Source organism: Lepus europaeus, chromosome 13 (genome assembly GCF_033115175.1).
Source record: "Lepus europaeus isolate LE1 chromosome 13, mLepTim1.pri, whole genome shotgun sequence".
Taxonomy (NCBI): Eukaryota; Metazoa; Chordata; class Mammalia; order Lagomorpha; family Leporidae; genus Lepus; species Lepus europaeus.
In genome coordinates, this window is record NC_084839.1 from 44,875,627 (window position 1) to 44,947,061 (window position 71,435).

Sequence of the window (71,435 nt, forward strand, 5' to 3'; positions counted from 1 at the left end):
GCTTCAGCAAATTATAATCTATTTTACTCACATAAGATGGATAATATCTATAATAAGGCTTTATGAAGATTAAATGGTTCAAATTATACAAAATATAAAGATATTTAACATGGTGAGTTTTAATAAACTATATTTTAAAGTGTATAAAAACATTGCATATAAAATAACGTAAAAAACATTGCAACTAAATCTATAGTTTTGTTGTAAGACCCAATTCTAAAAAGTGAAAATACTTTCTAATAAATATTGAATGTATTTTTCAATACCTGCCAAATGATAGAAATTATGAAAGTTAATTACTTTTAAATATTTAAATACTGTCTTTCACTTAAATAGATACAGCCCTATAAAAGTTTTTTTCTTATAGATTTCATAATTTCAGAGTTTTTCAGCGCATTTGTTAACTACCATTGCCAAGATCCTGAGGTAGTAGAAAGGGAAGCAAAATGAACAAAGACAGGGCTCCTACCCGTGAAAAGTTTACAATATATAATTTAATGTTTCATTACTCTTCACAAGCTGAACACCAAACCCAGCAAATAGGCTGAAATATGCCTTTGGATGTTTACCTTACATTAAATTTTAAATAGAATCTAGATAGAGAGTAGATAAAAGTTCCCAGTGCAGTGCTGTCCAAATAGAACTCTGTGTGATGATGAGATATTTTGGGTCTAGGCTGGCCTACATGGTAACCACTAGTCATATATGGCTATAAAATCCTTGAATGTGCAACAGCAAACCTATATTTTATTTAGTCATGTGTGTGGCTGGTGGCACCCAGACCGGACAGTGCATCTAACAAACTATGTGTTTTATAATTTCTACCTGCAAGGAACCAGTACTTTTGTAGAATGCAGTAAAAGTTGCTACAAAATGAAATGAAAAAAACCAAAGACATGCAAAATACCACCTCAATTTTTCTTATTAGATTCAACAAGACATAAAATTATGCTGTCAAAATTATGAAAATTTCTAAACACTCAACTTCTGTATTTTATGTCATCTATACCCGTGACAAATAGCTTTCAGACTGGCAATGGTTATTCAACAGTCATTGAACTAGGTAGGAGTCTCTTGCCTCATGTGTCTAAATAATTTCCTCAAACCAACCCTTTATATTAAAATGACTTTTTTTAAAAACATATTTTGGTACAATTCAATAATGCAGTTGCTCATACAACAGTTAACAGTCTTTGTAGCAAGGCTTATCCAGTGCTGCTGTATATTGAGACTGCAATGTGGACAACCTCAAGGTGGACTGCAAAGGCTTATTTGACCCAGCAAAGCCATTTTTGCAGTTAGAGGTGTAAGCTGAAGCATCCTTCCTTCTATAAAGTTCAGCCCGATGTTTACAGCAGCCAAATTTGCTCAGCAACAGAAAGAAATCCCTTCGGAATGCCTTTGTGAAAATTGCATACAAAAATGGATTGGCACAAGAATTGACAGGATAAAAAAGGACAAGTAAAACTTTAGAGTTGGTTACTGTGATAAGGGGCACTTTGAAGGCAGCTGAGATGGCAAAAAAAGAGATGGGTGCCATGCAGGTGAAATCAGTGAAGATGAGGATCGCCATTTTCTTAGCAATCTTTGTGTCTTTGTTGGTAGCCATCAGCTCTGGATTTTGAACTGCAAAATAAATTTTAATGTAGCAAGCACAGATGATGATGAAGGCTACCACATTAAGTATCAGGATGGTTAATATGTAGACTTGGGAGAGAGTGGTTTCCACATCCATAGGGAGGCAAATGCTGACCTTCCTGTAATTGCTGACACCCATGAGGGGCAACATAGCGATGAGAGTAGAAAAGAGCCATCCTGCAAGCATAATGGGAACGGCGTGTCTCAGCCGCAGCTTTTGGTCCAGCTGAATAGCATAGGTGATGGTGTGCCACCTTTCCAGAGTGATGATTGTGAGCGTGTAGACAGAAAGCTCACTTGCAAATACAGTGAAAAAGCCAGCAGCACTACATCCACTCCCTGTCTGCCAGTCTATGGCATGGTTATGGTATTGGCCTTTGGTTTGGGAGTCAACTGAAGCAATGAGCAGCAGATAGAGTCCCATGCAAAAGTCTGCAAAGGAGAGATTGCACATGAGAAAGCGGGGCACCGTGAGTTTGTAGCGACTGGTCAGGAGCACTAAAAGGACAGTCATATTTCCCGTGATGGCTAGAATGTTAATCAGCCAAATCAGCACCCTAAGGAAGTCATATCCCATGATGTCTTCACAGGGGTTGAATGCATCTGGTTCAGGAGCACATCGGAGGGTTTTGGGTGAGCAGAAACCATAATCATAGTCCCAGCCACTCAGCTCGCTGTCGGCAAAGATGGCAGAATAACTGTGGGAAGAATATTGGCTTGATGTAAACTTGAGGTTTTCTATCATTCTGGGTATTTAAAAATTAAAGAATCATCCTTAGTGTTTTTTAAAAGCCTACAAAACAAAGTTACAACAGTCTTAACTTTACATTTATTGAATGGTCTGAGAACTTAGATTTGATATAGGAATTCCTTTATTCATTTATCAATCACCAGTCCATATGTCACACTGATGCAAAGACTTCAGCAAATTGTTTACACTGGATGATTTCCTTTGGAAACCAAATTTAGAGGCATAAAATTTATTCTCCAAATTTAAAAGAACCTTTTCTTGCATTTTCTATTTATCTCATTTAGTTGTTGACCAAACTGCTACCAAGCTATTTGTAGTGGCATACAAGTGGAATTGGAAGGCTTGTGGTGTTGAAAATCATCAGGTACTGATAGCCTTCTTTGCACCCAAGTTCTGAGCTAAATCTAGGAGCAGAGGAAGAATCAGTTAGACAATAGGAAGAAATAGTGAAATAGATATCAGAGGGGTGTGAGTCAGAGAGTGAACTCAAGAGGGACTCCTAGGACAGAGACAGTCTCTCTGCTGTCACTCCCTTCCAACTTAGCTACTCCCTGAGTTCAAGTGTTTATCCTCTCTTATGGGGAAATTATGTTTGTTCTTTACATCTTTTCTTCAACTCTAGCCCTCTCTCTGGTCCCGTCTGTGTTAGGCTCCTTTGGAATTACCCTTTCTAAATTCAGATCTGTTCATTTTACTTACCCAATTTGAATCTTTTCCATGATTTAATTTCTTACCCAATTTGAATCTTTTACATGATTTTATTGACCATGGCATAGAATCTAGACTCCTTTTGATAGTCTCTTTCCTTGGTCCTACCTCACCAGTCTAGTCTCTAAGAAGCCATGATGCCGCATGGTTCAGAGCATGGGCTTTGCGGTGACACTGTCAGGGCCCCGTCTTGGCACAGCTGCTTTCAGGCTATATAAACCTAAGATAGCTAATGAACATCTCAATGTCTCAAGTTGTTTGTTTTCCAAATAGGGATAATAACACTTTCCTCCTTAGGGTTGGGCTAAGGATTAAATGTGTTACTATGTGTAGAATAATTATCGACACCATAAATATTAGGGATTCATATAATGAGCTCTTGCAAGGCCCTTGTGCAGCTTTCCTTTGGATCACATAAAATGACCTGTGATTCTCTTAGGTAAGTTCTACTATTTGACTCATTTGCCTCTGTATGTTTTGTTTGGCCTGCCAAGAATTTCCTTCCTCTCCTCACCTTTCTGGTGAATTCCTCTTCATGCTTAAAGACAAATTCCTTTAGGAAGCCTTTCGTGATTCTGCTCCCCAATAAGTTTATTATCCTTTCTCTCTGGTAGGGTTGCAATTAGTACCACTGCAGATACCAAAACATATTGCAGTTAAATGATGAATGTCTGCTTTCTTTAATAGTCTATTGGCTTCTTGTAGGCAGAAGTCTATGTCTTATTTCTGAAACCCCAGTGCCTAGAACAGTTTGGGCTCAGAGTGTCCATTCAATAAATGGTTTGTGAAATGAATAAATCTAAACCAGGATGATCCTTACTCTGAAAGGAGCTGACAGGTTGCAGGGACAATGAGCATGTACAGTGTGATGCATGTAGGCTCAACAAATTTCTGTTTGCCCACACTGCTAAAATAATCTTGGGAGCTGGAGAAATGGGCATAATTTTTCAGTCAAAGCCATTACAAATATATATTTTACCTTAGGGTTCTCATATTGAGAGTATTTTTCTCTAGTCTCCAAACTTCTCATGTTGTGTATTGGGAAATGTGCACCTAATTCAGTGAGTGGATGAAATAATATATTTGAGGCATACAATACTGAAGGGAAAGAACACAGATTTTAAAAAAGGAATTTGTGGCCTGGGACTCTAAAAAAAGATGTTAAAAATATGAGAGAGACTAACTGGGCACTAGAGAAGAGCTGCGCTATGTACGGATTGCCTAGGAGCCTCTTCTGTTTTGTTACTAAATACCTTTGGACACAGTGCTTCATATCACATTAACGTTGCTACCTGTTTTTTAATCTCTAAAGAGAAGAGGTGGGCCAGCACTGTGGCTCAACAGGCTAATCCTCTGCCTTGCAGCGCCGGCACACCGGGTTCTAGTCCCGGTTGGGGTGCTGGATTCTATCCCAGTTGCCCCTCTTCCAGGCCAGCTCTCTGCTGTGGCCCGGGAGTGCAGTAGAGGATGGCCCAAGTGCTTGGGCCCTGCACCCGCATGGGAGACCAGAAGTACCTGGCTCCAAGCTTTGGATCGGCGTGATGCGCCGGCCGCAGCGGCCATTGGAGGGTAAACCAACGGCAAAAAGGAAGACCTTTCTCTCTCTCTCTCTCTCTCACTATCCACTCTGCCTGTCAAAAAAAAAAAAAAAAAAAAAGAGAGGTGGTTGTACGCAACTATGAAAATAGATGATTAATTTCTTAGCATTGGAAAGGTCCTTGAGCCCCTCATTTTAGTACGCGGGAACCAGGATGAAAGGAGGTAAGTGGCCTCCCAAGGTCTCCTTGGAGGACAGTGGCAGCACGAGGCTTCACCAACCTCACCGTTCCTCAGTATTGTCTTTGAAGTGTGGCACTTGGGCCACCTCCATCTGAATCACCAGATTCGATGATTGTTTACACTCCTTGTCTCTAAGGTGGAGGAATACTTTTTTTTCTTCATATTATTTGTTGAACTCTTAGTGTAGGATTAACTTTATGATCATTAAGTAAGCAAAGTAGATCTTTGCGGCCGGCACCACGGTTCACTAGGCTAATCCTCTGCCTGCGGCGCTGGCACTCCGGGTTCTAGTCCTGGTTGGGGTGCCGGATTCTGTCCTGGTTGCTCCTCTTCCAGTCCAGCTCTCTGCTGTGGCCTGGGAAGGCAGTGGAGGATGGCCCCAAGTGCTGGGCTCTGCACCCTCATGGGAGAGCAGGAGGAAGCACCTGGCTCCTGGCTTCGGATTGGTGCAGCGCGCCAGCCGTAGCTGCCATTTGGGGGGGTGAACCAACGGAAGGAAGACCTTTCTCTTTGTCTCTCTCTCTCTCTCACTGTCTAACTCTGCCTGTCAAAAAAATAAAAATAAAAAAAAATAAAGTAGATCTTTGTAAAACCTAACAGTGGGAATGGGAGAGGGAGTGGAAGAAAAGATGGAGCATGGGCTAGGGAGGGAGGGTAGGGTGGGAAGTGTCACTGTTTCTACATCTCTACATATGAAATACATGAAACTTGTATAACTTAAATGAAATTTAAAAAAGAGAGATTTCTGGATTTACTCCAAACCCTGCCTTGAATTCTCTAGGGAGAGAGCTCGGGAGTCAGAATTTGAAGCAAGTTCTCTGGCTGAGTCCCACAAATAGTCTTTATTAAACCAGGTGAAAATATCCCAATAGTTGCTGCCTTGACTTGCTTTACCCTTTTCCCCTATCAAAAGTTCTTCCGCTGCAAGAAGCACTAATTAAAACCCCTAGAAATTCTGCCATAACTTCTGAATAAATTTATATCAATAAGCAGTCAAACATTTCTCCCTTCGCCTTGCCCCCAGTTCTCTGCCCTTCCTTTTTTTGTTCTCCTAGAAATATGTCTAGTAATTTTCCTCTTTGGTGATTTGTCTTCAGACCAAATACTCACCTGCTGCTGCTTACATTGGTGTCTTGAAGGACAAGCATCATGCTTGCTGACAAAGCCAGCATGAAGCTGACTTTAGCTCAGCAGGGAGGCTTTGACAGGGCATGTGAATGGACTTACAGGGCTTAGTAATACTGAGTTAGAGGAGGGAGAAGCTGTAGCAACACTGCTCAAATCAAAAGAAAGGAGAAAAGATGGGACTTTTGGGAGGACAATGGGGCTAACCATAGCACTGCGGATACCATGTTATCTTAGAACAAGAAGGCTTAGTGGCTGGTCTAGAATTTCTAAATACCAGTGTCTCAGGAATAAACATGATGGAAAGTGAGAGGGGGGGATTTATCATAAAAATTGTTTCCACAGGCAATACCTGCTGGATTTAGATTGTGCATTGATTTCAGATAGTTTTGGGATGCTAAGGATTAGGGGACTTAAAGCAGTGTTAGCATAGCAAATTTAGGATTGGATGCTCATTTAGGAAGAACTGGGATAGGAACTTATGAGAATTATTGATGGAGGTTAAAGTCTCGCCTTCCCCCAAACCACCCCTTGGTGCTCCCAATTACTGAACCCAGATATGGTTTCCTGTGGGTGGGAATAAAAGCATATGTTTGTAAAAGCATTATATGGACAGTGACTGATAGCTTACTGAGAGGGAAAGGGTGGAGGGATAGGAAAGGAACACTGGAGGATAGATGGTGTCCAACCAGAGTGAAAGGAAAGGAGGAAGAATGATACTGTCTGTTGTAGGCACCATCACTTTATTAACAAGCTCTCATGGTTCTGAAGAGCAAATAATAATTCTGATATTCCTGATGAGAGGAAAAAGAAAGGCTAAGCATTGTCCAGTGATACCCGGTGTTACAGCAGTGTTGCTGCCAAGGATGCATATCCAATTCGAGGAGCCCCAACGCCCAGTGTCCTTCCACCACACCATCCTGTTGCTTCTGTGGAACTTGGAGAATGACAGGACAAAAAAGAGGAAAAAGGGATTGGTAAAGTGTCCTTGGGGGCATCTGGTTTTGAAGCCTGAAGGACATGGGGGAATAATAAAATTCCTAAATCTTAGTAAAGGTGGCATAGGGAAACGGGTTAGTTTTGAGGCATGTTCTTTTACAGTTGAAGATAAATGCCAAAGCAGTCGGCATCTCCAACAGGAAGCATTTTACAGATCAATAACATAGGAATGGACCTACCATCCTATCATCGTAATAATGGCATTCAAATGAATTTTGAGCTTGGTTGAATAGTGGTCAGGTTGGTCCTCGTCTTTTTTGAAGGAAAGTAGCGCTTCTTGAAGCTGTGTCTGCAGTCAGTTCGTTTTTGTGGAATGCTGACCGTGTGACTAGTGAAAATTCCTACAAATGACACTATCATTTATACCAGCCTTCAGTGACATCAAAACATAAATAAAATTATGACTTTTGGGGGGACAATTTAATTGTAGGATGAATATTTCGGTACATGTTTAAGAGGTTTTTTTTTTTTTGTTTTGTTTTGTTTTGTTTTTAGTAGTTCAAAGTTACACAAGCCCCATGAGATTGTGCTTGCAAAGAAAAAAGTTCCCATTTTTAAACGATTAAAAATACAAACACATCCAAGATTTCTGTCACAAGAAAATCATTGGTACACAGAACAAGATAGCACTTCCTGAGCTTCTTTGCATGTAAATACTTACAGAGTTTCATTATTTGATTTCCTCACTGTGCTTTCACATTGTTGGGAAAAGTTTTCAAAAATGGAAAATGAAAAATTCTGTCTGAAAGAGAAAAGGTCAAGAAAAAAAGCGGTTGAGTGTCCGGTCTTTAAGCTAAAGCTGATCATGCCTATGTATGCCTTGTTCATCTGCATTCTTTACTGCCGCACCAGTGTCCTCACGGAAACGCTTCCCAAGGAGAGAGCGAGCCTGCTGCATTGTCAGTAGAGTGCCTCCAGCCTAGATAAAATGCTCCTGGATGCTAAGTGCTTTGTGTGGGCTCCCGGGTGAAAAAAACTTAAATTTGTCCTACTGAATCATGGATTTTTTTCAAAGGTTATAAAAACCTACCTTTATGGTGTATTAAGGTTTGCTTCTTACCTTGCTCTTCTCCATATTGGCCTTGATGGACAAATAACAATTTGGAGTTCATAGCTTTCAGTTCGAATTGGGTTTCTTTTGTAAGCACTTGAAGATGCTGGGCCTGACATTCTGATGTGAATTTTGTACTCTTTTGCCTTATGTGCACATCTGGAGGTGGATGCTCCTTCCTCCCCTCAACAACGCCCCCCCCACCCCCACCCCCACCCCGGAAGTTGAGCCTGTGCAAAGGGAGAAAATGCCAAGGAAATAAAAGAAGGCTTGTACTTATCAAAGGGAGTTCTTACCTAGAGACGAAACCTAAAATGAATAAAGAATAGGGAAGAGGAGAACAAGGTTGGGGGCCTGCAGCGTACCAAGGAGGAAGGGGAGATGAGGCCATTCAAACTGGACAAATGTGTCCATCTCGACAAATCATCTCCGTTATTAGAGAACTCCTTGGAGGCATAACTTTGGATGGAAGTCAAGTGGTGGGGGATCTGTCGGGACTTACTTGACCTACTGAACTTCCTTTCAAAAATTCATCAGCTTGATATTTTGGGTTAGGATCATAAATCCTCAAACTTGGATCAAATAGTGTGTGTACACACATGTGTGTGATTGACTCTGGCTTAGAGATGTCATGTGTCAACAAACCCACAGTTGTTAGGAGATGTGGTACTCGGGGCCTTCAGAGGACATTTCTGGGTGCTTTCTGACTTAGCAGTTTCCATCACAGAGCCAAGGAGGTCGTGGGGCCATCTACCCTGCCCAGGCACAGGGATGACTCAGAGTTGACACAAAAATCCCAGGGGCTCAACTTCAGTCTGTCCATCCTCATGGTACCTAAGGCTTCAGAATTAGCTAGAAAGTTGGTTAAAGCTTCTCATTCCAATTACGACAATCTGTGTGTAGCTATGTTGCATCTCACCCTGACATTGGCCCATAATTCGGTGGTCTTTTTTTTTTTTTTTTGCTGCTCAGATGTAGTCTCTTTGATCTATTAGGATGCAAACATCTGAACTAAACGTTTTACATGCCAGTAATCTCAGAAGGGACGTGACCTCCTTGCTGCAAAAGTGTAGGGTCCAGAATCAGCTTGGTCGTAAACCAGCATCTGTGTGATTCGTTCACCTCTGTCCCGCCCTCTACTCTGCTGCCACAGTGATATTTTATAAAAGCAAATATTAGTATTCTCAAGTTTTCATGGCTTCCTGTCTTTTATCCAACCTGGTCTGGCACTCAGAGCCCACCATGACCCGCCCCTCCCTGGCTTCCTCTCCTGGGTTCTCTCCCTCTGTGAACCTGGAAGTCGTCTTGTTCTAGTTGGGATGAATGACTTGCATCTGCTGCCTCCTGCCTTTGTGTCTTTCTGTGAGCCAGTCTGCTTGGCATAGCCTTCCCCAGGCCTGTGTAGCCAACCCTTACCTGTTTCCTAAGGCCCCACATGAGCCATTTCCATCTAGAAGCCTCCCACGAGCCCTTCTACCATTTAGAAACTCTTCCTCCTCAATGCTAAAGCACTCTGTCCTAGCGCTTGCTGTAGTGAGCTTAGTTTGGCTGCTGTGTGGGTTGCCTGCATGCAGTAAGAGCTGGCTTGAGCTCTTACTCATCTTACTTACTTCAGACTTTTGCACCGTGTTTGGAACATGGTAAATGCTCAGTTAATGTCCTGAGTTAATGGTGCATGACTTTCTGAACACAGCAAGTGTTTTGTCTAATCAGTTACTCCAGATGCTTCAGATAGAACTAGGACTACCTGTACAAAGCACAGATATATGCCGATTAATTAATTGTGAATAGGTTGATTCCAAAGACAGCAGCAGCCTTGTGTCACTTTCTCAGTGCCTTAATTAATTGATTGATAATATCTCCTCAAGCTGCATAATAATCCATTAAGGCAGGGTTTTTTCCTACTTTGAGCTGTGACCCATTACTGGGTCAAGAAAACAATCAAGTGCAACAACAATAAAACAGACAAGAAGTAGGCAAGGGGTGGGCATTTGATACAGTGGTTAAGCTGCCGCGCGGGATACCTACATTGCATGTCAGCATGCCTGTGCTCAGGTGACTCTGATCTGTTCCAGCTTCCTGCTGATGTGCACCCTGGGAGGCAGCAGAGCTGGCTTGAGTAACTTGGTCCCTGCCACCCACATGGGAAACCTCAACTATTTTCCTGGCTCCTGGCTTTGGCCTGGCCCAGTCCTGGCTCTTGTGGGCATTTGAGGAGTGAGCCAGTGTATGGGAGATCTCCCTTTCTTTCTCTCTCTCTCTTACTGCATTTAAAATAAATAAATTTTAAAGAATTTAAAAAAGAAATAGACAAAATGTAAGAGTATATCACATATTAAAAGGTTTACTATTGCCTTTCTTTTACTTCCATTACATATGTGACATGTGTACAAGGCTGTAAGGTAAAAAAGGGATTTCTCCCCATGTGTCTCAGCCAAAAATGTTTGGTAGACCATGCCCTGGCTCCATCTTGGGTTGAAGTGAATCAGAGATGCCCCTCACTGGGAACAGTCCAGCCAGGAGCACCTGCCCTTTCTGTTGCTGTATTAAGCTCATCTGTAGGGATCTGAGATTTTGTTCTGAAATGGGAGAGAGAAGATGTTCCTCTGCTGGGATAGAAATAACTATAGTGTTTTGTGTCCATTTTGTTGTCGTTAAAGATTAAGACATTAAGTAAATCTTACCCTCCTGAGCCTGTTGCCCCCAGTGCTCTCTGAGAAGGATGAGGACCAACCTCATCTGGGAGAAGTCAGTTTTGTCCTCCATTTTGCAATTGTTAAAATAGGATATCAATCAATTAGCCCTGAATTGCTTCCCAAGGACTCCCAGCTGCAGGGTGGGCCGACCGGTTGGCAGCAGTTTGCATGAGCAAACAGGACAGTCCATTTTCTTCTCCAGGATCTGAGCGAGACCCCCTGGGCTATGGAGCTGGGCGAGAACGCAGTGGGTAAAGAGGCAGGGCGCTGCGGACCAGCTGAGTGCTCTGGACTCGGAGTTTCACTGCAGCCTGGCAGGCCTTCCCTTTTGTTTCTTACTTACTCTTTTGTTGGCAGGTTTCTAAAAGCACAGCAGTGGCTGGGATAAGTCAACGTGGCATCCAGGAGATTGGTAAATTTTTCTCTGGATGGCAATTTTTTCAGGGAGTAGGATGCCGTGGCAATTAGCGTCTGAATGGACTCCAGCCCGTGGTTTGGCAGGGTCTGCAATTTGGTGGAGGAAATATCCCTGAACGGTAAAGGGGAGAAAGGCTTTTTACTTATCTCACACATTTTACTCAGAGAATGAAACCTCCCCTCCGCAGTGGCATCATTCTAGGGTCCGAGAAATCTTTGCTCCATCTTTCTCTCTCCCTAATTCTCTGACTTTCAGTGAGTCTCACTCAGGTCGGAATTTAAAACAACTGCATCTCCCCCTCCCTTCATTTTCCCGTTCCTTCTCTCAAGGCTGGGCATAGCTCCTTGTACCTGCATTGCTCACTAGCATTTCCCTCCCTCTCCTCTCTTTGCTTAGCAGAAGTAAAAGAACTGCTTGCTTTGTGCGACAGTAGGCACAAACAGTGACATCAGCTTTGTCTCTACCACAGGTGGAAAGTGGGCTTCAGATGTCGGGGGTCTTGGATCAGGCCTGCAGGGGTGGGGGTTGGGGTGGGAGTGGGGGTGGTGATGGTCCTGAAGCCTAGGCCGGTTCCTCTCTCAAGAGCACTGTGCAGCAGGAGCCATCATCTGCCCAGGAAGCAGAATGTGCGTTCCGCTGTGGCAGCTGGATCATCTGTCCAAAGCAAGCCAGCAGTCCCCCTCGCAAGCATGGAACTGTCTGGAAAGCTCAGGCTTTGTAAATGAGGTCCTGAACACCTTGGTTTTAGAAGACTCTAATGTCCAAGACAATTCCAAACAAGTTCGCTGTCAGGAGGAAGGGTCAGTGAGAATTTTAAAGGCCTGTTCCTCTTCTGAGTGACTGCTACTGATGCTTCAGGGAGTTTTCCAGGGAAACAGCTACCTCCCCCCAACCACACACCACCGCCAGCACTCCACCCCCATATTTAGTGCCCAGTGCTTGGAAGAGGATTAGTAGATGATCCTCCGCAGATGTGTAGACAACATGGACTGGTGACAGGCATTGTCTCTTGTGGAACAGTTCTTAAGGCAGCAGAATTTGCTCCAGGGACTTTGGATTAGGCTGCTTTGGGGTCCTTGTTTATTTAGACAGAGTTCTCATCTTACTTGATAGTTCTTATCTCAGACAGGTTAGGGATTGAGCTCAGGACTCTTTGCAGACCTGGTAGGTATTTTTGTTTTTCTGAATGACTGCATTTAAAATGAGGATCTTAGAAAACGGAGAGGCCTGGTTAGAAGGAAGTAAATCTCTGACAGTGGATTTTCTGTCTCAGTGACAGACCAGTGTGGGAAGAACTGGTGGAAGAGATGCTTCCAAATACTGCTCAAACAGACTTGGAAGGAAGAGACCTAGGTCTGGTCCTGTGTTCTCTACACAGCAGTGTGGGTGTCTGTAGCGTGCACCATCACTTATGATCAGCCAACCTCAGCAGCTCTTCAAGAAAGATGGCCATGCAGGGCTTGTCAGGCTACACCTACTCAGGCACATACCACACCTGAGCCAGAGACATCTCTATGGCCAGCAAGGTGGCAGCTTCCTGTTAGAGCTCCAGCTATCATAGGGTGTGCTAGACGGGAGAACATTTGACCTGGGAGTTCTGAGTCTGCTGTACTTTGAGTATGAGAAATATGGAAAGGGACTTCTAGGGAAGGGTGGCCAGGAGTGGAGACGCAGAGCAGACAGTGGGCAGGAGCCATGGCGTTAGTGATGCCATTGTAAGCAGAAGTCTTGATGGTGAGTGGAAAGTGGAGAGAGAGAACTGATGGTGGTGGAAATTAGGAAGCTCCCATTTCAGATGGGAGCCAGGATACAGACAGAATAGAAGATTGATGATGGTGGGAATTAAGAGTAGACAGAATCAGATGCACAGTGGCAGGAACTGCAAGTAGATGAATTCCAGGGTTGATAGCAGTCAACCTTCTCTAGCACTCTAGCTTCTCTAGCATGAGTCAGGGACTAGACACAGCCAGGGTGTGATGATGGAAGGGGTAGGAAGCAGAGTCAGGAGTTGATAGCTGGTGGGACTCAGGAAGCAGACAGTCAGGAGTTGACAGTGGCAGGAGCTGGCTGGCAGGTAGAGTTGGGGTTTATAATGGTGGGAGAAAGAAGGTAGATGGCACCAGGTGTTGACACTGCAGGATCTAGGATGTGAAGGACAACTGAGACCTCCACGACCTGGCTGCCTGCACCCGCCTGGCCTCGGGTCTCTCCTCCTCCTCCTGGATTGCTTGGCCATCCTGGCCTCCTCACTGTTCTCCCAATACACAACGCAAGATCCTGCCTCGGGGCCTTTGCTGGTGCTGTGCCCTCTGTTGGAGTGCGTGCCCTGCAGATAGTCACACAGCCTGCCCTCTAACTCCTTTCCAGTGTTTGCTGCAGCTGCATTTTTTTTCAGGACAATATCCTTTTTTTTAAAGAAGACTTTTTTTTTTTAAACATTTTACATTTTAAAAATGGTAATCCTTTTACCCTCTCCAAAACTCTGGTCCCCACAACCAGGCAAATTTTCCTCCTGCACAACCAATACCACTTGGCTTACTACATACTTTGTTTACTTGTTAGATCCTGGTCTGTGCCACCATCCTGTGAAGGCAGAGATGTTTGTCTTGTCTTTGTCTCTGCTGTTTCCCTGATGCCTAAACCAGTGCCTGGCACATGGAATGGGCTCGCGAGAGAGTTACCGAATAAATGAATAAATGAATGAATCAAACACCAACAAATGAGATGGGTTGCTCTGTTTCCTCCTGCTTTGCACTGTTAAAAAGCCATGCCTGTTGATCGCTTTGCCTATTTCGTGTTATCTTCTCTGTGTCACTGCAGTCTCTTTAAGGGCAGGGACCAGAGCGTTTTGCTTAGTATTCCATCTTCAGCATGGTGCCAGGTGAGCAGGGTTGACGAGTGATGCACAGAGTGCTAGAGAAGGGAGCAGGGGGCCACACTGCCCCTGGAGGGCGTGGCGTGGCTGCCCCGTGGATCAGCGCCCTGTCTGCATCTGTAACCTGGCTGCTATTCCTCTCTATCAAATGTTTCTGACTTCACCAGGACTGGGTCAGGAGACTCCTGCTTGGATTTCCTGTTCCTCCTCGTTTTCCCAGCTGTCTACCCCAAGTTCCCGTTAGCCAAGGGAGCACAGCTCACTCCTTGCACCTGCGAGTCTAGTAACACAGCAGCTTGGCTGCATCGGTCAAGTACCAGCGCCACGTCAGATCGCTGGGCTTGAATTCCCTGTAGGGAGCCACTCACTCTGCCAGCACGGGGGGTGCAGCTGCCTTATGTGGTGTCCCCTCCACCAAAAATGTGTATGTTCAAGTCCTGACCCCTATTACCTTGGAACATGACTTGGCCTGGAGTTGGGCTCTTTACAAGATAAGCTAAAGTAAGGTCATTGGGGGAGCCCTAATCCAGCATGTCTCATATCCTGTTAGAAAAGGGGAAATTTGGAGATACACACACACACACACAATGCCAAGTTGAGTTTGCAGTTATGCTGCCACGATGAGAACCGACCGTTGGAAGCAAGAGAGAGGCCTGGGGCACATCCTTCCTTCATGGCCCTCAGAAGGAACCAACCCTGCTGACACCTTGATTTTTGGACTTCCAGCCTCTAGAACGGTGAGACAACACATTTCTGCTGCTTAGGTCACCCAGTTTGTGGTACTTACACTGGGTCTTTCAAAACCAGCCTTTTCAGATGCAGAGGCTGATGGCCCACTAAGCAGGCTGGGGATGATGTGGCGGGGTACCCAGGCAGACCTGTTGGGGTGTGGTGGGTAGGAAGGGAGGGTGGCACCACCATACTCACAAAATGCTGGGCCCTATGGCTCCCTGGAAGGCTCCATTGTGCATCTTCTCCAGGCGTACGTTTTCCTTCAGCTCCCTGTGGGGAAGGACAGTGTTCTTCGTGGTGCTGGCTCTTCTGTGTGAGCACTCGCAGCTGTATACACAGCCTTGGGCCACGTGGTGCACCTGGTGTGCAGGGAAGGTGGCCGGCCGACAAACTGCTCCCTGATGAAATTATGAAATCGCTGGGCTGTGTGTTTGGTCCTGTTTTTTCTCTGCCTCTCCCCCACTTACTGGGTGGAACCCTTTGTTTTACAGCTTGAGGAACTCACCCCCTCCTTCCTCGGAGTTACAAAAGTTGATTTCCAGACAGCTGGGCAAGGATGAAAGTGCTCCAGGCCGAGGGGTTCAAGTGTAGGCTGCTCTGAATTGGACTCTCAGTCACTGTGGCCCTGGAGGTCTTAGAATTTGCAAATATCAGTAGACTACTTAAAAAGTGAAAGTCAAGCCTGTGCAAGGTCATCTATTTCATAATATGATTTTCACTGTTTTTCTTACAGATGCACGTCTCAATGGTGTGAATAGGGAAGAATTGCAAATTGCAGCCTGTGTAGAAAATCACCCCATACCTGGGTGCCCCATGGGTGTGGGCATTGCAGACGATCTTTGCCAGGTGTGGTTTGGTGTGGAAACAGTGATGAGGGCTGCTATTCCTAAGGACATAGCTGAAGTCACAAGCTGCTATGACAATAGCTACCTGAGGGCTCTGTGCCATTTAGCCCAAAGCAGCTCTTGCTGAGCCTGATACTGGTATCTCTAGCTCTTCTCTGCATAGACAAGGGCACTAGAAGAGGAGCCCCTGGGCTCAGGTCGGCCAGCCTTTTTTTTTTTTGGCACTTTCTTCCTGTAAGAAACAAATGGCAGTGACTCAAAGAGCATTCTGGAAAACACCTGATGGTGGGCACAGTGTGCATACATGCACTGTTGGTGTGATGATTTCAAGCATGGAAACAGATTCTTCCACACTACAGTTACAGTGTCATGTGACAGAACAAATCCACCAATAGGCACTGCTCCCACACCCCGCCCCGCCCCAGGATGACCCTGTAATTACCTGTGCTCATCTTACAGCTTTATGTCTCCGTCATCTTTTGTTCCACATCAAGCTTGCTATTTAAAAACTGCAAAAGCCCTGCATGTCACTCTCTGGGAGGGTGTTTTCCACATGCTTCTACTACCTTCCCCTTGGAAACCCTCAGCCCTTCCCTCAGAATGCACCTGTCAGTCGCACGGCGTCCTGTCCCCTGGGTGTATTTCCACTTTCAAAGAGATGAGGTTGTCAGAGTCAATTGCTGTTTAAAATCTAAATCAAAAGATTTTCCTCCCTAAACCTTCACGACTCTTCTTCCTGATTCAGTTTGTTTTAATTATGCTCACTGATACTTATAAATCATTGAAACTCGGCTCTGCAAGCAAATAACCCTCATATCAGCCAGGTCAAATTAATTGCTCAAATTTCACGACAGCGCATCCCACATGCTTTATTAAAACTCAGATCTTTCTATATACTGAATATGTTATGTTATTTGTCAGAAAGTAAATCAGATCCATTTATCACATTTCCTGGGGGCCTCTTTTGAGAATTCTCCCCAATGAAGTGACCTTGCAGGTATGAGAAGCAAAGGCAGGCTGAGCCTTCAAAGTGCAGCGGGAGAACCCGCAAACTCCACCGGAGCCTGCTAAGCGAGGTGCTCTGGGGATGGTGGGTACTGACTCCTGCAGCCCTGGAGGGGGGGCGGGGGCTACCCCTTTCTGCTCAGTGTAGCAGTGTAAGCAGGGCCCCGGAAAGCTCTGCAGGACTTCCCTGTCATTGTCCTCGGCAACCCTGGACAGGCCTATGTGAAGAGTCTTCAAAAAGAACATGGAAAATGTGCCATTGTTTATAAAAAAAAAACTATACATGGATTTCAGAAGCATTTTGCACCAACATACACTCATCTTTTGGTCCGTTTCTATGAACTTTTTGAAGATCCTTCCTGGATTCTGTCGAATGCAGGTGATGCACCATAGTCACTTATTGAGTGACTCGGAGCAGAGAGGAGAGGACACACATGCCTCGAGTTCAAGTTTGGCGGAAGCAGACTCAGTTGGCCAAGGTGAACCATTTGTTAACTCCAAGTTCCCGTTAATGAGCCCTTCATCAAGTCATGACGTCAATAAGAAAAAACAAGGGCAAATTTCACTCCACGCTTGAAGGACAAGGTTTACAAAACTACCGTTTCTTGAGCACTAAATATGTGCCAGACCCTGTGCTTAGCACCCACAAATACGATTTTCATTATTCATGTAATTATGTAACAGATACCAAACGAGCACCTACTACGTGCCAGGCACTGGTGTTACGTACTGAAGACACAAAACAGACCTATGCATGTTGGTGGGGACATCCTGGAAAGAAGCCCCTAAGCAGTTTGATCTTACCAATGCGGACACTGTGGCTTAGAAAGTTTCAGTAACTTACTCTGGGCCATACAAGCAGATAAACAGTGAGGTTCAAGTTAGAGTCTCAGTCAGTGCCTCTTAGACCTGTTGTCTTAGCCATATAGCAGGGCATCAACACAACAGGATCTTTGGTTAAAAATCTATAGTTAAATAGCAGGCCGCATAGAGTCGTGCTACTCAGCTTCAGAGCTGCAGGCAGTAGCAGCACCTCTTGGGAGCTTGTGGAAATGACAGATTCTGCAGCCCCACCTAGACCCATGAAATGAAATCACTGGGAATGGGCCCTGGGAACCTGCTTACAATCTGCAGGTTCTTACGTCTGTGAAGGTTCGGGAAGCATTGCTGCACAACGTGGTTTACCCAGCTTGTTTACTTTTTAAAAAAAGCTCTTCTCTTTGCTTTCCTTAATTTTGGCTTTTCATGGACTCTTAGCTTTTATTGTGTATTGAGCAGGCGTCACCTCGCCCTGCGCCTGGTATGGTTCAAAGGAGCTTTGTCAATGTGCCACTCTTTTAGAACAGAACGAGAGGTTGAGAGCCATGACAGGCATAATTAGTAGGGTCTCTCCCTTTGAACTAAAGGCTGATAATCCCAGGGACTAGCGGAGGGAGAGCTGAAAACACCACGTGGGGAAGGGGCTCCCTCTCCGCCAGCAGTAGCGGGTGGGCGCCTCTGAGCCGGTCTGTTGTGGCTGATTAGGCTGATAAATGGTGCCACTCGATTTCTCTGCAGTGGGGCCTGGGGGAGAATTTCTTCCTGAAATCAAGCTGCCGCTAACACACCGTCAGCCTGAACAAGGGGGCTCGAGAGGAGGCTGTGAGCTGGAGGAGGCCTAAAGTAGGCTGTTGAATATTTCAGCAAACTGTCAACTTCAATGTATTGAGCCTGCATCGATCTTTGAAATCACAGTGCTCTGGGCTTTCCAGCCAGCCGGTTGCCTAGTAACATGCGTGCAACACCGAGGACTAGCCACTTGAAAGTTTAGTTTTGCCCTGAGTTCCTTGCTGAAGATTGGATGTGATCTGGTAGCCAGAGTAAGATTTCATTTTTATTCATGAGCTGGGGAAATAAGCACATACTTACAGTGAAATTAGCGTCGTCCCATTGAACGCGTGACTTTGTACTTCTTCAAATCCATTTCCATAGAGTTTGCTGAAGGAGGGAGGGAGAGAGGGTTTAGGCACGGGAAGGAACTGAGAGAATCACAGTTTGGAAGCACACATTCCTTCTGCCGTGACATTTATGACGAAGCTAATCACCGGCATCCGCAGCGTCTAGCTTTGTTTCTCTAACATTTCAGAATCTAAGGGCCCCTGGGGATGAAGCCGTGCCTTTTGCTCAAGTTTACCTCTGCTTGCACTCTCACCACCACCGCCAGTTTGTTAAGTGCTTTATTAAATGCCAAGTGCCCGACCAGCCATCGTATATATATTTTACGATCTAATTCTCATCATCACTTCCGTTATGTTGGCACAAAACCCAAGGCTCATCATTGTTATGCAGCTCACTTCAGGTCAAGGAAAGCAGGGAAGGGCTCTCTGAGGCCTGAGTTGCTGCCTGTGCCCCTCCTCCGGCTCTGCAGGCCCCATGTGGGCACGTGGGCTGAGATGCTGGAAGCTGACAGCAGCGGAAGGCTCAGCACTGAGTCAGCTTTTCTTTTTCTCAGATGGGTATGTGGTTTTGCTGGTGCCAAATCTGGTTCCACATCTCATGTGGCTGTCGATGTCCATAAATAGTTCCATAAAACCTATTAGTGGACTGTGAATTGAGTTTAGTTGGGTGGTGCCAGCATCTTTAAAAACGGAATAGAACAGAAAGTGACAAGTGGAAAGTATTAGAGTATGCTGGAAGTGAGTGGAGTGTGAACACTTGTGAAATGTTGTCTCACCATTTTTATATGGCATATAGACACATGTGCATTTGTACGTGTATGCCATCATCCACACACATGTATGCACACACACTTACTTCCAGCCAGAATAAACCTCGGGAGTCTTTGGAACGCAGGTGGGAAAGGGGAGAGCGAGGAAGGAGCGGGGCGGGAGGGATCAGGTGGCACCTCTTCATCTTGCAAAACAGGAGCTGGGCCCAGAGAGGGAGGGGACTTGTGGAAAGCCCATGGCTGGCAGAAATGGGGCCAGGACGTGCCACCTGGGGCCACTTAGAACGCACCAGTTTTGCAGGCGGTGGTTGCTTCCCCCAGGTCCTCACGGCCCTCCCACCCTCCTCCCCATCCAGGGCTGTTTTCGATGTCACATTCTCAGCGTGGCCTTTCCTGACTGTGCCGTTTAAAGTATCAGCAGAATTCCCTGTCCCCTGTTCCTGACCTGTTCTCCCTCCATTGCTTTAGCACCACCTAACCCGCGATTATATTTTGGCTTGTTCTACCCCCCGCGGCAGGACACGGGCTTCACAGAGCAAGGATTTCAAACGGTTTTGTTTAGAAGCCCCTGCATCCCTGAACAGTGCCTGGCATCTAGGATAGATGTTCAGTGGACAAATGAGTCTCAGGAAGATGAATTTCCTGCTGCAAATCACAGCCAAACAAGTTGGGAAGCCACAGTGCTCGTGTGAATTCTTTGTGAACAATGGTCTAAGAGCCGAGTGAGAAGTGGCTGCGGTGAGGCATATAATCAAGCTCTTTGTGTCTGGCGAGACCCAGCATCTCTTTGCAGGGTGGCTGGCAGCTGCAGGGCCATGGTAGGCACAGACTGGGGGCGGGGCGGGGTGAGACCTGAGAAACGGTTCAGACCCATGCTCCACCTGCTCTTGCTCTCGCAGGCTGTTGTCTGTGAGAATTGCACCTCGTGGTATATGTGTGTGTGTGTGATATACGTATGCTTCTATCTATCTATAGATGTAGTGTGTGTGTGTGTATGGTCTCTTCCCATTAATCCACGGCACACCTGATGCAAGCTAGCATGGCCCTTGTCTTGCAGTATAATATTTGAGCTCTGAAATATAAATTGGGGACAACAAGGCAATTCTCAAAGCATCTTCATCAGGTTGAGCTCAAGAGAGCCGAGAAGCATTTTTTAACTCATTCCTTAAAACCCTCCTGCCTTGCAGGGTGCCAGGCACCCAGCAGGGGTCAGTGTGAAGCAGTGGCCTTGCGCTTCCACAGGAGGAGGGGGGCTTCCTTCACTTCCCTGCGTTCACTCACTTCCTTCTGGAATTCTAAGTTGATAGCCTCTCACACTGGCTTTCAACCTCTGCTTGAGGTGCCAGCATCCCATATGGCCGCCAGTTCGAGTCCCGGCTGCACCTCTTCTGATCCAGCTCTCTGCTATGGCCTGGGAAAGCAGTGGAGGATGGCCCAAGTGCTTGGGCCTCTGTACTCGTGTGGGAGATCCAGAAGAAACTCCTGGGTCCTGGCTTCAGATGGGCCCAGCTCTGGCTGTTGTGGCCATTTGGGGAATGAACCAACAGATGGAAGTCCTCTCTCTGTCTCTCCCTCTCTCTGTCTGAATTCTACCTCTCAAATAAATAAATAAATAAACAAACCTTAAAAAACTGTACTCAGAGTATTACTCTTTGGCAGTCTATTGTCATGTTGGAGGTCACATTTCTTTTAGATGAAAGAATCATGCCTGTTTTGTCTTTGAACTTCCTTGAAATGTGATTTCTTAGAGTTTAGGCCAGTATTTATCAAAGCATTTTCCTTCATCTGTGGATTCAGAATGGTCGTATCCAGGAATAAGCACCTTTATAACAAGCTCTCGCAGTGAGTGCTGGGAACCCTTGCCCGGGGGTATATTGTAGGGCAATGCAGTTCTCATCATGCCGAGTTGAAAAGTCGATGGTCGTTTGCTCAGAACTGAGCCAGCATCCAGTCCCCTTGTTGCTTTCTCTGCCTTCTAAGTGATGGCGCTCGCTGTGTGGTGAATGAAGGGGAAGTCACCCCTTCTCTGTGATGAGCAAGGCAAAGCTGCCTGCCCGCACTTGTCCTCACGCCCCTTCCCTTTTACTGCGGGGTGCTGCCCTGATCCTAGTTTTGACACATTTGGGCATTTTTTTAAAAATTGTTTTTTAAAAAATTTGTTGTTGGATTCATAATATCATTGCTCTAAGGGAAGCCTTACAGTCAAGTCTACAGGCACTGAGCTTAACTCCCTGGGCTTGACTCCCTCCCAGCTCTGCTACTTAACAAGCTGAATTACTTTGGCCAAGTTGCTTAACCAGTCTGGGCTTCAGTTTCCTAATCTGAGTATAGGGATGACAGTAATCGTGTTGGCCCTGTAAAGTTGTTGTGAAGATGAAAAGGGTAAATGTATGTTAAGCTCCTAGAAGCAGGTTCTTCATGCATCGGGCTCAGTATTACTGTGCTTTGCAGTGCCCGCCAGTGCTCCATCCAGGACAGAGGCCAAGAACTTCCATTTCCAGGCTCTGCGCAGGATTTCCAGGAAACACAGGCCAGGTGTTTAATGGAATTGTTAGTCTTCTGTTCCCCGGGCAGAGCAGGTCAGGTCAGTGGCTTGGGTGGCCCACAGGTGCTTTCTCTCTGAGGGCCCTTAACCTTTGGGTGTGTAGTGTCATGGACATTTTTGCATTTAGACAATTTTCATGTTTTGAAAAAGTTAAAAATATCCTGGGTCGTGCTTCTCCCAATTCTCCAAAGAATGCCGCTCACTCTTTCCCTCTCAGCCGCTCCTTCCACACAATAGCTCACTGCCTTGTTTTGAAGAAACTACAGACAAAGGTGGGGGACCGTGTGCTGTCAGGCCCGCAGGGGGCTTTTAATACCCTTCACAGCATCTGGAGAGTCACTTCAGATGACTTTTCCCCAAAACATCATGGAATTTGCTATAAGGCTTCTGTCACTGGCACAGAAATGAAGGTATCTCCCCCACCCCACCCCTCTATACTAATAGCTGCCCTAACCCAAAGCATTGTCTAGGTTCTCTATTCAAATGTCAGTAATTGTGAATCAGGCAGAGAATGGATTCTTTTTATTCAAAATAAGATTCAGGCTTTAGAAATTAATCACCAGTGATGCTCTCATTTTGAATGTTGCCTTCTAATGAACTCAAAATTTTCCTGGGACTCTGGAAGCATTTCTGGGGTTATATTAGGAGCACTAGGTATTCTGCCATGGTTTCCTCTTGGATCCTATAGCCACTTGGTTTTTAGATGATTTACAGATCCGCAGGGTCTCAAAAAGTGGCCCCTTCGTGGAGGGGAAGGCATACTTTTGAAGAAAATATGGCTAATATAAGCAAGTGTTTATCAAATGACTTCACAAACAGCTTCCTAAAACGGGGGATCCCATATTCACTATGTTCCCCCCACGTAGCACTTCGCTCAGAGTCTTGTGATTCCTCGTGTTTGCTGATTCTTCTCTTGTGGATGTCTGGGCAGTGGCTATGAGAATAATAGTCACCCAGTCACTGCTGGGTGCTGCCCTGGCCCTAGTTTTCAATAATATAGAGCAAGGTCACCCTTCTTCTGTGGGGCTCACAGTCTCTGGAGCGAGGAGTTGCTCTTCCTGTGGTAGGTGTGCCTCCTGGGTAGGTGTGGCTCCTGCCTTTCAACAACTCCGAGTTTTCATGCCTCCCTCCTCCTCAGCCAAGTTCATGTCAACTTGTGTGACTTTTCCATATGTAGAACTAAACAGGGTGACAGGCATTAGAAGTATGCTGATAGTAGTGGATCCTAACAGATTGACTAAAGTTGTTGAGAAACCCACGTTCCATAATGATACTTAAAATGAGACAGTGGAAAAGAAAGAAAAAAAAAGCAAGGCTCTTTTTACAGAAACATGCCGGCTGGGCAGTGTAGGGGATGGTAGAGCATACAGCTCTGTTTTTCTAGCCCCTTTGTCATAACCTGAAAACCATCAGATGGAAGGTTTTTGGCTAACTGAACAGTCACAGTAACTCAAAGCACCCCACCATGGTGTACTTGTTAATGACAAAGGGAAAAATAAATGGCTAAGGACTAACAGCAAAAAGGCAACACATAAACTTTGATTCAATTTTGTCTTTAAAAAATCTCTTAAGAAATTTTTACTGGAATTTAGATTATAGGTTGGAAGATGTAATTAAATCCTTCTTGATTTTCTTAGATACAATGAAATTATAGTAATGTAAACATCCCTATTTGGATATATACATGCTGAATTATTTAGAGATGAAATGTCATGATGCTGATACTTTTTTGGGCACTTGGGCAAATAAGACACGTATTGGGACTGCATCGTGGTGCTGGCACCCCATGTTGGAGTGCCATTTCGAGTCCCAGCTGCTCTGTTTCCCACTCAGCTTCCTGGTAGTGTGGCTAGGAAGGTGGCAGAAGATGGTCCAAGTGTTTGGATCCCTGTCACTTATGTGGTAGACCAAGATGGAGTTCCTCGCTCCTGGCTTTGTCCACACCCCTGGCTGTTATGGGCATTTGGGAAGTAAACCAATGCATGGTGAATGGAGATAAAGTGTATGGGGGATTTGTGATCCTATTCTTTCCATTTGTCAGTGGAAAGAGAAATGGTAGGTGATTCCATTTGCAAGTTAAAAGCTTTAAAGTAAAAAAATAGTTTAAAGGAGGTGATGAGATTCAGTGTTTTCAGTATGGTCTAAAACCTGAATGTTAGCTTTTAACTGTGGTTAATTGTATTAATTGTGTAGTTGAAAACTTGTGATTGGATTTGCACAAGACGTTATTAATAATCCCACCAAGGGGCTGGCACAGAGGTGCAGTGGGTTAAGCTGATGCTTGGCACCCCATATTGGATTGTTGGTTTGAGTCCTGGTTACACTTTTCCAATCCAGCTTCCTGCTAATATGCCTGTGAAAGCAGCAGAATATGACGCAAATGCTTGAGTCTCTGCCACCCACTCGGGAGCCCAGGATGGAGCTCCTGTCTTTGGCTTGGCCCAGATCTGGTTGTTGCAGACGTTTGGGGAGCGAGCCTCTTCCTCTCCCTCTCCCTCTCTCTTCTTTTCAAATAAACAATAAATATTCTTAAAAATGATCCCACTGAATAGACAGAGGTGTGTCAAGGTGGCCTGACTTGACTAAGGCTGTGTGACTGGGCTTTTTAGGCAGAGCAAGAACTAAAACCCAGGCTTCCGGGCTTCTCATTTCAGTGCCCATCAGTCTCGCCTGTGGCTGGCACAGGTGCAGCCCAGGATCTCGCTGTACTTTGCCAGACACCCTTTCTCTGCTGGGCCTTGGGAAGTCACTCGCCGTCCCCTTTCCTCCTCTTGGTGGAGTTCACCTGTCGATGAAGGTTGTCCCCTCTCTGAGACAGGCACAGCCAGCCACTTAGACTGCTTTAAAGGTGGTGCAGCTAAATCCGGCTCACTCAGGGAGGGCTTTTCAAGGTGGTCTCTTGAGTAGATTTAGTGAAAAGCCCAAGTGGCTATCAAGGGACATAAGACTATAATGCATAGTTTTAGCGCCAGCCCCACTGAGCTTCTTGAGCATCGGTGGAGTTTTTTGTTTTCACTAAATGAGCTCACAGTTGCTAAAGCTTTAGGTAGGGGGAGGGCAGGCCATGTTCTGTGGAAAGCATAATCCCCACTACTACTCGGAATCAAAACAGGAGGTTGCCTTTCATTATTTGCTGATTAGGGAGTGGGACTCCGTAGCTGACAAAGTGAAGCTTTCCTCTCTAAGTGTAGTACCCCTCTTCCAGCAGCAGGCTGCACACCATTCTTGGCTGAGAGAAGGGGCCATCCAGCTGAGAACAAGCTCCAGACACATGACTGGTCACTCCCCTTCCAGATGGAGGGCCATCAGGGAGGAGGGGGCCGGAAGCATAGTGCTCCCCAGGCTGGAAACCAGGGATCTGCAGTCCTCATTGATTTCAGAGGTGAGGCAGTGACACCCAGCTGGCACGCACCCTTCTTGAAATCATCACCAGTAAACTACTGGCTCCGTGTGTATGCTGGAATGTGACCGTGAGAGGAGTCTGGTGACGCCTTAGGTTTAGAGGGTGGCCCCGTGTTGGGAACTCAGAGTTCCCTAAGGATTATTCCCGTATTTGTTTTCTTCCTGAACCTCCTCCATGTCTCTGCCCTACTTCACCTCTGTTCACCTCTACCTGGGAGGAGTACCTGTTGGTTCCTAGTTATTTTTCAGATTTGGATCACAATTGAAGGGAGTCTTGAGTACTTGTGGTCTTTGGCTGGTCTCTTCTAATCACTTTTTGGTCCTCTGCCCTCCACCCCAGCCATTACATCAACTTACTTCTCCTCCTCTTGATTTACTTGTATCTCTCTTCATTTATGGGCAGGGCTTGTGGTACTGTGGGTTAGGCCACTGTCTGTGATGTTGGCATCCCATATAGGTGCCCAATCAAGTCCTAGCTGCTTCATTTTGGATCCAGCTTCCTTTAATGTGCCTAGGAGGCAATGGAGAATGGCCCAAGTGCTTGGGCCCTTCTCAGTCATGTGGGAGAACCAGATGGGGTTCCAGGCTCCTGGCTTTGGCCTGGCCCAGCCTTGGCTCTTGCGTCCATTTGGAGAACAATCCAATGCCTTTCAAATAAAAAAAAGTCTATCTCTTCACTTAAGTCTCATTCCAATCCATCATCCCTCTTTTTTTTCTGAAAGGGTGAGCTTACTACCTCGTGCAGTTCTGCCTTGGGCTGTGTCCACAGGTATGAGTGGGTGTGCATGGGAGGAGCAGAACCGAGTATAGGCCACTGGGCTTTAGATAGAAATAAATGAGACCTAGCACCCAGGAGGCAGCTTCTGAATGGTGGGACAATGGAGGGTACCCCCTGGAAGATAGATGATGGGTTCCAGAGGAAAGGATGTCAGGCAGGTGCACCTTGAAGGGAATGGATTGAGCTACCTTAGTCCAGTGTCTCTCAAATTGTAATGTACCTGTGAGTCACTGGGGATCCTTTGAAAATCCAGATTTGGAGTCAGGGAGTCTGGGGTGGGCCTGAGCTGTCAGAAGATGCCTGGACCGAGCTTTGAATAGCAAGACCACACCAAACACCCTGAAAGGGACAGGGTCTGTGAGCCTGAGAACCTGATGAAGGGACTGGCAAACGAAAAGACATTATTTTGAAGAATTTAGAGATAGAGGGATAGATGGTGTGGCTTCAGAACAAAGTGAGAGGGATCCAGGGGGAGGTAAAAAACGGAGAGAGGAGAGACAGAGACAGAGACAGTTCAAGGTCCATGGATAACTGCTTGACTTACTTCAAGGATCTCGTTATAAACTCTTACAAGTTGAAATCTTGAAATTTCCATGTTCTCCTTTAACCGGGGCAGCCACTGCTCTCTAGGCTGTGTCTTCCCAGCCTCAGGGTATTCCGAGAGGCAGGGAGCAATTTCCTTAGGTGGAAATTCAATACGGAAAGTCTTGGAGCCCATTTTATTAATTGCAAACAGGATTGGCTGGTGGGTTGTCAAGTGAACACATGAGCCAGTTTCAATCCCACAAAGCTCCTCCCACCCTTGGCATTTTAGGTCAAGAAGAGTGAGGGATGTGGGGCAACAGGAGCAAGAGCTCACGTTCAGCTAGAAGTGAGAATAGCAGGAGGCTGCAGGGCAGAACAGGAATCTGGGAGTTTACTCACAGTGTTACGGATTCGTTATTCATCCCTTGAAAAGCATTTCCTGGAATGGTGGTTATGTGTAAGTTATCACAAATTTCCCTTGAGGAAAGAAATGAGAAATATTTACTTTCCAAATTTCAGCTGCAAATTTGAAACTGCTATGCATAAGCAATCAGCCTGGTACTCACAGAATGAAATTAAATTCCGACGAGAAGATCTTCGTAACATCTGGAAGCTCACGAATGCCTGTGTTACAGATGCTCCTGTGATTTGGGGCAGGGTGGTGATGGGGGCAGAGAGTGGGAAAGAGTGATTGTCATGAAGGCATAAAGACAAAAAAGGAGGAGAAAGGCGCTTTTCAAATACTGGTTTCATATTTCATTAAATATACATTGACTTTGGCTTATTAAATAACACGTTTACCCGACGAAGATCGTCAGAATTTTAAAGCCCCTAATGCCATGGGAAAAGTTGCTTTGATGACTTATATTTAGAGAAGTAGGCACTGAGGCCAAGCTTTAAGGTCATCTTCATGTGTGTTTCCAGCCTGTCTTTTCCTACTAAATCAATTGCATTTTCCTAATGTGTTGCATTCCATTTCCTGTTGGTAGATTCTTCTGTGTTCTTAGTAGTTCTAGAAAGCATTTCTGTACTTTGGAGCAGGTTTTAACTTGAACACTTGGGGAAGATGAATCTCATGTGAGAAATCCATATCCCTGATTATTAAAAAAACCTTTATTTAGCTGCCTTGCTAAGTGAGCTTGAGAAAGTTCTTCCTTGTGCCTCATTGAAATTGTTCAATGTTCTTTTGGTGTTTGGAGCTGCTCAAGGCTCCTCTTTTATTCCTCCCACCATTTTTTTTTAAACTCCAAAGAGGAGAGGGCCTTAGGTCATAGGTGAAACTGAAGAATATTTCATCACAAAAACGGGACTCCTTTCGATGTGTCTAGGCCTCTGGATTTCCCCCACTGAGTTTTAAATTGTCCAGTCTTGGGCCAACTTGATATGAACTGCCTAGCACTCTGGTGACCCTACACCCTGGCCATGGCTGGAGATAACAGTGTGGATTTTGACCGCACTCTGGACTTGCACTGTGGGAATATCACATTATTGCATGAAAATGCTGCTTAATAAAGACAGTGATAGATATAAGGGCTGCCAGGGTCATATTTAGTTCAGTCATTTTATTTTTTTGTTCCAAAGTGGCTGGTGCTGCCGGATGCTTTTGTAGACCCCCTTGCAGGTTCAGAGAAGCAAAACACCTGAGCATGGAATGGTCCTGTTTCAGAGCTGCCTAAGGATCTATGCTGTTCCCCACCCACCCTGCTGGGCAGCTCCTGGGGGATGCCCTGGAATGAGACTGCTGTGGCTGCTCACCAAACAGCCAGCTCTTCCCTCTCCCTCTGGTTTTTGTTTTTCAGGAGGAGTTGGGTGTGGACTTTACATGCTCTGGGGAGTTTATGAAATTCAGTTTGCCAGAAAAAAGAGAGAGGACATCCACATTAGGGGGAATTAAGTTTTGTGATGTGAATCGGGATGACTTGTGAGAGGAAGAGCCGTGGTGAGAAATTTGTAGATTGTATCAAAATGTCAGGAATTGTGAAATTGCTGGCAAGGCAGTGGCCCTGTTGGGCTACAGTGGTTAATTTAATATGGCTAACCTGTGGGTTTAGGAAGATTTAATAGGAAATAGAAAATAATAGTTTCGTTTATCTGGCACAGTGCCTACCTCAAGGCAGGGTTTAAAACGTTTTCACTGAATTAATGAAGGAGCAAATGAGATGAAGGTGGTCATTCTCAACCAGTGCTGGGGGTTGAATCAGAACTGCCTCTCCCACTTCCACCTGCTCTCTGCCCACCTTAGAGATTCTGAGTCACCCTCACTAAAGTGTTGTGATCCTCCCAAACCTTTGTCAGCTTTAAAGATCACTGCCAAGAGGCAAGAATTGTGGCAGAGTGGGCTAAGCCACTGCCTGCAATGCTGGCATACCATATCGAAGTGCCAGTTCAAATCCTGGCTACTCCACTTCCAATGCAGCTCTCTGCTAATGCACTTAGGAAAGCAGCAGGAGCTGCCCCAAGTACTTGGGCCCCTGCCAGCCGTGGGGGATTCCCAGATGGAGCTCTGGGCTCCTGGGTTTGGCTTGGCTAAGCCCAGGCCGTTGTGGCCATTTGGGGAGTAAACCAATAGATGGCAGAGTGCTCGCTCACTTGCTTGTACTCTCTCTCACTCTTTCATATAAAGAAATTGATTCTGAAAATAACAAAACAGAAAATCAGTACCTCGGGGTGGTGTTCTGCTCGGGTGTTGGAGATAAAAGTAGAGAGGCACTTCCATGTATGCAGAAGCACCCTGCGTGCTGGTTGACAGGAAGTGCTGATTAAACGTAAATCAGAAGCCTGAAGAGGAACGTGCCAATAGTGCTAAGTGGGCAAGTATGGTTTAAAGAGTCCTTTCCAACCTTTGAACTGCTTTGATTTTCATGAGATGCCCATCTTTCCCTCCCAGATTACTTGAACAAGGAAAATTTCTCACAGGTATTTTAACCGGGGGAGATTTGTAAATGCTCCAGGCTCGATGTATACCAGGTTTTTGGTGTTCTGGATCAGTCTGTCAAAAGAGAGGGAAGAGCAGCAGTTTAGTAGATGTGTGTTGTTTGGAGTGCATGAGACTAGCGGTTGCTGGCTGAAAACGGGGTCCACAAAACTTAGCAACTTCATATGCTTGAGACGAACTCCTGGGACTCTGGGGATGGAAGTGGCGTGGTGAGAGCCAGCTGGCTATTTCCAGGGGGCTCTGCTCTCAGCCTCCTGAAGAGATAGGGCTAGGCAGTCCCAGCTGGGAGACTGTCTCTGCACAGCCCTTCCCCTCCCCTCCAGGCATCACCAACATCCAGGGCTCCTGGTCAAGCAGATCCCACTGGAGAGTCTGCACACTGGGGAGACAGGGGGCTCTGCTCTCAGGAGAGGTGAGTGAAGTAGACTCCCCCTTGCAGGCACACTAATCCTCTTCTTATTGGGCTGGCACCCACACTGCCCGATTATTTGAACAGGCACCTGGTGGTGGAGCAGCACAGAGCAGAGGCCAGGGACTTGGAGTTTTGGAATGTTATATCCATGCTGCCCAGCCTCCTAACTTCCCCTAAGCTAGTTTTCCCTTCTGAAAAGCTGGAACCCTCATGTTACCTCTCTCCCTGCCTCACAGGTTGGTAGGTTTTGAACAACAGAATAGGTAGTGATAAAACAGGATGGGCTGTGCAGAATATAAAAGCACGCTCACAACACCGCAGGGCCATGGCTGCCTTCCTCGGTGTCTGGAGTGGCTGTGAGCCTTCAGGAAGTGGCCACAGTTGCTGAGTTCTGTCTACTCCGGATCCAGTACAAGGCTTTGGTTTTCTTAACCCAGGCAAAAACCACTGGGGTAAATGAGAATTACCCTTATAATCTAGAAATGAGAATTACCCTTGTAATCTGGAAAACACAGTGTAATGGTTAGGAACATGTATACTTTGGAGCCAGCTTGGTTTTGCAGCCTGATCCTACCAATTGATATCACTTCAAGCTCCCTGTGCCTCCGTTTCCTTACAGGTTGATTTTTAAGGAGTAAGTGTGTGTGTGTTGAGGTTGCCATATGGCTCCAGCCCTGTGAATGTCTCTCACCGTAGTTGCTAGAGTCTAGAAGCTGAGTGCTTTGTGTCCTGACACACGGTTAAGAAGTAGCAGCTCTCGAGTGTGACCTAGTTTTACTGACTCCAAGTCTAATGCTTCTTCTACCTTACCACCATGGGTACCTAGCATGGGTGCCTATTTTCATTTAAATGAAGGAGATGGCTGTCTGACTCTTGAGATGTGAATGGTATTTTGTTGCAATTATTTTTATAGCTACTGAGTCAGGCACTCAGGAACCAGGCAGGGCATGATGTTGGTGTAACACAAGACTTTTAGCACTTAAAGATCTTCTGGGGTCTGACCTTAGATGATGACTCATTTGTATGTTCGTTCATCCCATTAGCATTCATTCAATCCTGTAGGTGGCAAGCACTATTCTAGGTGCTGGGATCACAGGTGTGAGTCACAGCAAAGGCAGTAGACTTGGGGCTCACCTTCTAGTCTCAGGGCCTTACTTTGAGAATTCACAAACTTCCCCATAGGCTACCTCATTCCTCTTTCAGTTGACGAATGTTGCTTTGCATCACTGGTAGCCTTCTTCATTAGCTGCCCTGGTGGGTCTCAGTATACACTGAGGCTCAGCATTAACTAGGAAGTCTGTTTAAACTGTTTGTTTTCAGGTCTGGGATAGGCCTGTCCCCTGCAGTTGTAATGAGCCCGCATGCAATTCTGCTTCATGACCAAATCCAGACTATACCTTCTACATTTAAATACCCATTATTGTGGCTTTCCTGGTAATTGTTTGTTGAGATAGTCTCACCTCCCTGGCCACACTGTGATCTCCTGGTGGCCATTGGTATTTTAGGTTTTCTCTATTCCAGCAGCACCTGGCTTTGGACTGGACCTCTAGCAGCTACTCATGTACTTATCTATTAATTGTTCTCTTTTGATAATTACTCATTGGACCACATATAAGAAGGCTTTGTGAGATAACGAAAAATGCATGGGCTTTGAAGAAAGGCAGACCTGGAGTGAAATCCTAGCCCTTCCATTGTCTGAAGTGTCACACTGGTCAAGTTACCCCACCTTTCTAAGCCTCAAATCCTTTCCTTGATCAGAGACAGGGGATAATTTTCCTATGTTACAGGGTAGCTGCGGGGATTAAATGATGAAACCTAGAGGAAATGCCAAGCACAAGAGCTCAAAGAACATGTGATGCTAACATCCTTCCCCTTCTCTTACTTTCAAAACTCCTAAGCAAATGAAGTTAGGGTGTCTTTCTAGAAGCTCGAACTTGAACTACACACTCAGAGGTAAGAGGCCTAGCCTACAGTCATGTGACTTAATTTCTGATTCCAGTTCTGACACTAATTTGATGCGTGACATCAGAGAAGTCAGCTAATTTCTTCGGGCCACAAGTTCATGATCTGAAAACTGAATTGAGCCAGTCTTATCCCATCCTTTTTGTGAACTGGGATAAAATGATCAGTTGGGAAGAATTTTTGAAGAGTTAATTCTAGAACATCATTAAAGCAACAATGAAACTGACAAACCCAACATATACATGCCGCACACAGGGCTTTTACCTGGCAGGTATTCAAGAAGCATTGAATGATAGAATTTGCCAAATAGCCCCCAATGAACCATTTCATGATTTCCAGGCTTTCTGAATTCTCCCACTACCCCAGGAACTCCATACCATCCCTTCCATAAGGCAAGAGCTATCTGGCAGGACTTTACAATGTCAATTTTAATTTCCAACTTTGTGTTGTGATGTTTCAGAGTTTATACAGCTCCCAGGGAGAAGCAGTTGTCACCATGGCAACCTTCAGGCCACTGCAGTGAGAGAAATTAGTGCCTGCCCAGACCTAGTAATTGCTGTAGTCTTTTCCTCTTGGATTCCTAGCAGTAGATGCTTGAATACAAATACTGAGTGGGCTCCAGCCAGCGAGGGTAATAGTGTACAGCAATAAACTATCTGTTAGCTGATGCTTACATTTCAGACAAATTGAGGAGGTTGTCAAAGGCATTAGCTTCTATCCTTTCCAGGGAATCACTCTGAGAGATTTCACTAGGGGAGAGGAAAGAAAAAAAAAAAAGAAAGAAACATGAAAGAAATGACCGTGTCTGCATGATAATGAACTGCAGAGGACCCTGCACTGGGAGCTGCATTGTGTCCCTCTGAAAAAGACAGGGGACATGGAAGTTGTGCTCACATCTTAAAGCTCCTTGTGGGAGGGCTGATGGGCATCTACAACCCAGGTGCAGTTGAAATGCAAGTTTGAGTCTCCCCTGTGTGTGTGACAGGCTTTTCCCTTGATCATCTATGACACAGAGTCATAGATAATTAGCAGTGGGTAGGCCCTTGGAGAAAGTCTGGGCAGACTCCCTTGTTTTAAAGCCCTGGAAGTTGAGGCTCCGAGAGGAGCGGCAGATAGTATTTATACGAAGGTTGATGATTAGGACTGGCCTCTCTGGGGCCCCAATTCCATCACTCCAGTGAGATGTGGACTTCGGTTACCCTAGTTGTATCATAACTCCTAACGTTTTGTTTCCCCTGATCTTGTTCTATTGCAAGGCAGTTAACTGCACATGGCGTCCATCCTGGACTGTAATTATGTATTTCCTTGGCTGTTTCTCTCACTCTGAGCAAATTGAGGACAAGGATTGTGTTCTATTCACTTCTGAATCCCTGGTGGTTTCACATTGCCTGGCACATACTTAGGATGGAAGGACTCAGTAAATGAATGAATGGATTTTTCAAAAGGACGCAGAAGTAATGGAGCCAGCTTCATCATATGCCATCTCTAAGCCTGTAGGTAATGTCAATGTTCCTCTAAAATCCCAGCCTAAGCCACTATTTGCTGCCAGCTGAGAAGAAAGTGTCGAATTCACAAATTGTACAATTGTGTGTTTCTAAGGTTAACATTCACTGAAGGCTTCAGACCTCACGAGAGCTTTAGCTCACAGAAAGGCAGAGCCTAAGGCGGTTGATGTCTTTTCTGAACAACACAGTAATGGATTGCTCCTGGGCTGATTCATCTTATTCCTACCTAATGGTTTGCTTATTTAACTGTGGCTGCTTTTCTCAGTAGGCGGTCTTAGTGCACTAAAAGTTATCAAAACTCAACATTTAAACTTGAGAGCAGGAGAGTATGGGTGGGTTAGGCTTGAATGAACTGACGTTTCTGTAACCTGTAGTGAATTTCATATAATAGGCACTCATTCTTGAGGAATTATTTTTAATATTCTCATTGATTGTTAATACCCTAAAGAGCAGTAGAGATTCCCCAAAAGAGCTAAGATTGGTGGTGTATCACCTTTAAAGGGATGCAAATCTGCTTCAGTCCAGTGGATTGTTAAGCTTCCAGATGCTCTGTGGGAACTCAATGACCTTTGGGGTCCTCTGACTCAGGCTAAGAGGATGCTGGAAGATCTAGCTCATGAGAACATTCTCTCTCCATGTATGAGGTTTTCAACCCTAGGAGCTGAAACCCAGGGATGAATGACTAAAGTCACATATGTCAAATGTGAGACCACACTGCATCATCAGGCTACTTTCTGCTTTTGATAAATGCCTTCCATCAATACAGCCACAAATACTGTGTTTTTGTCATATACTTATTATATTTTAGATACAAAGATTATCTTCTGGTGCATAATAAACTTTCAACACATTTTCTTCTATGTGGGAGTTATCTAAAAATGTGGCGCTAGGGAATAGCTTCTCTGGCAGAGGGAGAATTTTGACGATAGGAATCTATCGTCTTTTCTACTTAAAAAGTATATAATCACTTATCAAAATGCATTCAGTTCTTTGAAGCAAGGTTAATTATCTGGATTTTAATGACTCTTGAAAATCATACCTTTTCTTCAAAGGTCCCTAGATATTATTTGTATTATAAAGATAAAAATATTACAGTTTCCTAGATCCAATTTCTCTCCTAGAGAAATTATCCCCTTTCAACTGTGTTTTCTCTCAGGAAAAAAATCATTATTTTAATTATGAATGTCTTTTGATATGCAGTATCTTACTTACATTTTTATGACCTCATTAAGTCCTCTGAAAGCTTGAGATGGAATTACTTTGACAGGGAGATAGGTGAGTGATCTAGAAAAGAAAAGAGGAAATCCAGGAGTTTAAGATTTAAGATGGGTTCCTTTTCAGTTCATGAATAAAGTGTGTGGGGGGTGAGTACAGAATTCCCAACACCTGAATTTAGGTGGAGAATTCTAACATATTGGTAAAGAGATGTGCCATGGCTCATTCTTGGTCATGATTGAAGTGTCTGATTTTGTGGTTAAGATGGTGAACGTTGAGATAAGATACTCCCAGGATCTAATCCTCACTGTCACACTATGAGTTTGTGACCCTGAGTGTGTTATTTAAGCCCCTGGTGCCAGTTTCTTCATCTTTCAAATTGGGGTAATAATTCCTAGTTCCTGGGGTGTTGATTAATCAAGATAACTCTTGTAGAGAACTGTGCTTGGCTCAGAGTAAGTAGTAAATGGTTCTAGAGTGGACCTTTAGGCTTGGTTGGGAGGATGGACAAAAAGCTCTCTTGGGTAGAGTGGAGAAGTGAATGGTGAAGATAGAGTCGGAAACCATGCAGGTATGAAAAGGGAATATTCTCTAAGAAGATGAGCCTCTCTTGAGCTGTACCATCTTCCTCAGGCAGCTTACTTCGGTATTAGCCCAGTCAGGTCACTTTGATTCCCTGGTTAGGTACATGGGCATCCCATGTCACTTAGAGAGAACATCATTTGAGAGCATTTCATTCAGGCAGTCACATCCATGGGAACATAGATTATTCTTGAAATTGAGGCAAAAAGTATGTAGGACATAAGAACTAAGAAAAAATGATGACCAGCAATAGCAAAAGTACAGGATGATGTATGAATGCTAAAGGAAGTGGGGTACAGAGAACTCAAGAGAAATCATTTTCAAGGCCAAGATGAATGTTCAGTTATTTATTGAGCATCTACAGTGCTTCAGGATTTTGGTTCCAGGACTGTCAGAGAGGAAGGGAATGGACCAGGTCATGAGAGAAGATTAAAAATATGAAAACTAGCCCCTGATAATCAGATTTCAATCAGTGAGATTCTCCAAGTCTCAGAAGGGACTGGCTAATGTGTGAATCATGCACACCCACCTTTAATCTTATTTTATCCACTCGAAGTGGTGTGAGGTGGCTATTTGAGAGCAGAAGAAATTGGGTGGAAAGGAGATTAAGTAACCTAAACAAGGTAACAACCAAGGCGACTGACTCCAATGCCCTTTCCACTGCGCAGTGCTGGACTGAGTGGTTCCTGACCCGGCTCTCTCAGAAGAAAAGGGGAGGCACAGGTACTCCAGCCTCCTTCTGTAGACAGGAAGCAAGGCTCCAGACCCTCTGTACCTCCAGCAAGGCAGTTTACCAGTAGTTCCTCCCTCGGATATGATACCAAGCAACTTTAGAAACTTTGTTTCTGAAAAATGCTTCCGCTCAACAGTTTCTTAGAGATGATTAGACATAGAGGAAGTAATCCCGACTTGGGCCTCTGATTCTGTTCCTGAAGACAGTCCCACAAGCACATCGGTCAGCCCCCAAACTTATTTACCTGGGGGTCTGAGAAGAGCAGGGATGCTGAAGGGGGAGAAATGTTCCTGCAATGGCGCGTTTGCTTCCTATATTTCTTCTGGAATCATGTCCGCTTGGCTTCCTGATTAAAAACACAGTTTTATTGCTCTCTGCACTGCCAAACCAATAAATTTCCAAAGAGAAAGCTGTATTCTACAGTACCCTATGCAACATCAATAAAACTGACAGCCAAATTCCGATTCCAGAATCTTTATTGCCGGGGATAATGCAGCTCAGAACATATTTTGGAGTGTGTTTACATAAAAGCTTCCACAGAACCCTTCAGAGCTGTTTATTCATGCAAATGGAGCTCCAAGCTGGGGCATCTCAGCAGGCAGCCGCCTCCTCCAAACCGGAGTGTGGTGTGGCTCCCAGAGGAGCAGTTTGGTTCAGGTTTGACCAGGGAGGATTTCTGAGCTCCTGATTGATGTATGGATGAGGAGCAAAGGTCAGACAGAAGAGAGAAAAGCTGTAAATCATGCACTGCTAGTCGCTGGTGACTGTGGAACAACCCCGGTGCAAGATGAAATTTTGCAGAGTTGATGATGACGCTGCAGGCCAGGAAAGGCAGCAGTGAAGAGAGTAAAAGCAGGGTCCTCACCATAAAAGGGAGACAAGTGAACAGCAGTGACATTGGTTATGGATGTGATTGGGTCAAGAAAGAGGCTTGGGGGCCAAAGAATGGGAAGAAAGGCGGGGTAAGGCAGGTGCATTGTGCTTGTAACAGATGTGGTCCTGTGAAGTTACCCAAAGAACATGGTTCTGTGAATCCACATCTGTTTTTTCTCACTGAGTTATGTTCTTATTTCAGAGGTGTTGTATCTTCATTTCTGACTCATCTTCAATTGGCAAGCAGTTCCTAAGTTGTTAAGTTTCTGTCTCCTGTGTTTAAGGTCCATTCTTTCTTAAGAACAGTTTGCAAAAACTCCTTTTGAAGATGCACCCTTCTCTGTTGGATTCTTTCCCTGATGACAGAAACTTTTAGCAGTGTGAATAATTGTCTAAATAACCCTGCAATTTCATTCCTGTATACATCCCAGAGAAGTTGCTACTTAATGGAACCTGTGCATGAATTTTGTTCATCACATGGTGGCATTAGGGGTTGAAGACAGCCTGGGTGTCCAAGGCTGGGGAAGGAGCAGGTGAAGTGTGAATAGTACGTGCCTAACTGCACCGCTCAATGCTGAGAAGCAAGGGTCTAGGCACACGGAGCAGCACGGGTGGTCTTATATCATGGGGCTGAGATAAGCTGAGTAAGAAATAATGAGGGGCCGATGCTGTGGCATAGTGGGTAAAGCTGCCACCTGCAGTACCGACATCCTATATGGGCACTGGTTCGAGTCCTGGCTGCTCCACTTCCAATCCAGCTCTCTGCTATGGCCTGGGAAGGCAGTAGAAGATGGCCCAAGTGCTTGGGCCCCTGTACCCACGTGGGAGACCTGGAAGAAGCTCCTGGCTTCAGGTCAGCGCAGCTCCAGTTGTTGCAGCCAATTGGGGAGTGAACCAGCAGATGGAAGACCTACCTACATCTCTCTTTCTCTCTCTCTCTCTCCTTCTCTCTCTGTGTAGCTCTGACTTTCAAATAAATAATCTTTTAAAAAAAAGAAATTAATGAGAGATGTAAAATGTTCTTTGCAGAATTAAAATTAGATATTTTAAAAGAAAACACAAGAACATGCACTTACTTTAGGATTTTTATCAATGGTGAGTTTAGAGGAATAGAAGTGGAGAAAGGGATTAAATAGATAAATAAACAAAGTAGAGAGGGACTTTGAATGGATCGATGATGAAGTTACTTGAATGAAGAAATGTGAGTTAACCCTTTGTAACTGAGAGACAAATGGAAAGGAAATGTTTTGTGATGTGTGACTAACTCCCTCCCTCCCTCCTCTTCCTTTGTTTCCATGTTTTGTTTTGTTTTCCTTTGGTATCAGGCATGGAGGAGGGATTCCAGAGTTTTGTGGAAAAATGCAATTAAAAGATGTTTATTTTGGTGCAGACTTTTTTGAAACCCCTGCATAGTTTTTTTTCACAACATGCATTTTCCATGAACTTTCTGAAGTTTCCTCCTATTTCCAGAATTTTGTGAACTTCTGGAACTCTTGTATCCTTTGATACAGAGCAGAAGCCAAGGACAACAAGAAAAAAGAGGACAAGCCGGTGCCGCGGCTCAATAGGCTAATCCTCCACCTTGTGGTGCCGGCACACCAGGTTCTAGTCCCGGTTGGGGCGCCGGATTCTGTCCCGGTTGCCCCTCTTCCAGGCCAGCTCTCTGCTGTGGCCCGGGAGTGCAGTGGAGGATGGCCCAGGTCCTTGGGTCCTGCACCCCATGGGAGACCAGGAGAAGCACCTGGCTCCTGCCTTCGGATCAGCGTGGTGTGCCTGCTGCAGTGCGCAGGCCGCGGCGGCCATTGGAGGATGAACCAACGGCAAAGGAAGACCTTTCTCTCTGTCTCTCTCTCTCTCATTGTCCACTCTGCCTGTCCAAAAAAAAAAAAAAAAAGACACAGACAGTTGGGTGGCTTTGCTGTCCAGGTTCTAAAAAGACATGAAAAGTATGCATAGTGCAAAGAAAAATAGAACAGCAAAACAGGTGACACTTCCAAACTGCATCTCAGGAGGGTGATTCATTTTTTTAAGAAGATTTTATTTATTTATTTGAGAGGTAAAGTTATAGGCAGTGAGACAGAGAGATAGAGAGAAAGGCCTACCATCTGCTGGTTCACCCCCCAACTGGCTGCAATGGTGGGAGCTGAGCTGAATTGAAGCCAGGAGCTTCTTCTAGGTCTCCGATGCAGATGCAGGGGCCCAAGGACTTGGGCCATCTTCCACTGCTTTCCCAGGTCACAGCAGAGAGCTGGATGGGAAGAGGAGCAGCCGGGACTAGAACTGGTACCCATATGGGATGCTGGAAACGCAGACAGTGGCTTCACTGCTACAGCATCGGCCCCAGGAGGGTGATTAAAAAAAAGAAGGTAACTGGGTACCTGAGGTTGAATTGGCAGGGCAGACAGTTTCCTCTTTAAAAGTGACTGAGGTGGCTTTGGAAGAATATGGCTATGGACCTTGCAGCTACTTCTATTTATTACATATCCACAGCCCTTTTCTAGTTTTAAGCTTTGCTATTGAAATGAGTCAGTGATGCAACGCAGGTTGCACCTGGATTATGGACAAACTCCACCTTATCCAAATGTGCCTTCACCATAGAAGTTGAAACAAGTACTTAGACTGGATAACAAAAGCTGCCTTAGCTTTGTCAGCTCTGGAACATTTATCTAGTCATTAATCCCATTTGCAAGAGGCCAGTCCTTCCAGTTGTGGGTTAGAGTAGAAGCAGAAGCAGTCTCTGCATTTTGGGATTGGAATTAAGTCCCTCATCCTAGTCCTGGGATCGTGTGATTGGTCAGGACTCTGGTGAAGCCTTGTGCATTGTCTAACCTGGATCCACAGTACCTGGAGGGCAGGAGAGCACCTGCAGTGCCTACTCCCATACATTACTGGTGCTTATCTCTGCCTTGATTCCTTAGCCTGCTTGGTCTCCGCAGACTCTATATAGGAGTGGGCCTCTCCTACTTTCTGTTGTTCCTTCTTCTTCATCATCAGATCCTTATCCCTGGATCCCTGCCCTTTGGGAGACACTGTTGCCTTAAAACAGTTCCTAGTTGCTATCTGGTTGGGATCCACTTAGCATTCTCTGCTGGGTCCTCACTTTCAAACTGGACCTCCTGGCACAGACGGGCTACCCAGTGCAGCTGTTTAACGTGCATGTGTTGTGGATGCTGTGGTTGGCCGCCAGAATCATCCTTCAGGACTGAGGTTCTCATTCCCCTGGCTGCTGGGAAGTTGGCAGCTGAATTGCTCTTCTCTTGGCCCAAGATTGCTGCCTCACTCCAGAGCATGTTTTCTATCCTGCACAACCCTCATCCAGGGACTGGCCCACTCACAGAATAAAGGCCCAGCCCCTTTGTTCAAGGCAGGGTCACTCAGAAGGACCATTCTGTCTTCAGAGCCTCTTCCTATCAGCTCTCTTACCTGGGCCCTGGCTCCATGCCCTTCCCAGCCAATCCCAACCACCAGACTCCCAGTGCACCTTGTGTCAGAGTCCACAACTGGGAAAAATGGTGCTTATGGATGAGCAGGCAGCAGTCAGATAAATCCAGCCACCTTGAGGAAGACAGCATCACCTGGGTCCTCCTCAGTGGTCTCTAATGCCTCCTGAGCGCTCAGGGATGGAGATTGGGCCCCTCTCCCTCTCCTGTTTTCTTTTCAGTTTAATAACACCAGTGGATAACTGTGGACGGAGCCAGTTTGTCCTGTTCTCTGTCTTGTTAACCATCCCTGGAAGTAGTGTTAGCTGGAGAGCTTCACTTAGTGTCTCCCTTTAAGAAGGCTGCAGACTTGGAAATCATTGCTTATAAAAACCCATCAACCAAGGGATATTTGCATTACAGATTCACTGCAGATTTCCTTTAAACAGCAAATTCTGGAGGTGGAGAGAGAGAGACATTCTCTCATTTTAAGGACAGGTATTGCATAAAGTGAATTATAATGGTAGGTTACTGACTTCCTCTTGGTTTCTTAGACTTTGAGTGCAAGATGGTCCCCAGAGCAGGGCTACCTTCTGAGGCCCACTGGAAGATCAGGATCTGAGGGAAAAGAGAGCCAAAAAACAAACAACCAAAAAACGAAAACAAACAAAGAAAAACCAGTGCTAACCTGGAGCCCTAAAGCCTGGATGGGGGCCTTTGGTTGCCTGAGCTTCTGCCTTTTCTTCTGCACAGCACCCGGCAAACATGAAATATTTTTATTCACTGCCTTCTCATTGTTTAGGAAAGATGCCTCTATTTTAACTTAAGAAAGCTGCAGACGTCCATCCATTTCCCACAGACAATTCTTTTATTGCTAGAGCTACGCCCTGAATTTTAAAACAGTACAATATCAGAGGGAAGGATAAAAAAGGAAGAAATCAGACAGCTAAAGCTCTTTGCTCCAAATGGGAAGGGTTTTATTTAATTATTTAAATTCAGAAGAATGTGAATGTTTTTGTATTTATTGCATGGGATCTTATTCAGCATTTAAAGGAGACTTAAAGAATTTCTGTGTTCTGTTCAGTAATTATGATAAACGTGCTTTCATCTTGGAATGAAATAAAAATGGTCTCCTTTTCTTTTCTTTTTTTTTTTTTTTTTTTTTTGACAGGCAGAGTGGACAGTGAGAGAGAGAGACAGAGAGAAAGGTCTTCCTTTGCCGTTGGTTCACCCTCTAATGGCCGCCGCGGTAGCGCGCTGCGGCCGGCGCACCACGCTGTTCCGATGGCAGGAGCCAGGTGCTTCTCCTGGTCTCCCATGGGGTGCAGAGCCCAAACACTTGGGCCATCCTCCACTGCACTCCCTGGCCACAGCAGAGAGCTGGCCTGGAAGAGGGGCAACCGGGACAGGATCGGTGCCCCGACCGGGAATAGAACCCGGTGTGCCGGCGCCGCAAGGCGGAGGATTAGCCTGTTGAGCCACGGCGCCGGCCAAAAATGGTCTCCTTTTCAAGTGATTTTGAATCCCCAAGTTTTCCAAGGCATAGATCTATTTGGTAACTTTGTTAACAGGGAGTGCAACAATGTAAATGTCTTCATTTATTGGCATTTTGTCTTTAGAATTTATCAAGAGGGAACTGAGGTATCCATGTTCACTGAAATATGAAGTCAGTATAATGAATATTTAGTATGTGAAGCTTTTACATCAGAAAAGTTTGGAATGTGCCTTAAAAATACACCCAGGTGGTTTTGGTTATGGTTTGGCCACTCCCTGAAGTACTCATGGTATGAGGCTGAGATTGGAGTGGAAAGGGTTGCTTTCAAGTTTTTGGTTCAATCCTCCCTCAACTTTACAGACGAAGAATTTCAATTTAGGAAAGGTGACATGACGTACCTAAAACCGCACAGCAATTCAAGGGTAGACCTGGACTAGAGAAGGGAGGGTCACCTCAGTCTCTGTCCTCCACCAGCCAGATCCCACCAGCACTGTTCATTTGGGGGTTGGCTGATGACACCCTGTCTGATCCTCTCTGTTTCATTCTTAAACCAGAATCTCTGCCTCTGAACAGAGCCATGAGCTTCCTGAGGTCAAGTGTGCAAGCTCCATGAAGGTGCAGCTCAGATTCCTATTTCTCCATGAAGTTCTGGAGTCCCCCAGAGTGGTTTTCCTCACTTGTGTCATGCCCTGCACTCAGTGACTATGCTACTTTCCCCTGCACTACGAGCTGAGCTTACTAAGTGTTCTGTAGAGATATTTCCTGTCTTCCAGCACGGAACACCCAGTCTCTGGTGGTTTCTGCTTTCATACTGTCTCTTGCTTCCAGCCCTTTTTTCCTCACCCACTGTTCCTGTAGGCCATTTTTTTCTCTACCTTGCCCGTTCTAGAATCCCCTAATCTGTTTTCCCTCACTCCATCCTGACTTCCCCCTACCTAATCTAGATTACTCTAGACTTTCTCTGTGTCACTCGCATGTTCAATATCTTCTCTCCCCTTTGTTAAGAAATACATTAGACCCAAACTGTCCAGTGTGGCAGCCACCACCCACATATGACCACTGAGGGGTTAATATATGGCCAGTCTGAATTTAAAACACAAATTGGATGTTAAAGGTTTAGTAAGAGGAAAGAATGTAAAATATTGCATTCATAATTTTTGCATTACATGTTGAAAAAATAATGGATGGCATATACTGGATTATGTAAAATATTTTTATTAAAGTTGATTTTACAAGTGTGGCTACTGGGAAATGATAAATTACTCGTGTGACTCACATTGTGTTTCTCCTGGACAGCGCCTCCCTAGATGAATCAGATTATCTGTGTGTCCCGAGCTCCCTACCTTCATGGACACTGTTGCCACCCTCTGCGCCTCCCCACCCGTCTCTGCTGGCCGTGGCTGGATCCCAGCCTTGGTTACAGGTCCACCCCAGGTGTGACAGACTTCACGGACTGTGGCACTGTTGCCAATTGTATGTGCTTTCTCTGTTGAAGCAGTGTATGGTGGTATTAATGATGCCGATTCTGGAGCTAGAGACTGCCTGGGTTGCCATCTACAAAATGTATGCAGTCTGTAAAATCTGTAGCTTTTTGAGGTTAAGCAAAGGTATATATACCATCAATACAAGATCCAGCACGAGAACTCAGTGAGGACTTTTAATTTATAGCTGCTCCCTGTGAAAGGTTTAAGCCACACAGGTCAGACCTAATGACAACTACTTCCTTGGAAGGGGAGAGGGGTGAACGCGTTCCGTAGTTTGGAACTGGCTCTGCAGTTTGGCATGGGTACTGGTCAGTCTGTAAAATGCCAGTGAGCTGTCCCCGACTCTTCACTCTCCACTCACTGTGCACAAGAGGACCAGGAGTGAGCCTCAATACCCCCACATGGTGCCTCTCTTTTGGGTTCAGATACTTGGATCTCTTGTAAGTCTCGCCTGATAGTCTTTGAAAGAAATGATAAGGAGCAGCCTTCTATTAAATGTTTCAATTCCTGCTCCCTGATTTTAAAAAGTTCGGTCAGTTGGAACTCTCTCATTGGAAAGTGCAATCTGAATGACTCTTCTCCGTGACAGCCATTTCAGAGCACCCAGGAGGCTGAGAGGAGTTTATGAATGATCACGTAACCACGACGTTAAGAAGATCCCCTGCATAATGGATTTTCCAAGTCATTTGTGCAACGACTAGATTAAAAACATGAAGCCTCAGAGGAAAATAGTAAACACATCTAAGCCCCGACTCAAAACCCATTTAAAGTTTTCTAAAGGACGCAAAGCAAAATCACCCAGTCTCTACTGCCCAACCTAGAATCCTCCTACCAATAATGTAACATGACAAGAATAGCTCTGGTAAATAAAACTACATGTTGAATTTCCCCTGGGGAACATCTATGTCATCTGTAATGATTTCTCAAAAATATTTTTCAGAAGCAGAGAATATTATGTTGTCAGGGCAGTGACATCGCAGATTTGCTTCTGGAAGCTCTCTCGTTACAAGCTTCTCTTTCTGATGCTTACAAACCCTTTTTTCTCTCTTTTGAGTGATCTTGTAAAAGCTGGCTGCAATAGATACACCCCATGCTTTTAATTAATCTGAGAGGATGGATTCGAAATGCCTGAGATTACTGGCATATACGCCTTCCCTTTTCATGAACTCACCTGCCCTGGTAGGCATTTATTTATGTGAAGAATACAAACAAAACAAAACACCAAGAATCCTTGTCTGGAAGCATCATGGTAAGCATATCATTGGTTCAGCAGGTTGCTCTGCATGCCTGGAACCATTAGCTTTTCTCTCTAGGTGCTTTGGCTGGGCAGGCAGGACCCCAGCCAGTGTATTTAGGTGTTAGGCAGGTATGTTTTAGAGGCGGTTCAATTTGGGCTGAAAGGACCAAACTCTTGGACTCCAGGCAATAATGAGCTGTGCTATTTTGGGATTCGAACTTACTCAACTCCCAGACGAGAAGACCTGGTGGGTCATTTTCTCTAATTAACACCTCCCAGGAACAAAACTGTGCTATCCGGCTTGCCGCTTGCATGGTAGATATTTACTGCTCCACCTCACACAAGGGCTGTGGTTCTTTCTGCTTCCTCTGCGTCATCAGATGGTGACAATAATGCTCTGTAATTATGGGAAACCTTTATTTCTGAGGATGTTTGACCCTGTGGTCCCGTTTGTCTTCGCCACACTGAGCCCCCTCAGGGCAGGAATCAGCAGGCCCCTTTCGCATGGCACAGAGGTTCCATCACAGGATCAAACCTATACAGTAGGGGTGGGGACCTGATGCCAGAGCCCATGGCTGCCCCCATGCATCTCCTCGATCAATTGTGATGATTTGGGGACCGTGTTGGACCTCATCCTGTCACCCCAGAGCCTCTCCAGCCCTGTGTGTGCAGAACTGCTCTTCCTGCTCTCAGGACTGGAGAGTCCAGGGGCAACCTCCCCACATCAGAGTCAGCAGCGAGGGGAGGACGCCTTCATTTTGGAAGTTGAGTTTTTTTTGTTTTTTTTTTTTAAATAAGTAGGACTCCTCCGAAGTTGGAGGAAGCCTCAAAGAACTGTGGGTTTTAGGCCACACAGAGAGCAGCTGTGTGTGGTTTCCTGCCAGGGAGGAGTGGCCTCTCCCAGGGAGGCAAAAGCTGGCGGTAAATGAGGACCCTGTGGACAAACACCTAGAAGCTGCCCACCAAGTCAGACAGCCCTCCTGTTTGGAGGCTGGGATTATTTTAATTCCTTTCCTGAGTGAGGGAGAAAGGCAGGTGGAAAATTTGCTAGCATCTGCATGAAGTGTGATTTTTGAAAAAGATTCTTTATTTGAGAGGTGGAAAGACAGAAAGAGAGGTCTTTTTTGTTTTTTTTTTTAAACTTTTATTTAATAAATATAAATTTCGAAAGCACAACTTTTGGATTGTAGTGGTTTTTCCCCTGATAACCACTCTCCCACTCACAAATCATCCCATCTCCTACTCCCTCTCCCATCCCATTCTTCACTAAGATTCATTTTTAAATTAGGTATCTTTTGAAATCAATGGGCTATTATGTCTTCAATAAGTGGTCACAAATAGCACTGTAAGAATGGGGAAATCTACATGGTATCTCACTGGGTGAAAAGAGTGGAAGGAAATGGTGCAAAATCATATTGACATGGATGTAACCACTCCAAGAAGGAAGGGCAGAGAGGGGAAAAACCTTGGTTAACACCACAAATGGCCGCAATGGCCAGAGCTGGGCTGATCCGAAGCCACAAGCCGGGAGCTTCTTTCAAGTCTCCCACATGGGTGTGGGGGCCCAAGCACTTAGACCATCCTCCACTGCCTTCCCAAGCCATCACCTGGGAGCTGGATTAGAAGAGGAGCAGCCAGGACTCAAACTGGTGCCCTTATAGGATGGTAGTGCTGCAGGCGGAGGCTTAACCTATGCCACAGTGCCGGCCCCATGAAGTGTGATTTTTCTTGAACACAGGGTAACTGCTGGAACAGAGCATATATACTCCTATGGAGCCAACCCTTTGCAGCCTGGCTGTGAGCCTCAGGGCCTTGCTCCACCATAGTAACTCTACTGGCTTTGAATCCTGCACTGCACAGTTGTGCAGCGGGTTAATCCTCTGGGAAAGTAGCAGATGATGGTTCAAGTCCTGGGGTCCTTGTCACTCATGTGGGAGACTCAGATTATGTTGCTGGCTCCTGGCTTCAGCCCAGCCCAGCTCTGGCATTTGGATGGTAAACTAGTGAATGGAAGATCTCTCTCTCTCTCACTGCCTTGCAAATAAATGTCTTAAAAAAAAAAAAAAAAGTAAAACCTCATGGGTGAGATCAGAAAACGTACATTGCCAAGACACTGTCTTGTAGCCACTCTGGGAGATTGCACTTTGGTGCCTCATTTCTAGACAAGGAAAGGAGCCAACCTGAGGGCCTTGGGAAGCAGGTAGAGGTGAACCCTGAGTTAACCTCATTTGCTACTTTTGAAATAAAAAATAAGGAAGCAAAAACCAAAGGAGTTACTGCTCCACAAGGTGAGGACTGGCTCGGATGCCTCAGGGATCTGGACGTGAACTTGGGTTCTACACGTCTGATGAGTGTCTTGCCAGGAGCCCTCATTCATTTTCCCCCAAAGAATGATCTTTCAAGTGAGAAAACCTGGTCTGTCCAAGACTTCCGGCAATGAGTCCCTTTATCGGCACAACTGGGTTTAAGAATCGCCTCCTAAGTGTGAGAGCTGAGTCTGATCCGAAGTTCAAGATCAACCACTGCCTCTGTTCCTCCCCAACCCCAGCCTTTTTTTTTTTTAAGAGGGGTTGTTGGTAGGGAAGAGGGACATAAGCTTTCTGAATTCCCTGGCCCAGCTGCAGGGAAACTAAGGGTAGGGCCACAGAGTTCTTTTTGAAAGAACTTGGTAGGCTTTGCTCTGGCTGGTGGATTTTTTTCCTGGGGATTGTTTCCTGGTATCCTGTACTGCCTATCCATCTCAATTCAGGCTGCCTTGGTGAGGTTTCTTGTTTTTGTTTTTTGTTTGTTTTTTTTTGTTTTTAAAGATCTTGGGCTATGGGTTGATTCTATTCTACTGAGTGAATTAAAAACAAACAGGAGAAGTTAAAATAATCCAGATGGGATATTCTAATGTGAGCAAGTTTGGGTCTTGGACATTTAGGTTTAGTATATAATATATGTTTCCTTTTTGCATTGATTTATTAATCCTTCAGCTGTCTATTCAATTATTATGTAGCTGAGTAAATATTTTAATTGTATTACATGTAAAATTCTGGGACTCCTGAGGTGAATGGGACCTCTTCAAGTAGTTTTTTTTTTTAAAGGTTTATTCATTTATTTGAAAGTCAGAGTTAGAGAGAGAGAGAGAGAGAGAGAGAGATCTCCCATCTGCTGGTATATTCCCCCAGATGGCTGCAATGGCTGACATTGAACCAGGCTGAAGCCAGGAGCTTTTTCTGGGTCTCTCATATGGGTGCAGTGCCCAAGCCATTGGGTCATCCTCCGCTGCTTTCCCAGATGCAATAGCAGGGAGCTGGATTGGAAACAGAGCAGCAAGGACTCAAACTGGCCCTCATGTGGGATGCCAGCACTGAAGATAGCTGCTTAACCTGCCGCACCACAGCACCAGCCCCCAAGTAGTTCTAACTCTAGTACAAAGATTCAAAACCAAGGGATGGGAAGGATTTGTCTTTCAAAGGAGTATTTGGCAAATGCCTTGATACGTTAGTTGGCTGTCACAGTTTGGGAGGGCAGTCCTACTAGCATCTGGTGGTCAGAGGTCAAAGCTGTTGCTAAACATACCACAATGTACAAAACAGTCCCCCAGGTGTATCTGGCCCCCAAATGTTAATAGTGCTGAGGTCCAGAAACCTGCTCTAACAAAAGAGGACACATGAAATAAATGACTACATTATGGTGGGATATGTGACAAAATATATATAAGTACAGGGTATCCAAGCAGGTATGTGGTGGGAGAAGCTGGAGGCAGTGGTGTGTGTGTGTGTGTGTGTACCCAGTAGACACTGGAGAAGGCTTCATAGCAAAGTGACTTCTAATCATGGTTTTGACTTGAAGCCTTTACAACCATCCATCCAAGAATGGCTTTTACTGCAAGCTCATGAATCAAGAAATACATATTGGGATTTTTCTCACATGACTCTCTGGGTTATTTAATCAAATATTCCTGGTGATTTTATATCTTCTCTGTCAAAAAAAAAAAAAATTCCCCAAAGAGCCTGGGAGAGGCATGAAGATGGAAGAATTCATTCTACCTTGTTCCTCCTCAGCAAAGATTCACTGGTCACCTGTGTGTGTGGTTCTTCTACCTGGATTCTTTCCTTCCCGGCTCAGCTTCCTACCCCTTTGCTCATGAAGGCTTTCTTTGGAGACTTGAGTCTGCCAGGCATCGATCCATTGTCTGAATCCCTTAGAGCCTCGTTGCCTGTCTATATGCACACCAACCTCTGGGGTGTGTTTCCATCTAGCTTATGGGCTCCTGAAGGACAGGCACCACGCCCTTCACATGAGCGCTCCTCCACAGCACTGAACACCACTGTCTCAACCCTGATTTCCCATGGCAGCAAAAGAGGAAGACATGCAGGCAAGATGTCAGGGATGACTCTCTGTCTTCCTGTGACACTGTACTGGTGGACACGCACATTTCATCCTTCCAGAGTCTCTGGATTTTATCTTATAATAAAACCCAAAAGTTTAATTTCTGTTCAGTAGGCACAACATGCAAGAAATAAATTGCCGTAATTATTATTAGCATTTTCTTACTAACAGATTTTTCAGAAGCTGTTTCCATATCAAGCAGATCAACCTTTCTGTTGTCATAGAGACAAAGATCTTTATATAACCATGGACAAGGTGAGAGCTTTTTTCCCCTCTCCCTCCTTCCAGTTGCCTGGAATTAATAAGAAAAGGAAAATTTTTTTAAAATTATTTTTTCTTATGCTTTTTCCCCTCCAATTAAAACAAGTGAAAACATGGGAAGCTATTTTTTTGTGTCATAGTTTAGATTTTCAATACCTATGTTTTTAATAAAATATAGAAGAGGAGGACAGATATGAACAGTTTGAAGCCATTTTCAAAATTTGCAAGCAGTGGGCTTGCTAATGAAAAGCAGTTATAATCCAGGTACTCTTCCCCTTCATCTTTTAAAACCAAATAATAACTTTAGACAGAGGTCTTAGAAGGCAGAGTTACCGAGGTTTGAAATGACTAAAGAACGGGCTGGCGCCGGGGCTCAACAGGCTAATCCTCTGCCTAGCGGCGCCGGCACACCGGGTTCTAGTCCTGGTCAGGGTGCCGGTTCTGTCCCAGTTGCCCCTCTTCCAGGCCAGGTCTCTGCTATGGCCTGGGAGTGCAGTGGAGGATGGCCCAAGTGCTTGGGCCCTGCACCCCATGGGAGACCAGGATAAGCACCTGGCTCCTGCCTTGGGATCAGCGCGGTGCGCCAGCCGCGGCGGCCATTGGAGGGTGAACCAACGGCAAAGGAAGACCTTTCTCTCTGTCTCTCTCTCTCACTGTCCACTCTGCCTGTCAAAAAAATAAAAAAATGAAATGACTAAAGAACAATGAGCATTTATCAGGTGTCTGCTGGTGAATTTGAAGGCATTCTGCAGTAGTTGCTTCTCTCAGTCCTCAGAACCTATAGTGTTCCCCTTGTCCCTTTGGAGTCCAGTCCCTGGTAAGCAGATACATGACCACAGCCCTCATCTGCTGCGAGCCTTAGCTGATCATTTCGGCTCTCTTTTTCCTAGGTACTCCTGATAACTTGTTATCCATGGCATTTCTCTGTCTTGTAATTATCACTTACTGTTCATTCATTCACCCTCAAAAAAAGACAACTTCAGCATGAGCTCAGCTACTTTCCCTATCCTTTGCCTCAATACTAAGCTATTGCTTTACCTGTCCAACTCTTGCTAATATCCCCACTCTGTCCCTTCCCCCAGGTCTTAGAATGATGCTCTCCTCCTACTCTCGTATCTTCAGTCTGTCCTTCTCTTTCCTCAAGCCTGCTTATTTGATATCTGTCTTCGAGTTTGGGGGTGGCAATTTTATTGCCTTTTTGCAATAAGCAGGTGTTGTGTTCGCGTGAGGTGTGTGGGGAAGGGAACTGTGTAGTCTAGGGAAGGGTACTCCTTGCTTGTCGAGAGTCCGCCTCTGTGGCGAGCAGTACCTTGGTTCTCAGACTTGAGCAGCAGGCATGGGAACTGCCTGTGGCACGTTGTCACTCTGTAGACTACCCGACCTGCCCGGAGTTTCTGAGTCAGTAGGTGGGGCTGGGCCTGAATGTGCTTGTCTGTTTCCCAGGTGATGCCCCTGCCGCTGGTCAAGGATCACGGTGAGGAGCATAGCCTTAAAGTACCAACCCTCTGATTGCCTCATACATCTCTCTTGTCGTATGGGTGCTGGCATCACTGTGATGTGCTGAAGGGATTGCTTTGTTTTGGCCTACATAGCCTCTGCCTTCATAGGCGTCTCCCATGAAGGTCAAGATCATCTCTCCATCATTAGTCCTCAGGAGTTTGTGAAGCTCACCACCCTTGGCTCAGGAGCCTAACTGTCTAGGAGATGGTCGGGGCTAAGACAGGGCCTGTGTGTCACATCTTAGATTTTAAATACCTATGTTTTTAATGACATATAGAAGATAAGGAAAGATATAAACATTTTTGAATGATATCGCTTTCAAAATATGCAGCAGTGGGCTTGTTAGCGATATGTAGTTGTAATCAATGTACCTTCTCCCTCACTTCTTTTAAAACGAAATAGTGAAATAAACTAACATTTACTAAGGGAGGGAGGGAGGGAAGGGCTCTCCGGAATCCCTTGTGGACGGTACAGGGGCCTCAGAGCCTGGAGAATTAGCTCTTTCTGAGAACCAGACTTGCCAGCCTGGGTGCTGCTGCACTTAAGCTTGTGCCCCTCTCCCACCTCCACGACAAACCCAGCCACCTTGAGGAGCTCCAGACTTCTCTCAACCATGCTCTGGGGGCAGCACAAGAAAACATTTCACTTGGCTTTTTCACTTTAGCCTTCTGCAGAGGGAAATTCTCTTACAAAGACAAGCACATAGAAAAAGATAAGTAACAGATAAAGTCCCATCTTTGCTATCTAACAACTGTGGGACCTTGAGCAAGTTACCCCATCTCTTTGAGTTTAGGTCCTTCTAATCTGGATGATAAATGCCAGGCCCCTGTCGTTCAGAAGAGCAAGTGGGAGGCTAGCCAGGGAGGGACAAGGGCTGGGGCTGGCAAGGCAGCTTCCATGGGTTTGCTGATTGATTGAAACAAGTTCTATCAGCATGGTCATTGCCTTCAGGGAATGGAGTTGACTAGGTAATTAATCGAGGCTAATTAATATAAACCCTTCAACCCTTAAACTGTATCTCTCAATCACAAATATTCCCAGAGGCCATTAACTCTTCCACAAGGAGGGGCCCGGTTCTGCTGGAAGGCGAATCCATTCTGGTCCCAGACAGACGGCTGGGGCGCAAAGGAGACTGGGCAGAGAGTCCTTTCCCAGCATCATCGAATTCCATCATCTGTAATAAGGGGCTCCCCCTCCCCCGCCATGCCCTCTCTCTTTTACCAGCTTTACTGAGATGCAAATCATGTAACAAAATTCACCCAAGTGTGAGAGGAGTCTTCAGAAATTTCGTGGAAAATGCATATTTAAAAAAAAAAAATGCTGCACGGATTTCAAAGTTTTTTTGCACCAAAAGAAATTCCATTTTTAATTCCATTTTCCATGAACTTTTTGGGGGAGCCTCACACAGCGCTCTGATTTTTACCAAGTCCATGTGCAACCATCACCACAGTCTAATTTTTGAAAATTTTCATGACTGGCCAAACCTACATCCATGAGTAGTCACCTCTTCCTCCCGCCCACTCCCCCCTCCACCCCCTGTCAACTACTTACCTATTCCTAGTCCATCTGGGCATTTTCTAGAAATGGGCTAATCTAGTAGGTGGAACTCATATTTAAAGAAAGGAAGCCGACCCGGCTCGGCCGTGACGCCCAGGACCAAAGTCTCCTCTCTCTACCCGGTCCTTCCGGGAACAGCGTTCTCTACTTGCTCACAGATACAGAGGCAGCACGCAGGCCTTCCGCTGCTCAGATTGAAAAGCAAGGACGCGTGGGCGGGGGGTGGAGCAGGGGCTCGCAGGTTCAAAGGATGCGGGGGGCACAGCCCCTTTGACGGACCAAGTAACTCGGACCGTGGGTCATGGGTACTTCGTTCCCAGCCAGCCCAGAGTGCCAAAGGCCACCGTAACCTAAGCCAACCTGCATAAGACGTCTTCGGGACGGGCTGCTGCTGACAGAGAAGCATCACGCCCAGGTTCCACGCCCACTGTTGGGAGCCCATTTAGGGACAGAGAGCCGGTCTGGGGCTGCTAGGGGCGCCGGAGGGCAAAGATTAGGTTCTCACCACCCTCGAAGGTGGGGAAGTTTGGTGGGACCAAGTCTCTCGCTAACCTTCCAGACGGAGGGAACCAAACGAAGAGGGAAGAAGGCGGCCCAGGGCGAGTGAGGGTCGCGCGTGGAGGGGGCCGCGGCGGGAGCAGGGCGTACTCACAGTCGTGTGAGGCCGGGCCTGGGGCCGCGGCAGCGCAGGGCGCCGTCGGGCGCGCAGGTGCAGGGCTCAGGGCAGCGCGCCCCGTGCAGCACTCGGGGCAAAGGCTGCAGCAGCAGCAGCGCCAGCAGCAACCGGAGCGCCAGGAGCCGCGGCCCCATGGCCGGCGAGCCTGAGCGGGCTCCTGCGACTGGGCCAGTGTCCTGGATGGCCCCTGAAGTGCGGTCCGCATCCTCTGCCCGCCCCTCGGTCCGCCCCTGCCCTCCCCTTTTTCCGCGCCCCCGGAGAAGCCTCTGCTTTCCTGGCCCCGGGAGAGTGGCCAGAGACCCCACCACTGCCTCTCTACTGCTTTGCGCTGGCCTGTCCTCTGCATCTGCAGATGGCCCTACTGCTAGGAGGGGGAGTGGTGGCGCGGCGGGCGAGTGCTTTGGATTGGAGGCAGGAGGTTCTGAACTCTGCTGCTGGGCTGCAACCCTGAGCCAGAACTTGGGTGAGTCGTGGCACCTGCCGAATCGCTCTCACTTCATCTGCGAGACCGTCAGGTGGATACCCGCCATACCCTTGGCAGAAGGGATCTAAAGTGCCCAGCTCAGAGCTTCTCTCCTTCGTCCTCAACCCTGAATCCTTGCCCTACTGCTCCCATCAAGTCCCTCTACACTACAGGAAATCTCCCAACTTCCCCCATCATTTCAAGTCCTTCTGTGGTCAGTGACTAGTTCCTCCTTGTAATACAGCTATCTGCTTCTGTCTTCTATAGGTCGTGAGATCCAATTCAGATTTAATTTTGTATTCCTCGGGCTTCTGCATGGTTAAGTCCTCAGTAAAGATTTGTTGGATAAGTGAATGAAACTGCTGCCCTGTTTACAGCAAGTTCTCCAGCTGCAGGTCAGGTGTGACAGGTGCTCTGCCCTACATCATGACTAAGCCTTGCATTAAATTAGCAAGGCTTTACAGGAGGAAACAATGATGTCCTGAGAGGTGTGTGACTTCTCTGAAGTCACACAGCTAGAGGTAATCAGAATCCTGTTCGAACTCATGTCTATCATCTTCTCTCTCACCAATGCAAAACACACACACACACACACACACACAACCTACTGTATGAGCTACAAAGCAAGGGTCTTAGAAGAGAGATATTCTATAGTAGCTCTAAGAGATGCATAATTCTCCTCTTTAATTTGATTGTAGAAATGCTGTTCTTTGAATTCTGGAAACCCTAGCAGTCTTTACTGGAAGAGGTGGGCTTTGAGAGCTCAAAATATGTGTCAAGCTCTTAACACAGGAATCAGAAGAATGAGTTTCATTGTTTCTGAAGCCAACACTCAAAGGCAGGCTCCCTCAGCCAGTATTGAGTTCCAAGAGGTAGATTATTATATTTAAAACAACTGTTTGACTTTGCTCAGATTTTGTTAAGTGGCACAAAGCCAGTATTTCTAAAATATGAGCTTTTCTTTTTCATATATATATATATATATATATATATGACAGGCAGAGTTAGACAGTTAGAGAGAGAGAGACAAAGAGAAAGGTCTTCCTTCCATTGGTTCACTACCCAAATGGCTGCTACGGCTGGCGCTGCACCGATCCGAAGCCAGGAGCCAGGTGCTTCCTCCTGGTCTCCCAAGTGGGTGCAGGAGCCCAAGCACTTGGGCCATATTCCACTGCCCTCCTGGGCCACAGCAGAGAGCTAGACTGGAAGAGGAGCCACTGGGAGTAGACCCCGGTGCCCATATGGGATGCAGGCACCACAGGCGGAGGATTAACCCAGTGAGCCATGGCGCCGGCCTAAAATATGAGCTTTTCAAGATCCCTCTCTCCATCTGCTTGCAGACTCCTTGTAAGTTTCATAGCTTGGAATGAGTTTCTTGTCTTCTTCCATTACTCCATTAGGTAAACTCCTGGCTGTGCATCAAGACCCAGCCCAATGTCCTTTCCACTATCAGCCTTTTTTGACTCAACCTAGTGGAGTGGTTGTGGCCCTAGCACCTGATTGTATACATAGTTATGGGTATAATTTAGCTTCCCTCTGTCTATTCTTCTTAGTATTGCCAGGGCATGTCATAGAATGATATAATGAAACCTGGGCTCAAATCCATAGCAGATGTTCAGTAAGCATCTGAGGCTAGTTTAATGGACTGACTCTCAACCACACTGGACTGACTCTCAACCACACTGGACCTATCTGAATAAGTATCAAGTAACTTGGTAACTGCTTTGGGATTATGTGTTTCCTCCCCTTTTCACTTTGTCAGATTTTGATGGGGAAGTTGGGGTGGCACCGGGCTTTTCAAAAAGTTTCTACCCTGCAGTCTGATCTGGAGAAGGGAAAAAATGAGTAATTTGATGTGACTGAAGGGCATTTATTTTAAATCTTATGTTTTGTGTGGTGTTTTCTTTCAACTTCATAGCATAGATGTTATATAAAAGGAATAGGTGCTCCCACTGATCTCTGGGTCTTTTACAACAGTGGATATTCCAGGAAGAACCATTTAATTCTCCACTTTTCCTCCAGGGGAAGGTCTGGGCAGTCAGGACACTTGGGTTTCCTTCTTGTTCTGCCATCAACCATGTGACTTGGTCTTTGCAATCCTCGTCTACCAGGGCAGAGGTTGGCACTCACAATCCCTAAATATGCAGCCACTGTGTGAGCAGCTGCTCTCTTCTTGCTGGGGAGAGGAATCAGGTTGTGCATGTGAACTCCTTATGACGTGTCTTAGATTGGAAGTGATATTCTGGTTATGAAGAAGTATGGTTGTTCCCTGGGGAGAATATTTACCATTATAATGAGTTTTCATAACATTTTACTATCTATGATTAATTTCCATTGAATCTTTGTCTTTGATTATTTATTTTTATTTTATTTGTAAGGCAGAGTTACAGAGAGACAGAGACAGAGGCAGAGAGACAGAGAGAGAGGTCTTCCACCCACAGGTTCACCCCCCAAAGGGCTACATCAACTGGAGCTGAGCTGATCCGAAGCCAGGAGCTGGGAACTTCCTCTGGGTCTCCCACGTGGGTGCAGGGGCCCAAGGACTTGCTTGGGCCATTTTCTATTGCTTTCCCAGGCCATAACAGAGAGCTGGATTGTGAGCGGAGCAGCCGGAACTTGAACTGGCACCCATGTGGGATGCTGGCACTGCAGGTAGCAGCTTTACCCACTATGCCACAGTGCCGACCCCTCAATTGAATCTTAATTACCAACAATAAGTCCTTGTCATATACTCATGATAAGAAAATTGTATTGAATTGTTATTATCATAGAGATTTGTTAGAATGGAATTTACCTGTCCTACTTATTAATATGTGACCTATTTAAGAGTATTTTTAAATCTGAAGGATTTCTGTTTCATCTGTCACCAAACTTCAAAACCATGCTCCATACAACAGCATTGCTAATTACACTTTACCGACAAAATAAGGCTCACGGAACTCCCCGGAAGCTTATTTTGTCTTAGAACTATAAGAGTAGCTGACATTACAACTCAGAAATTCCAATAAAACTCCCCAGTGTTTTACAGTAGAGCTCCTCATATTTTAGAGTGCAGAAGTATCATTGGTGGAGCTTTGTAAACAGATTCCTGGGACTTCCCCAAGAGATTCTGATACAACAGTCATGGAATGAGGCCCTGGAATCTATTTTTCAGCAGGCTCACCTGTGTGGCTCTGATGCATGGGGCTCCCAAAGCACAATTTGAAAAACACAAAATGGCAATTCTGGAATTATATTTGCCCTAGGAAGACAAAGCTCAAGAATCTTTATTAAGGACTTTGCATGAAGCCTAACAATTTTGATGCATTATTAAGGAAACCTGTTGTGGTTAAGTGTATGCATACAAATGGTATTGTGTGTGTGTGTTTAATGTCTAAAATTAATTAGTTGGTTCTTTTGATGAGTTTTTCCTTTTAAGTAGCAATCGGTTTACTTATTTTAATCTAATTTACTTTAGAATGAGAAATGTCATGAGATCATGGGATCTATTTTATGTCTCACTAGGTCAAAACTCAATAGTACTTGATGTCACACTGGGACGCTGGAATTGGAGAATGTTAGCAAAGTAGTTTAAAAAACCCTCAAGTAGAATAGGCAAAATTTTCTGATCCTTGAACATATACTTTGTTAGTACTGTAACTGATAGTTCTTTCTTAAAAGCAGTGGTTTTACCTTTCCCTTGGAAGAGAAGGTGAATATAGGTCAGAGGAAGAAAAAAACTTTAAGAAAAGAAAGAAAAATACAGTTATGCCTCTGAATTGTTCACCTTGCTGCCTGGAACAAAAAACAAAACAAAACAAAACAAGGACAACAAAAAGGATAACCCCTGAAAGTTATGCTCTGAAATGCTTGCAGCTTCTCCATTGCTTGCTTGGAAATCTCATCTTTTTCTCACTGTTTATGTAGCAGGAAACCACAGATGAGCTGTGCCACCTTGAATGCTGCCCTGGGGTTCTTGTGGACAGGAAGAGGAACTTGAAACTACAGTCTGATGGGCACTTGGGCCCTGATTCAAGGGACGGGTTAGGGGTTAGAATGTGATGACTGGTCTGGAACATGAGAATCCTTTCCTGAACTAATGGAGAGATAGAGAGATAGAGGGAGGGAGAGAGAGAGAGAGAGAGAACACGCTATAGAATGGACCTCACTATTTTAATCATGAAATATGTGAATAAACTGTGGCTTGTTTTCCTTGTCTAATGACAAAAGCCTGTCTCACTGGCAGGGACCAAAGCTATGCTGAGAAAAACAGATGAGAAACAAGTGAGGGCAAGCAGAGTCTTGATAGTGACCTTTGACTGCATGGAAGTGACTGCTTAAGGCCAGTCCTACCTTTAGACTTCCTGTATAATGAGTCAATACATTCTCTCTTTTGTTTGAACTAGTTATGGTTGAATCCCTCTTAGTTGCAACAAAAATTCCTTGTGTTCATTTGACTTGCCCACTTCTCTCATCCCTTTCCAGGTAGGAGAGGACTAGGGCTTTTATATTCTTACCTATCCCAGGACTCATTATATACACAGTAGATTTTTCCTTGTTGCTTGGGCAACATTTATCACTATTCTGCTGGGAATCACTGAATGAACTAAGACAGGCTGAGGGAGTGAGTGGATGACTGAATTAATGAGTGCACCAAGAGGTAGTGCTGTAGAACCATGTTATGCCTCTGTATAGGAAAGAGGCATTTTACTAAATAATTTGCCAAGTATTCTTTTCATTTTAAGGAATATTTTCAGTAAACTGCAACCTTGGTTTAGAAATTAACTTTCAAGCTAAAATATTAGATGGAACCAAGTCAAATGAAGAGAAAAGCTTCTAAAAGAAAGCTATAAATCAACAGGGAAACAGTTTTATTTTTAAAAAACTGATGTAGAACACATCAAAGTGTGAACCACAGGATACTGGTTCCCTGCCATGCTAATTGGTTGTGTTCAGGGAAAAGGTGTCAAAGCTCAAGAAGCTTTGGGGGAAATTGAGTTACAAAAGTGACAGAAGGCTCACTGGAGGACGTTTCTCAGAACTTTTCATACACATTCTGGACCATAGTGTATGCAGTGGGCTGGTTTTATTTTATTTTTTAAGTTTTTGAAAGTACAAACTTAAGAAGCAGATTGGTTTACAAATTTTCATATACTTGGATTTTTTTTTTTTTTGACAGGCAGAGTGGACAGTGAGAGAGAGAGACAGAGAGAAAGGTCTTCCTTTTGCCATTGGTTCACCCTCCAATGGCCGCCGCGGTAGGCGCGCTGGGGCCGGCACACTGCGCTGATCCGATGGCAGGAGCCAGGTGCTTATCCTGGTCTCCCATGGGGTGCAGGGCCCAAGGACGTGGGCCATCCTCCACTGTACTCCCTGGCCACAGCAGAGAGCTGGCCTGGAAGAGGGGCAACCGGGACAGGATTGGTGCCCTGACCGGGACTAGAACCCGGTGTGCTGGCGCCTCAAGGCGGAGGATTAGCCTAGTGAGCCGCGGCGCTGGCCTCATACACTTGGATTTTATGACAAAGAATCCATCCACTAGATCGGAAGCCAGACCTGACCTTCGCATCCCTGGCGCAGACTTAATGCGGAAAATCATCTGGATGCCTCTTCTTCTTTCCTCCATCTCTCAAGGTCTAGAAATTCCAGTGCTGTCAATATTCTGTTAGGTTAAGTGCTGCCCTTTCCATGTTCCTTTTTGAAAATGAAAATATAGCCCAGGGCAGGAGCACTTTTAGTTAATTCTATCTTCACCTGAATTATTGAATTTTAGAATAACTTTGAAGAGCTCAGGAGTGGACCTCTTACAGGGAAGGGAGGAGTCCCTCCAGAAAGCTTCCTTTCCCTCAGCTCTGTACCAGGATTCCACCCTAGGTGGGACTTGCCCTTGGATGCATCCAGAACACAGAGATCAGGGAGAGTGAAGAACATCAATCTTTTTCTCTGAAAGGATCCACATTTCATGTGGACACAGTGGCACTCTTGGCTCTTCTTCCTTCCTCTCATTCTGGGTGGCTTTGGTCAGGTGCCAGCTCTGTTAGAGATGTACCATCCCTTCACTTGCTACTGATAATGTGTAACACTGAATTATGTCCTCTGGACATCATATGGGATGCAAACACAGGGGTCAGCTAGAATCCTAGGGCTTACAAGGTCTTTATCAAAAAGGGAATCTCTTTTAAAGAATAGTTTAAAAAGAGCAGCCCATACTGAGCTGTGCACCTGGACCCAATGGACCGGAAGAATGGTCCTTCTGTTTTTAGCAAAAAGGGAATTCAACTGGAGCTGATCTGCAGCAGTGCTGAGAATGCCTGCGAGGGACCAGAGTGATGGGGACCAGGAGTGGCATTTTGGATGTGCGGAGTTGACCTGACATCTGCCTGGGAAGATCCCAGAGGTAGCTGAACCACCTGGGTACAGAGCAAGAGAAACACTGAAGTGGGAGAAGGTGTGGGAGTCCTACATGAGGGCTTGTCAGATTTTAAGAATCACTTATGGGACATCTCTCAAGAGGCAGATTTGGGAGCCCCAACTTGAGAGTCTGCTTTTGTACATTTGACATCAGTGCAGGAAATGTGCATCTTAACAGTGTCCCCAGTGACGTTTATGGGAGGCAACATTGATTCACCTCTGCAAACCTCCTCTGGAGTAATAGAAGAAACTCAGGGAGAGCTAGCACTATGGGGATGCACTGGAGAGGAGGAAGAATTGGAGAGCCAGAGAAGAGGTCAGAAGAGGAGCAGGACAGGAGAGCGAGTTGTGCAGTGAAATTGAGGACATAGACCACCCACCCAAGAAACAACAGACATGATAGACAAAAACAAAGAACAAGTTTACTCAGTTGAAACATAGGAAAGTTAAAGGAAACCCTATCTATGACCGTTCCTAAATTAGCCAAAAGAAAAGTCACTTAAAGGAATCACCAAGTGGTAGAGAAATTATTGTAGAACAAAAGCATTCATACATTTAAAATGATTTGAATCTTTTGGAAAGCCATATGGGAATTCCCATCTGCAGCCAGGAGTATGTTTATATTCCTTAATCCAGTGATTATAATACTAAGATTTTCCAAAGAAAATAATTGGATCTGGTGGCCTAATCTCTCTGAATATAGAATTTCAACAAGTAGAGCTGTTTTTAGCTTCATACTGTATCCTCATCTTTTGTAATAACTTGAATCTTCAAGTCCAGAGACTTTTGGGATCTGCTAATCAAACTGGCTCAGTGCTTATCAACATCCTTTAGGGCTTTGGGGTCACATTACTCCATCAGCTATTGCCTCTTCATTTGCTTGTTGTCAACCAGATATTTGCTAAACCTATTTTTAGGAAAAGAGTCTCAGATTGGTGCCTCCTCACACGGGGCAACAAAATGTTAGGAAAAGAGGCACAGAATAGAGAGAAGGCAGTGTATGAATTTACAGCTAGACTGAATTTATTCAGAGAAATAAATCCCTAGAGGTGGGTGACCAACTGCCCATGTGCACACTGATGGGACACGTGGCAGAAGGCCCCGACCCTAGGGGCCACGCCTTTTTATATTTTAGGAGGGCTGGGGATGGGGGTAGAGGAGGGGGCAGCTGGTAGAAGGGAATTCCTGGAACTGGTCTTTCAGGTGTTCAGAGCAACTGGTCTTTCAGGTAGCTGTAAGGGGTGGGGTATGGGCAATAGGGTGTGAGACCCAATTGAGTTTCAAGGGCAAGGAATACATTCCAGTGTGTATCTATTTTGGGCAATAAGGGAGAATGGCTGAGGCTTATGTCATTGTTCCATCACCTTTCACCTGCGGTTGTGCATCAGTTAGGGTCCTCCAGGAGGCAGGTGTCAAGATGACAGTGAAGCCTCAAGGACTTTATTAGGCAACAGCTTGTATGAGAGAAAATGGGGAGGGAGCCAGAAAATGCAAGAGAGCGACAGACCTGAAGGAGAATGAAGGAACAAGGGAGGGACGTTGGGTTGGGATCATCCTGACAGAGATGCATCTAGGGAAAGCTGAGCAAAGCTGGTGGAAGTCCCTGAGCCACAGTTGTCTATTGAAGGAGTCCTGGGTCTCCTGAGAATGAGCCTCTTAGTTTCCCTGCTGTGATCAGTTGGAGTAGCTGTGAAGAAGCATGGCCTGGATCTGTACCAAATTGTGGATTTGAAGTGGATTTCAGAACCCAGCAGCAGGGAGCCTTGGTCAATTACACTCCTACAGGGGCAGACTGAGCAGCCTCATGGCTGCCATGGATCATTTCTTCTCTCCTTCCCTTTATCTTTGGGGCAGATGAGTAGTTTTTTTTTTTTTTTTTTTTTTTTTTTTGGTGGGGGAGCAGGGTGTCTTTCTTTAAAGATATCCTTACTGCATTTTAGAGGTATTTAAGGAAGGAAAGGAAATAGATGATTGTAAGTGTTCATTTTTTTCTATTACTTTAAATTATTTTTCCCAAAATGTCTGTAATTGTTTATATGCTTAGAAAAAGTTTAAAAGAAGAAAAAGATGATCAGAAATGTTACCTGCAGAAAGCTGGAGGAGGCTGGAGGCTGGGTGATTTGTTAATTTGGAGGTCAGAGCTGAACTTGTAGCTCATTGCACTGCTGTGAAAGAGATTGAGGAGTGAGTAGGTGCAGACAAGCCCATCAAGCAGTCAAGTGGGGACACGAGGAGGAAGAGTTAGCCTGGGGTGAGATGGGTATTTTAAAAGGTATTTCAAAGGAAAGGCTTGTTTTTAGGCTAGGGAGATGCCAGTGGTTGCGCTGGTGGATACAGAACAGAGCCCCAGTGGAGGGAGCAATTGAAGCTGCAAATAAGCATGTTGTAGGAGGGGTTGGGGTCAAGAATGCATGTGGGGGCTAGTTCTGAAAGCAGGAGGGCTCCCTCTCCCTCAGAGATGTCAGCCAGGGAGGGAGGGGCTGCAGACAAAGAGATGCCTCTGTGGTGTGTCAGATAGGATTGCTTTTATCTGCAAGAAGCAGAAAATGAACCCCACCGCTTAAATAAGCAGGGGCCTAGGAGTTGGGCCCCTCTGGGGCAGTACAATAGCAGTAAGACGCTGCCAAGAACATCCTTCTCCTCTGTAATGCTGCATGAATGAATGAGTAGATGGGTGAAACACTGCAGACAACTGTAATACTCCCATTAAGACAGTTGTAAATGACCAAACCATGGCAACTTGCTTAACTATTCAGGTGTGTTACCAATTTGCTTCTTTAAAATAAGGAAATGAGGCAGGGACATGAAAAAGTCTAGATTATGTAGTGTTAATTGTAAAGTAATATGGGTACATTGATTGCAATTGTGAATAATTTATGTGTGTAACATTAAAGCCATAGTATCTTGATACGAGTTAAGGTTTTATGGTGAGGAGGGCTGTTTTTTCTTTTTCTTTCTTTGGTTCTGTTTATATTCATGATAAGATCATTAAAATATATAACTAGAACATTTAAGAGCCCATATGGAACATTCCTTGAAATCCTGCAGAAGAAAGGCACTCCAAAAATGCAGGCATGGCCATCAAAATATTATCGTAGAAACACACATATGCACATGAATATTCACGGATGGTCATTATATTGTGGTACCTAGGCTCCAGTTGGTGCAATCTGCTAGATGGGCGGTCAGCCGGCAATGAAGACTAGCGTGCATTTCTTGGAGCTAGGAGAGAGGTGGGATCACATGGTGTCGCCTGGGGAGTTTGTGAAGAACCCTTGGCCAATCTCTCCACCTCCTGCAGAGGCCCGAGATCCTTGTTCTGGGGAAGGGTGCTCTCCCTTGCTCAGGAGAGGCTTTGTGACTGTCACCCACGTGGGGATGACCACGTCTTTCTGCAGGAAGCATCTCCGTGTCTGGAGGACAAAGGGCTGGCTGGAATCTAGCCTCTCCTTCAGTGTGCTTTCCATAGATGCAGATGTGCAGAGGACAAGATCCTACCTCCTTCACATCTGGATTCTCTCTCTTTATTGTTGCAAAAATCAGAGCCAAGAGCCTGGACACTGCCCTCTAATTTGTCCTTCTGCCCTCTATCAGTAACTTTGAATCATTCCAGTGAAGTAAGTTTTTCGCATTTTTATCTTTTTAATGATTTTTAAAAAGATTACAGAGAACGAGATCTCCCATCTGCTGCTTCACTCCCAACATGGCCACAATAACCAGAGATGGACCAGGCTGAAGCCACGAGCCGGGGAGCTTTATCTAGGTCTCCCACATAGGTGCAGGGGCCCAAGCACTTGGGCCAACCTCTGCTGCTTTCCCAGGCACATCGGAAGTGGGGCAGCCAGGACTTGAATGGGCACCCATACGGAATTCTGGCTTAACCCGCTGCAGCACAGCGCCAGTCCCTAAGTTGTTCCTAGTTTTAAAAATCAGAAGAGCCTGCTCTTCAAGGTCCCCCAGTCAAACATACTTGGTCTGACGCGGCTCCCTGTGGAAGAGCTTACGCTACCTTCCTAGACCAAATTCCTCACTTGCCATGGTTTTGTTGCACTGCTGCCAGAGGTTAAGAGTCCTCAATCCCAGTCTTTCAGATTTTCATCCGGGAGCTCTCACCAGGTGGGGGATTATCCAACCCTCCTTTACCGATGAGACTGCAACCCAGCACCTCTGGGGCTGTGGGGTTCCCTCCATCAGTTCCAGCTTCCGCATCTGAAGAGCAAGGCAAGCAGTGGCCTGCTCTCTGCTCCTCATGTGGGCCTTGCAGGGCCCCAGGAAGATGAGGTGAGTGAAATCATGCTGGGAAATAGACGGAGTCAAGGTGTGATCTTGGGAGGATCACTTCTCGCTGTGCGTCTTGCTTGGCCATCCTTTCGTCCTGCTCCTCTGTGGACTGCCCTGGCACTTCATGGCATCTCCTTCAGGATCCCCACAGCCCCCTGGCTGCCCCCCCACCCCGTCCCCCCCTTGGCCCATCCAATACGCATCCCTGCTCCATCCATGACCCTAACTGTCAGGTTGCAATGCATTTCCTGGCCCACGTGGACTCAGGTTGATCTTTTGCTTCTTTTGTGGCCTGCTAAACCCCTTTAAGGTGCCTGCTTCTCAGCTGGAGGCATCTCCCCTCCACCCTCCTCCTGCCCCAGGTAATTTGGCAACATCTGGAGTCATCTTTGGGTATCAGTGCTGGTGGCAGTGCTACTGGCTCATCATGGTTAAGGCCAAACATTCTACTATGCACAGGACTGCCCCTCACAATGGAGACTTATCTGGTCTAAATTGTCAGTGGTGCTGAGTTGATAAACTCTGTTGTGGATGAAAGTTTAATGAAATTAGTTTTAGTACTATTTTGTTTAACAGCTTTATCAAGTATAGAGGTAGAATTAATACACAGTAATATGTATGTACTTAAAGGTATCATCTGGTGAGCTTTGAAATTTCTACCTGTGATAGTATCATTACAATCAAGAAAGCAAACATATCCATCCCTCGCCCAAGACTTCCCTGGCCCTTCTGTAACTCTGCCCTCCACTTGCCTCCCAGCCCTGGCCCCTAGTCCCAGTCAAGCGCTCCGATACAGATTAGCTTGCATAATCTAGAATTCTATGTAAATGGAATCATGCAGCGTGCATTCTCTTTTATTTGGATGCTTTCACTCCTTTGAGACTTAGCTATGTCAGGGCTGAACTACTTATTCTAGAAAAGGAGAGATAAGCTGATAGTCAGCAACAGAGGGTTATGACTTCCGGGGTTATTTTGGGTCACTGTTAGATACCTTTGATGATTTTACTTCCTGGATGAGATGTGTCAGTTATTCTGCTTTTGTTTGTTTGTTTGTTCTTGTTTGGTCTTAACAGTTGCCTTCCTTATCTTAGCCCTTAAAGCCTGGCTGGTGAACCACCTTGGTGGTTTCCGACTAGGAGACTTCCTGCCACTGGTTCTGTTCCATTTATTTCATGGAACTTTGTTATTTCTTGCATCTTCTCCTCAAAAAGGATCTTAAAGAGTTAATCTGTGGGATCTTAGTTTAGGAAATGCCCTGACATAGCTGCTTTGTTTTTGAGTTGTACATGTCAGTCTCTTTCCATATGCATCACACACACACACACACACAGATAAATGCTGAGACACTATCTCCAAGAGGCACTGCTGGCCTTACCTGCTTTGTCCATGTTGGTGCTCAGAATATTTTCTGGAATGACCTCCAGTCAAGGTACCAATATGTAATAATAAGGTGGATTCTTTAGCTTGGGGCTTTGTGGTGACCATAAAGGAATTAGTCAATACTTCCTGAACTTGCACATTATGATAAGAATTACGTGTATCTTACTACATAGTTAATCAGTGTGTACTTCTGACCAACAATGACATAAGGCTTTGGAGTGGGATAAATGTCAAGTTACTCCTTTCAAGATAACTGGCAAAATCTTTATCTCCCCCTACCAAAACAAAAACCAAAAAACTAAAAAACAAAACCAAACAACAGGCCGGCGCCGTGGCTCAATAGGCTAATCCTCCACTTTGCGATGCCGGCACACCGGGTTCTAATCCCGGTCGGGGCACCAGATTCTGTCCCGGTTGCCCCTCTTCCAGGCCAGCTCTCTGCTGTGGCCCGGGAGTACAGTGGAGGATGGCCCAAGTGCTTGGGCCCTGCACCCCATGGGAGACCAGGAGAAGCACCTGGCTCCTGCCATCGGATCAGCGCGGTGCGCCGACCACAGCGCGCCAGCCACGGCGGCCATTGGAGGGTGAACCAACGGCAAAGGAAGACCTTTCTCTCTGTCTCTCTCTCTCACTGTCCACTCTGCCTGTCAAAAAAACCCAACCTACCAAACAAACAAACAAAAAACTAAACAACAAAACTTGTGCTCCTTCTCATCTGTTCTACAGTTTTCATCTCCAGTTATCTTGATCCTATAAGATGTGGTTTTTCCTTTCTCTCTCAGTCTGCTCAGGTAGGTCATTTTCTTATATTAATGCTTGTATTATTTCTCTCCAGCCTGCCCTGGGTTTTTGCTTCAACAAATACACCAAGTTCTTTTTAACTATCAAGTGTAATCAATATCATGGAGGCTGTTGTGCTGTTCTGGCATCCTGTTATCTGTTAGTGATGGGCATTAGTCATTTTGCCCACCTAGTGCCTTGTTCATTGGGAAACAGCCCTCTGCCACTGTTGCTGCTGCTCTTCCTCTCCCTCCTCCTCCCTCCTCCTCCCCTCCTCCACTTCCTCCTCCTTTTTCTTTCTTTCTTCTTTTTTCTCCTTGTGGAAGGTACCGTCTGTCCTCTGTAATGTATTTAGTTTAACCTATTGGTATAAGTGCCCCTTGACCTTGAGCTTTGCTACCCAAGAGGTGACGAGCACAGAGCTGGGATTAGCCTGGCAGATTCTTTCCTGGGAGTTCATCTTCAGTGGAATGACTTGTAGACCAAGACAGCCAGAGATGAGTCAGTCTTCTCTGTCTGTGAGATTCTCACTGAAATTCCTGGAGCGGCTCTTCCATGTCCTTCCTAGGGACTGACTGTTCAAATCTTCCTGCAGTTTTAGGCTGTTTCCCAGTATGCTGTCTTCTCAGTAAATTATTATTATTTCAGCGGCTTATAACCAAAGAACTTGATGGCTGTAGGAAGTTTCCTTTCTTTCCTTCCTTACGTGTGATCTTTTCTGGTCTTTGCTCCATTGCCCCAAGGTGAAAGGGCTGCTTTCTTTCCCTTTTAGCCAGCAGGTTGACTTCCTGAGAGTGGTTTAAGAAAGAGACTGGGTCAATCCAACTAGTCTCTGATCTCTTAGAAGAGACTCTGAGGAATGCCATTGAGAGCAACGAGTAGAGGTGGACAGTGATCTCCCCCCAGAGCCTCAATCACACACTAGGCTTTGTGGGGTGGGGGCGGGATGAGAAAACTTGGCCAAGTCCTTGGTTCAGCAGTCTGACAGCCCCTTGCATAAAGTAGAGGGGGGATTTCAGAGAGAGGCTGAATGCAGAACCCAGGGAGGCCTGAGGCTCCCCATGGGAAAAATTCATTTTCTTCCAGAAGACAGACACCAGATCTCAACAGTTCACCTTAGGCTGGGACACTGGGGACACCAGCAGTGACCATGACATCAGGAAGCTAGAGGATGAACCCTGACTTTCTGAACACATGGAAGCTTCCTGAATTCTGGGGAGAGCTTCAAGAGAAAAGAGCCTCCAGTAATGCCTGAGAGTGAAATATTTGCAAGCCTAGGGAGAAACAAAATGGGAATTGATCTGATTTCCTGAAAAAAAAAAAAAAAAAAAAAAGGTTTTTTTGCATGCTTCAGTTTGCAGATTGAGATCTATGATGGCTACAAGCATTGTAAACATCATCAATAGATTAATACATACAGTGAGTGCTAACTCTATTACAAATATTAGCATGACTTTTTGTGAGTAAAACAAAGACTCACCTGGCTCTGCCTATCCTCAGATGCCTAGTTGCAGAGAGAAGTCCCAGACTGCTGGAGGGAGTTGGAGCCTTCCAAAAGATAGCCATCAGAGTCTGACAACAACTTAGGAGTTACCACTTGTACTTAATTGGCACATGAATAGCCTGATCAAGAAGCAGTGATCCAGCAGCTAGAACATCCTAGGGAAGTGGGCGATAAAGAGAAAATCATAACAGGAATGCCTTTTGTTGCATTAAGCAAGTTTGCTTGGCTGATTGTTGTGAGAAACAATTTGTTCCTGCAGCTCCACACTTCCCAGGGAGCCCAGACTTTGCTTGTGGTCTCAAGGGTCCCTCTTCCGGAGGAAGGGGTCAGGCCACGGGGAGCAGCCTGCAGAAGTCAAGCAAGCTGATAATGTGCTTAAAGAGGTTTTGTGCTTGTCTTTTCCGCAGCCTTCCCTAATACACAGCACTTGTCCAGGTCAATGTCAGAGAAGCTTATGTGCCTTTTAAGCACTAAGACCCAGCAGGCAGGGGATTGCTCAGGGATTAGGAGAACTCTGAGTGGCTTTGTGTGCCAGGGACATGGGCCTCTGCTTCCATGTCAGTATCCAGTACAAGGCAGTTTTAAAGCTTTGCTTAAAAAACAGAAAAAAACCCCTCAAGTTATACCCAACAAGGAGCTCTTGGCTCTGATGCAGGTGAAGACGTCAGATGCCATTCCGTAGAGACGGAGGCAGTGAGGTTGGGTGAAAAGGAAAAGGATTTGAGTCATGGTAGTGTGAAATTACTCTTAGGATGTTCTTGGACAAGACTTCAAGTCCTTCTGGAGCGTGGCTTTCCTGTAGAATGACTGCAAGGATGCAGGTAGAGGTTTAATCAAAACCAGACCCAGACAAGTGCGTTAACAATTAAGGAGTGGTCATTTACTGTCCAAAAGAGGATTGTCTTCCTTAGAAAAATTCACAACATCTATGTACAGGGCAGTTGAACTTTCCTTTAAAAGCAGAATTTGGCTTGCAGAGTGTGACTGCATTTTTAGCTTTTAAGGAAAATACTGGTTGGAAAAAGGAAAACCTGGGGACTGGCATGGTGTCACAGAGGGTAAAGCTGCCACCTGGGATGGCAACATCGAAGATGAGTGCTGGTTCGAGTCTTGGCTGCTCCACTTCTGAGCCAGCTCTCTGCAAATGTGCCTGGGAAAATAGTGGAAGATGGTCTAAGCGCTTGGGCCCCTGCCAGCCATGTGGGAGGCCTGGCTGGAGTTCACAGCTCCTGGCTTTGGCCTGGCACAGCCCCGGCCATTGCATTCATTTAGGGAGTGAACCAGTGGACAGAAAAATCTCTCTGTCTTTCACTGTAACTCTGATTTTCAAATAAATACATAAATCTAAAAAAAAAAATCCAGGAATTATACTTGCTTAATTATACTATTCATTTAGCATTTCGTCCACCACTTCCTTTCTCCAGAAGAATTGTGAAGGTATTGTTTATGTTTGGTGTCTGAGCTGGAAATCCCAATTCATGATGGGTTCATAACCAAAGATGAACAGGGTTTCCTGCTGTGGTGGCCTCTGGACTGAGAGGGGAGAGACTTGGGTTCTGGCCAAGGCTTTGCCTCTAGTAGCTCGATTCCTCTGGGTAAGTTGGTGTATGGGGATGGAATTAGGAATCATCTAGTCCAGCCTTCTTTGGACGAAGGCATTTCATCTGTGAGGTCTCTGGCTGGTGAGTGTCTGTTCTGCTTATTTTCTGGGTCTCAGTGTGCTGCCATTTGTACAATAAGGAGAGCTGATAAATTATTTGATCAAGGGACCAAGCTGGGGCTAGGAGGGTTGAAAAAGCAGATGCCAGGACCCTGAAGACTAAATGTAATGACATCACAGTCTGATAAGCTTTAGTTAGGGTCTAAATAAGAACCCCTGAGCTCTATTTGAGTCTTCTCTCTCCATAGGTCCACCCTCCTCTGGTCAATAGTGGGGAAAGTTCTAAGACAGTGGGGTCACCTATAATTTGGCCTGGAGCCACTCATAGTTCCCCGGCAGCCTTCTTAAAGGAGCTAAAGTTAGGATGTCAAGTGAGCTCTGCGCATTTCTGAGCTGGGTATTATTCTGAGGTCGTGCGGTTTCGGCTGGCCTCTTTCCCTTGCTTAGTGCCCCCAGCCTCTTGCTTTGTTTTACAGCCTGCAAACCTCAAGGGCATGCAGTTGGGTCAAGCTGAAATCAGCTGAAGGCTTACAGCAGCATTTATCTGAGGAAGGACCCTTGGGTCATTGTCATGGTAATTTTGATAATCCTGACAGCCTGCAGATGTGGCTGTCCAGGGTGATTTCAGAGTCCTTGGGGCAAATGGGGGTTTGCTTATCTCTCCCCCTATACCCCCCCCTTTTTTTTTGGGCAATCTCTGCTAAACAAGAGCTCTCCAAATTTCAGTTATTAGAACCCTAGGCCAAACATGTTTTAGCACAGATTTTATCTGGTGTGAGTAAAAGACTCTAAGCAGGCTGTGAGAGCCACTGGTAGGACTGAACAAATAGTCTGCTTCTGCATATTCTACATTGTTCCTCCACTCTGTTAACACGTCTAGTGGCCCTCTGTAATCCTGCCTCACCTCTGTTGCACTCAGATCCAGAGAAATGAGCTGCTCCTCAAGGCCAGGGGTATTTTCCAGCTCATCTCTCGATGCGTCTCACGCCCAGTGGTGTGCCTGTGGGCTCTACAGATGCTCACTAGTGTTTGCTGGAGGAATGAAGAGGTGGGCATTAGATATCACAGAGTGATGGAGGCAACTCCCTGGTAGACGGGGACTGAATGAAGGTAGGGATGAGTAGTGGGAAGAGACAGGGCTTCAGTCCAGGTGTCAGGGCAAACATGGGAGTGAAGCCGGTGGGACAGGCGGAGGATGCAACACTTTGTTAGCCAAGGCTCTGGAGTATTCAATTGCTGCCATGGAGATTAGTTCCAAGAAAAATAAACCTGGTGTCAAGATGTGTGCAGAGCTGGACTTGGAAAGAGCTTGGAGGCAGGCAGAACAGCACAGGCTTGTGAATCTGCCCTCTTGAAAAATACAAAATGGGTCTGGCAGTGCTAGGGGAGCCCAAGAGAGACCTGTTATTGCAGGTCCATTCATCTGGTGGCAGCACAGCCAGGAGAGAGATTCAAAGGCCTAGATGGCTGTATGTGAGTGTTCAGAGCAGCGTTATTCATCATAGCTAAACTGCAGAAATAAACCAAATGACCATCAGCCGAAGAATGGATAAACAGTATGTGGTATATCCATAGAACAGAATATCATTAGGCAATAAAATGGAATGAAGTACTGATATATGCCACAGCATGGGTGAATCTTGATAACGTTACACAAAGCGAGAGAAGCCAGCCACAAAATGTCATGTGTTGAATTATTCTGTTTATACAAAAATGATCAAAATAGGCAAATCCACAGAAACAGAAGGAGGTTAGCAGTGGCCAGGTAAGGAAAAATGAGGAGTAACAGTTTGTCTGAGGTTTCCTCTTGGGGTGTGATTAAAATGTTCTAAAAAGACATGGTGGTGATGAATGTCTATCTGTGAGTACACCAAAATCCATGCTATGATATACTTTCAAAGAGGAATTGTGTGGTTGTGAATTATGTCTCAATAAAGCTGTCATTAAAAATAAGACAGTTATCCACCTGACCCAAGGGTTCAGGAGTCTCCTGTGCTTTGGAGGAGAGGCAGCAGGGATCACAGAGAATAGGAATGAGCCACCAGCCTCTTAAAGCTTGTTGTTCACGTTAATAAGTAATGTGTGTGTCTGCAATCCAGCTCGCACGTCTGCAGGTGGCCACCTCATTTTACTTTCCATTTGTTCCAAATGTTGGATGGTCCAAGTGCAGGTAGG

General features: G+C 45.6%; 1 protein-coding gene across 1 annotated transcript; it reads right to left on the reverse strand.

The window, feature by feature from the left end:
- Positions 1-1,183: 1,183 nt before the first annotated feature.
- On the reverse strand, positions 1,184-52,936 carry LHCGR (luteinizing hormone/choriogonadotropin receptor). The gene is made up of 11 exons (XM_062210200.1): positions 52,779-52,936; positions 34,606-34,677; positions 32,563-32,637; positions 29,494-29,568; positions 27,146-27,220; positions 26,979-27,056; positions 18,531-18,599; positions 14,968-15,042; positions 11,091-11,276; positions 7,662-7,742; positions 1,184-2,336 (listed from the first exon to the last, which is right to left on the reverse strand). The coding sequence occupies exons 1-11, from the start codon at positions 52,934-52,936 to the stop codon at positions 1,184-1,186; spliced, it is 2,097 nt and encodes a 698-aa protein (XP_062066184.1).
- Positions 52,937-71,435: the final 18,499 nt, after the last annotated feature.

Coding starts and splice junctions, on each gene's coding strand:
- LHCGR (XM_062210200.1), bottom strand. CDS start 52,936: ATGGGGCCGCGGCTCCTGGCGCTCCGGTTGCTGCTGGCGCTGCTGCTG. Junction 27,057..27,145: donor TCGGAATTTAATTTCATTCT/GTGAGTACCAGG, acceptor TCTTTCCTCAAG/GGAAATTTGTGATAACTTAC. Junction 2,337..7,661: donor AAATCAAATAATGAAACTCT/GTAAGTATTTAC, acceptor TTCTTCCCACAG/TTATTCTGCCATCTTTGCCG.